We start from the raw sequence: 72,089 nt of genomic DNA on the forward strand, positions 1-72,089 counted from the left end.
AACCACCCAAAAAGCCATAACATTTGACGATTCAAAACCTCGTGGTGAGGCACAGTAGTTGGTTTAACAAAACTAGGTTCAAATCAACACTGCTAAGTCCGATTTGGTGCTTGATCACCTACATACATATACATAAACAATGAGCTAAAGCCCAATGAATAATCTCAATGTAAAGAGGTTAAGTGAATGAGTTTCATAACTTTAGCAAAATATATAACGTTCTCAATATAGTTATAATAGCAAATATAGATCATCAACCTTTCATGGCTTAACACATTTTGTAGTACTCAATAGGCTTATCAAACTTGATGGATTACCGTACAAAACGTTCACAGTGGAACGAAGCATTCAGAATGCCCTTATTGGACGGCTTCATACAAAACATTCTTATTGGACGACTATGCAAAATGTCCACTTGGGACAACTTGGTACAAAACGTCCACTTTGGACGAGCTCATGCAAAATGCCTACTTTGAGCAATTTCATTTGAAACATCTATAACAGATAGATATCATACAAAACGATTACAATCTAAATCATGCAGAACAATCGTTAAAGATCGACATCATTTAAGCGAAAATGTTAAGAGAAGTTAGGTTTTAAAGAGAGGCTCTAGGTCTAGAGTTTTGAGAGAAAAAGATATGAAAAAGTGATGTAAAAAGGTACTGCTGCAAACTGATATACACACAGTCCGGTCGAGCGCAAGAAGTAACGCTTGAGTGTCAGACACAATAAGTTTGTTCCGCTTGAGTGCAAAAAGTGCTGCTCGAGTGCAAAATGCACACTTTCAGTAGTTTTACAAACGACAGGCAGACGCTCGAGTGCAAGAAAGGCCGCTCGAGCCTAGAAAGAACCGCTCGAGCGTAGAATATAACCAAAATTAAGGATGTACAAGGGAAGCAAGACACAAATAACAATACGAAACCATGAAACTCGAGTTTGGAATAAAAAATGGGTCGGATTTTAAACCAAAATCGTTATAGGAGGTTTAGTGTTTAAATTCAAATTTAACTTTTGGATAGAGATCAGGAGTTAAAGATATCATAGAAAATTTAAATTCAAAATTTTAACATCACATTTTTTTTTTATAAATACAAATCAAATTATTTTTTTTTTTTTAAAAGCAAACATTTAAATAAATGTTAACACTTATCTAGTTGTTTATTTATTACTTTTTACCTTTTTCATCTTTTGTGTGTGTGTGTGTGTGTGTAAAATGAAATATGATCCAATAGAAATTGAGTATGGCATTTCCTAATTTTTTTTTTCAAATGTAAAAATTCAAAAATTTTGGATTGAGATTTTAGATAGACACCCACAATTTTCATGAAAGATATTATTTGATTTTTTTTATTTTTATTTTTATTTATTTTTTTTATATAATAGTTATGAATAAGAGTAGTGGAATATATGGTTTGTTTGTTTTTTTTTTTTTTAAATTTAAATTTATGTGATTCAATGATAGACATGTGAATTTCTACATACATATCTATACCTAAAACTTTCACGAAAGCTATTATCTGATTTTTTTATTATATTTTATATAAGGAGTGAAAAGACCTGAATAGTAAGAAGAGAGAGGTGCCACATGTTTATTTATTTATTCTAAAATTATAAAAATTTAAGAATAAGCATTCAGAGATTTTTGATATAATAATTACATTTGCTTATATATATAGTATAGATTTGAGATGATGAGTTTTAGTCTAATCTTGCCCACCAATTTATAAATATCCATTTTAATTTTATATGATTTGGTTACATAATCAATTTAAAAAATCAAAAGATAAAAAATATACATATATATATATGTGTGTGCTTTTTTTAGAACTTAAATTTAAACATTTTTTTGAATTGCGGAAAAATTACAATTGAATTTTGTTCATGGCCCAAATAGAAATAATTATTAAGAAAACTAAATTCATAGTTCTCTAAGACAAAAGAAAAAAAAAATGATAGGCCATATATATCAATTTAAGGAGGTGAACTTTAGACATATGTCCTTAATAATTATTTAAGATCAAATTTGTGATAACATATATATTCATAATCCACTCGGTTGTCCATCCCTGCTAATAATTAGTAATTGGTTAGAATAAAGCTTCCGACCCCCAGTGGGGGTGCGGGGGGTCGTGCATGTCGAGCCGGGATTGGCAAAAAAAAAACTATTTTTTTTTTCTTTTGTTTTCAGCGAATGGCGTGCTGCCACGTCACTGAGGGTCGGACCCCCACTAGGGGTCTGAAGCAAGGTTCAATTGGTTAACATGCAACTCTAAATTTCACGGGTGTAATTATTTTATTTTATTTTATTTTTGGGGGGAAACCAAATACTTTGAAATGTCTTATTTTTGTACGATTCAATTAAATTTCCAATGAAAAACCAATAATTTACCATACCTAATTTCTTCGTACTATTTTTAGTAGGAAGCCCTACCTTTTTTTTGTTGAACGAGTAGGAAACCCTACCTTGTTTGTGTTGATTGTGGTCTGACTGAAGCCATATGTTGACAAACTTCTACGACTCTACATATTTGGACTCCCACTCTGTCCAATTTAATGTGTTGATAATGTTTTCTAAGTATGTTGGGTCAAATTTGTACACCTCTCCATATTTGGACTCCCACGCTCTATCCAAAATGTTTGGGTATTCAATTCTTTTCGAAATTTTCTCAACTTATTAGCTAGAAGGGCCACATGTTCTTGGGCCAATTTTTCAGCCATGATGTCGGCCCAGGGTTGAGTGTATGAACAAACTTTCCCAACCATGATGTAGGCCCACACACACAACTTATTATTATTTTTTCCTTTTTCTTTTCAATATAAGTATATTTGGCTCACACTTTTGGGGTGTTTGTTTGGGTTTTTTGAGCCAATTTATAAGTTTTTAGCTTTAGAAAAGTTATTTTGGACTGTTTGGTTAAACTTATTTCAAACAGTTTTTGATTTTAACAACTTATTTTAACTCAAAAAAGTTGATTCTGAGAAACTGCTTACCCATTACTTCTGATTATCAGCTTCTGCTGTGGACATGTTAATTTACGGTTATACTCATAGATTTTTTATTTTTTATTTTTTAAAAATAGAAAAAGACCAAAATGGACTATAGATTATTATTATTATTATCTTTTGTGAGAAATGTAGACAAGTAGTAAATAACAAAAAATAAAAGTTAATTGAAAAAATTATTTTATAACTTATTTAACAAACACTACTCAGCAATATAAATCTATAATTCAACAGTTACATCAAACAGATTAACAACTTTTTATTAAAGTTATAATTTATAATCTGTTAAATTATAATCTATAATATGTTTTAACAGTTACACCAAACGGGACCTTTATTTAAATGAATGCAGTTTTGCCATATGCATAATATTAATACCTTTTCATGATTTTTTTTCTTCACAATTTATAAACTTACAATTCTTACAAATTTATTTTACTAAATGACGTGACACATATCATGTAATTGAAGTGGATCTATTTCACATTCCAAAATTTCATTATTTCATGTCACTAAGGAGTCGAATTTTGTTTAGATAGTTTGGAATTGTGTGAATAAAACCTAAATTTATATTGGTCTAAAACAAATTTTTTTTTTTTTTGCTAGTGGATTGGTCTAAAACATTTGGACCCACAAATTTAGGTGAACTCAATACACTTTGCAGATATGGAAGTTGTTGTTTCAAACTAATCATAATTTATGTTTTGTTCATACACTTGAAAGTATAGAACAAATTCATTTTGGTCACTAAGAAAAGTTTATAAAATTTGTTAATATATATATATGTGTGTGTGTATTTTTTTCGTATTTAAAATTAAATAAAAATAAACTTATTGGTGAAAATATCAGAAAAATTATATTTTATTAATAAAAAAAAATGCAAAGAAAATGAGATACAAATAGATTAGGCTGAGACACAGATATCTTGTTTTCTTTAAGGAGATCAAGCCTACTGCGGTAGGAAGAACCCAAATACCGATACAGTAGTCACAAAATTATGACTCATCCCTTCCAAGATACAACAGTCCGACCACTTGTCGTATGGTTCAGTCCAACTCTACAAAAGATGGTGAACCCAAAGCTCCACCAAGAAAAACATTCTTCTTAGTAATCTCTCAAGTATAAACAATAATTGGTGTAGAAAAGAGTAGATGAAAGGAACTATTTATAGGCCACTAGGACCTTACAATTTACACCAAAAATAATAATGACCATTAAACTAGAAAAAATGAAGAGTCTCCAAATATTAACTCACTACCAAGTTCATGAACTCTCATTAATCTCCATTCATGAACAATACAAAATGTCACCAAAATAATGAATCTCTATTCATGAACAAGATGAGATTCATGAACAAGACAAAAGAAGATTTATGAACAAAATATATAAATAAATAAATAAAAGATATTAAAATGGCCCAACAATCCCCCACTCATTTTAATATCAACAAAGACAAGAGAGATTACCAAACAAAGATAGACTAGTATGCTTCATGAAAGTGTGCCCCACATTGAACCTTCATTAGTGAAACAACAACCTCTACTCCAGAGTCAATAGTGGTCTCAGACTTGAACTATGATTACTTAGGGGAAATAAAGTATTACTGCTCACACATAATAATTCAGATGTTGACATTTTTTAATAACAAGCACATTACGGCATTGTGCTAATCCCAGTTTTCTTGAACATATTTGAGAATAAATCTTATTCTTAAAGAAAGCGACCCCACTTTCATGCTCACATAGGTGAAATCTGTCAAGAATGTTTCTGTAATTTACACCCCACTCAACAAGAGCTACAGAATTTCATTAAGAGTATAAAAATTCAACCCTCCAACATTACAAGACAAATGCACTTACATTATAGGGATTGATAACAATATATTAAAGAGTGCATTTTTTTTACAATCTCCATATGATTTGTTCTTCTTATTAAGGCCAAGTTTGGGGACTTTAAAAAAAGTCAAAAAGTCAAAAAGTTACTCAAAAAGTTAAAAAGTTAACACTATTCACCAAAAGTCAACAATTACGGCTGCACAACTCCCAATTCAAATTTTTCCCTACAAATCAATTTTTACAATTTTTTATTACACATTTTTCAATAAAAAGTCAAAAAGTTAACCCAAACATCCATATTTTCAACCTCAATTTTTTAGTCCAAAAAGACAAAAAGTGTACTTTTTTAGTCTTCCCAAACTTGGTCTAAACCTAGTTACAAGATCTCTGGTCCCTAGGTTGGGTATCCTTATACATGGTTTATGATTTTATAGGCTTCAAACCCATTTCCCTCGATGTATTTCAGACCTTATCTTTCGCCAATGCCTTGGTCAACGGATTCACAAGATTATCACAAGATTTTACATAATTCACAGTTATGATGCCATTACTCAAATAGGATCTCACATTACTGTATTTCCTTCGAATAGGTCTTGATTTACCATTATAAAAATGATTGTTCACTCTACCAATAATAACAGTGCTATCACAACGAATTAACATAAGAGGAATTAGTTTTTTCCAAAAAGGGATTTCATGTAACAAATTTCTCAACCAATTCGTTTCCTCACATGCTGAAGCTAATGCTATAAGCTCAACTTCCATAGTAGAATTAGCAATTATAGTCTGTTTTTTAAACTTCTAACATATAGCACCACCACCCAAGGTAAAAATAAAACCCGAGGTAGAGAGAGAATTAAATGACAAAGTGTTTCAACCGGCATCACTATATCCCTTAAGTACCGCAGAATACTTGGTATAAAACAAACCATAATTTTTGGTACTAGATAAATATCTCATAATTCTTCCCATGGCTTGCCAATGATCTCGACTTGGCTTGCTAGTAAATCTGCTAAGTACTCCAACAACATATGCAATGTTGGGTCTAGTACAGTCAGTAGCATGTCTCAAACTACTAATCATGCTAGTATATTCCTTTTGATTAATCACTTCTTTTTTATTTGTTACAACAGATAAATGTATGCTTGCATCAAAAGGAGTAGCAGCATGTTTACAATCTAGAAATTTATATTTCTTTAAAATTTTCTCAATATAATGCGACTGATCAAGAAAAATGCCATCCTTAGTCTTAGTAATTTTATTTCCCAAAATAAAATTGGCTTCATCAAGATCTTTCATAACAAAGTGACTATTAAGCATATTTTTAGTCTCATTTATAATATGTAAATTAGAGTCAAAGATAAGTAGATCATCCACATATAAACTAATAATCACATGTGCATTCTCACAAGTTTTATAATATATGCACTTATCATATTTATTAGTCTTATAGCCATTTTCAAGCATGCATGAATCAAATTTCCCATGCCACTGTTTAGGAGCTTGTTTTAAACCATAAAGGGATTTAGTTTGTTTACACACCTTGCTTTCTTGACCAGGTTTCCACAAAGCCTTAGGGTTGGTCCATGTAAATCTCCTCATCTAAATTTCCATTTAAAAATACTATTTTCATATCCATTTGATGAATTTTTAAATCATGAATTGCAGCCACTGCTATCAACAGTCTAATGGATGCAAATCTAGTAACCGGAGAAAAAGTATCAATGAAATCTAGATAAACTTGTTGCTTAAAAGCTTTTGCGACAAACCTCATTTTATATTTATCTATAGTTCTATCCGGTTTAAGTTTTTTACGAAGGACCCATTTACACTCAATAGTTTTACAACCTGGAGGTAAATCCACTAGCTTCCATATTTTATTTGAAAGTAGTGAATCTATCTCATCATTTACAGTCCCTCTCAAAAAAATAGTATCAGGTGATGATAAAGCTTCTTGCCCCGTAAGAGGAATTTCTTCCACATTGTAAAGATAATAGTCAGGGCCAAAATCTTTTTCAACTCTAGCTCGTTTACTCTTCCTTGGTTGGATTTGAGAATTTTCTTGTTCTTGAAAAACTTGAGATAGAGTATAAGAGCTAGGCACAGATAAAATATTTTCAGAAATTATTTGACTCCCACTATTTTTAGATTTGAAAAGAAATTTATTTTCATGAAAAATAGCATCACCTGATTCAAAAATAATATTATTTTTCATATCAAAAAATCTATAAGCCGTACTAAGCAATGCATACCCAAGAAAAGCATAAGTGGTAGCTCATTCAACCAATTTAGGTTGTTTAAGATTTGCAAGCCTCATAAAAGCTAAACAACCTCAAACCCTCAAATAACTTAGATTGGTTTATGCCCTCGCCACAACTCATAAGGTACAATTTTAGTCTTTTTGTGTGACACTCTATTTATCACATGGCAAGTTGTCAAAATAGCTTTGCCCCAAAGATTTGAGGGAGCATCTGAATTAATAAGTATAGCATTCGTTAAATCAATTAACATTCTATTTCTTTCAGCTACATTATTAGATGATGGTGAACATGGTGGAGTAGTCTCATGAATAATTCCCAATGACTGAATAAAAGAGTTGAATCTAAGAGATTCATACTTCTGGCCTCTATCACTTCAAATTCTCTTAATCTTTTTACCGAATTGATTTTCCACTTCAAGAAAAAATTCTTTAAATTTCTCAAAAGCATCACTTTTATTTTTTTTTAATAAATATACGTTTGTATATTTTGAAAAATCATCAATAAGAGTGACAAAATATCGGTTACCACCCCGAGTTAAAATTACTTCAAACTCACACAATCAATATGAAATAATTTTAGCAATTTGGTATTTTTTTCAACACTTTTATGAGGCCTCTTGGTAATATTTGCTTTACTGCAAACTTCACATTTCTCAAAATCTTATCACTTTAGGAATTAATCCTAAACTACTCATGATTCCCACATATTTACTGTTAATATGACACAAGCGAGCATGCTATAAATTAATAGAAGACAAAGTGTAAGTGGTGTTATAGTAATAATCATAAAATTAATCAGCAAGGAAATTTAAGAGATAAAAACGACATTTATACTCATCTGTATTGTAGGAAGCCACTTTTGTTTCATGTGTCTCGTAGTCTTCATCATTCATCTCCTCGGTTGAGATTTTGTTTGAGTTCTTCTCAGTAAGAACTTATGCAACTTTCAAAAAGCTGAGGTAAAAAAAAACTTTTCTTTTCCACCTCTTAAAATGAACTTCCTTGAACTTGAAAGGCTTGTTGAGATCTCCAATTTTATCATTGGTTTTTTCTAGTACTTGTTCCATGGTTGATCTCCTTAAAATTGTTGGTGAAAATACCAGAAAAATTATATTTTATTGATAAAAAAAAATGTAAAGAAAATGAGGTATAAATACATCAGGCTGAGGTATGGATATCTCATTTTCTTTAAGGAGATCAAGCCCACTGTGGTAGAAAGAACCCAAATACCGATGCAGTAGTCACAAAACTATGACTTGTCCCCTTCAGGATACAACAGCCTGACCACTTGTCGTATGGTTCATGTCAACTCTGCACAAGATAGTGAACCCAAAGCTCCACTTAGAAAAGCACCATTCTTTGCTAGTAATCTCTCAAGTATAAACAATAGTTGGTATAGAAAAGAATAGATGAAAGGAATTATTTATAGGTCACTAGGACTTTACAATTTACGCCAAAAATAATAATGACCATTAAACTAGAAAAAATTGAGAGTCTCCAAATATTAATTCACCACCAAATTCATGAACTCCAATTAATCTTCATTCATAAATAAGACAAAAGAAGATTTATGAACAAAATATATAAATAAATAAATAAAAGATATTAAAATGGTCCAACAAAACTTAGTCTAAAATAGGTAAAATTAAAATTTAAAATTTTCGTCACTCCTATTTCAATAAACTTAGTCTAGCTACATGGGTAAAATTAAAATTTTAAAAATTTATATAGTCTAAAATAAAATATATGATATAAGTTCAATTTTAATGAGTTGTTTGTATGTTGCCCTTTTTTATTTTTGTAATAATTTTTTTTATATGCACAATATTTCTTAAATCATGAAAATTGTAAAAAATGTAAAACTCATTGAGATTCACTAAAATTATTCTTATTGTTTGATATCGACATTATTTTCATTAAAGTTATTTCATTAAAATTAGGCCATGAACAAAATCAAATCAAATTAAATTAAATTAAATCAAATCTTAAGTCTCATCAAATGAAATCGACTAAAGTTAAGCCATGGTATTGGAAAAATTATTACTTTGTCCACAAGCACAGCTTTTCAATCAATCACTAATTGTTATGTCTTTATTATTTTTTACCAGTAATAGAAATTAGTAGGTTTCACTCCCTATCAATTATATTTAATTTCAGACACCACATGGCCCTATTATTGGAGTACAAAATAACTTCTCATATATAATTTTTTAATATTTTTAAAAAAAAACTCATTTCAATAAAATTGAAAAAAAGAAAAAAAAAAAAAAAAAAAGGAAATGAAAGTAGGTTGCCATATATACAGGGAAGGATACAAACGCTTATTTGGGGAAGTGGATTAAAAGTTGATTTTTTTGACTTTTTTAGAATTTTTTTTTAAAAAACATACAAAAAAAAAAAAAAAAAAAAAAAACTGACTTTTATGGTTTAGCCGAGTTCTTGCTTAAATAATTAGGAACAAGTCAAGAACAATAGCAGTAGATAGAAGTATATATATTAGTAGTAGGCACTACTACTACTTACAAGTTACAAGAGACAGAGAGTAGAGAAATGGAGTTTGAGAAAGAAGAAGCATTATCATCACCATCATCAATGCCAGTGAGTCCTTGTGCTCAATACTTCAACAGCTTTGCATTGTCAGTATCCATTCTTTGCGTTCTTGAATTTGAAGTCCCTATTAGTATTGATGACTCCCAAACCTTTTCTTTGCTTAAGGATGTCTTCTTACCCATCAACCCTCGCTTTTCCTCTATCATGGTACTCTCTCTTTCTCTCTATATATTTTAATAACTGGGTGTTTGGATTAATTGTGCATACCTTGATTAATTTTGAAATTATAAAATTAACAATCGAGCAAAGGAGTGACTCGAATTCAAAAACTTAAATTTTATTATTCAATTTTTACTATGACTAATCCTTAAATTATATATATTTTATTATATAAAACAAATGTTTTTTTTTTATTACATAATTTTAATTCCTAAAGAATCTATTTATCCCGCACACACATAATTTTATTTCCTAAAAATTAACAATCGAGCAAAGGTGTATATCTAAAAATTTTCTGCACACACTTTATTTATTTAGATTATTGGATTTTTTATAAGGAGATTAGACTCTATTTATCCGGCTTATTTATTTATAAATTCTACTTGTTTTTATCATCCTAAAAGGTACCGGTACAAAATAAGTATTTTAGGATTTATTGGTGTATTAAAAAGGAGAAGGATTCCCTCCTTTGGAATGGAGGGCGATGTTTGGGCCCATGGGATCCACCATGGGTCCATTTTGATGATTCAAACCGTTCATTTTATCGGACACTTCATATATTTCATCCACACACAAAATTAGGTCTATTCGATAACTGCAACTTGTTCAATTTATTATTTTTTTCATAAAAAAATATATGGTTCATTTTTTAAAAACACAATTGTCATCCATTTTTGTAGTGAAAAACATAGTAAATTGAACAAGTTACAGTTATCGGATTGACCTCATTTTTTTTGTAAATGAAATACACAAAGTGTCCAATAGAATGAATGGTTCGAATTATTGAAACGAGGCCCGTGATGGGTGCCACGGTCCACACAGTCCTAACCAGTCCAAATTTTGGACGACTCCTATTAAAAAAGCATACATGACTAATAAATAATTAAATTCATCACATAGGACTAGCCGGTTATTTTACCCTTGTTTGTGTATGAAATTTTTAAATTTTTACACTAACCTCGTTGATGTTCGAAAAAATATGTCAAACTTCATAGATTTGACATATATTGGATTACCATAAGATTTTAATTAAGAAAACACTTAATTCCCTTTTAATTAGTATTTTATTAGTAATATGAACGAAGAGAAAATTATGTTCTCATATTTGTTTTACATTAAAATGTATATTTACATTGATTTTGGTCTCTACAACCTTACTAAAAGAGACATCAGTGCAATTTACACCCTTCTTTTTTTAGTTGGATCACTTTATTAAAATTGAGGCACTAATTATGTGAAGAACAGGTAGAAGACAAGAAAGGAGCAAGAAAATGGAAGAGGGTTGAAGTGAACCTTAAAGACCATGTCAAAGTCCCAGTGTTCCCTATAGGACTCTCACCTGCCCTATACCAAGACCACTTCAATGACTATTTTTCCAAGATAGCCATGGACCAACTTCCTCAAAACAGACCCTTATGGGAAATTCACATGATCAAGTACCCTACAACAACTGCATCTGGCCACATCATTTTTAAGCTTCACCATGCACTTGGTGATGGCTATTCTCTAATGGGTGCTCTTCTTTCTTCCACACAAAGAGCTGACAATCCTTCTTTTCCCTTAACTTTTCCTTCTCGCCAATCACAGTCCCACCAGAAGAAAAATGGTGAAAAAGTTGGCAATATTTTCCGGTATGTGGGGAGGATTTTCTCTGGAGTTTTTGACACTTTGCTGGATTTTGGAGAGAGCATTGTGAAGAGCGGTTTGGATGATGATAGGACGCCGATCCATTCGGGGACTGAGGGTTTGGAGTTTCAACCAAAGGTCACAACTAAGATGACATTTTCTCTTGATCAACTCAAACAAATTAAGGACAATCTTAATGTGGTAAGTAGTAAGTGGTGTAGTTTTGTCAAGATCTAAAATTTTAATTTCATTTTAGTTGTGCATATTTTGTGCTGTTAATAATAATGGAGAGAGATGAAAAAAATGAATGAGAGGTATTTGATGGACTAGAAAAAATATCATACAAATTAATAAAATTTACAAATTTCTTTTACTCACAAATATATATATATATATATATATTTGCATTAAGATTTTACTCACAAATGTGACCTGTAGTAATATGGAACTTTGAGATTTGAAAAGATATTTACTTGAATTATATGATAAATACAACTGATATGAATAAGAAAATTTTAAAAAAGTTATTAATTTGTATAGTATTTTTCCTTAATTTTTCCATAAGCTAATTATGAGGCACAATTAGTCATGTTTGTATGCATGATTTTAAGAGTAGTTATAATCCACTTGTAGTCTACCTTGCCCCTTATCCTCTAATTGACTTGGCATATTTTGGTTGGGTTGATGCATTTTCCTCAAGTCTACTACTTACATAATGGAGTCCCAACATGATAAATAACACGTAGCTATTTTGTCTCATTGTCTCAAGTTCACGAGTAGAGAGTGTTGTTGGAATAGACATTAGAGAAAATAATTAGAAAAAATACAAAATGTACAAAAAAAATTATTTTGTTAAGCAAAATGCCTTTTAGTGTTAGATTAAAACTCAAAATGCCTTTTAATTAGCTCCATCAACATATTTCTTTTTGTTTGAATATTTTCAATTCCAAGATCAATTTTAATGAAAATTTATACCTTCTACTACAATTGCAGTCTAAAACCTTCTAAATTCATATTGAAAATCTTTTTTGTTTTGTTTTTTGGAAATCTTTCGATTGTAACAGACGATAAATGATGTAATTGTGGGTATTATTTACTTGGGAACTCGGATGTACATGAAAGCAGCTACAGAAAACAATAATGATGTGTTGGAGAATTATAATACAAAGACTACTGGATTGGTGCTACTCAACACCAGAGGTATAGGCAGTTACAAGTCAGTGAGTGAAATGCTCAAAAAAAATGCTGAGATGCCATGGGGTAATCGTTTCGCATTCTTACATGTCCCAGTGCCACAATTAACAGATGATGAATCCTCAAACCCGCTCGACTTTGTTCTCAAAACACATAAGATGATCAAGAGAAAACGAAACTCATCTGCTGTTTATTTCACTGGTTTGCTGTTAGACACTATGAGAAAATTCAGAGGCTCCGAGGTACATTACAACATCAATCTATAATTGTTATGTCATTTTGATTTTAATTCTCATTGTTTTTATACTTAGAATAAAAAAAGATATGTTGACATGAATCTTTCACAACTGTTAATGATGTAGAGCATCCAATCCAAATAGTAGCAACTTACTCATTGGATTCATTTGAAATCTACCATTGACTAATTTGCTATCATATTAGTTAAATTTTGCACAAATATAAAATATTCCTCTTCAATCCAGTCGCTTTGTCTGTTCGTTTCTCTGCTTATTTAAAGTGAATTAAGGGAGTGTAGCCTTGCAGGCAATGATGGATCTAGGGGGCCAGAGGGGGGCGATCACACCCCCAAAATTTTGAAATATATATATTATATTAGAAAATTTAAAATAATTTAAAATTATAAGAGTTTGCACCTCCAAACATCTTTCGCACTCCATAGTGATAATCATGTATCCATCCCTACTTGCAGGCAACATCTAGGTACATCAAAGGCACATTGGAGAAGTCGAGCATCCCGATCACAAATATGATTGGACCCATTGAAAAAATTTCTATGGCTAATCATCCTGTCAGCGACTTCTACTATATAATCAGTGGCTGTCCACAGGTACTTTTAATTCTACTTTCTTTTTTCATTTAGTATTTTTTGGAACAATATTGTGAGATTTTGCATCTGAATGGAATTGCAGAGTCTAGTGGTGACAATGGTGAGCTACATGGGAAAGCTGAATGTTGTCTTTGCAACAGAGAAAGGCCTCATAGATACAGAAAAGTACAAGTCATGCATTGAAAGTGCCTTCCAGATGACACTGAAAGCCACTGGCCACTCTGTTTCATAGGCACATTCTTAGGACCAATTCTCTGAAAAAAGACCATATAAATTTGTCTCATTTGCACTTTTGTTCTTGATTATAGTATGATTCAACAACATATATATGTTAAACTATATGTGTGTATGTAATCTCTGTTAATTTATTTTTGAACAGTGAGATATATCTATGAATATGTGTAGACAGAATATTAATATGATGAAAATAATGGATGGTGATGTGATGATCATTTTCATATCATCAATATTTACTCTCGCTACAGTCTTTCAAATCCTCTCCCTCCCACTCTTGCTGTATACATATATGTATATTTATGTTTTTTTTTTTTTTTTTGTTTACAAAGTTTCTACTCTTTTTTTTTTTGTAATAAATTTTTTATTTTGTTTTCATTACATTAATCTTTATGAGGAAAATTAGAAAGGGAAAATTAGTAATACCTTCATAAAAGACGTTCATATTAGATATAATCCATGTAAAAGAGTTTTTAAAATTGAAGTCGTCAATTTTTAAATTTTTCTGAGTGAGGTGCATGTTCTAGCATTTTATAATTTTTTTTATTTTTTTCTTTTCTTCTTCTCTAACTCCATGTTCTATCATTTTATAATTTTTTTTCTTTTTTCTTTTCTTCTTCTCTAACTCCTCCATCCTAGCTCTTTCTCATCCCACCCAGCAACCTAATTGATGCAAACTCTAGCCATTGGTGTAACACCCTGAAAATTTAAATTGTCCCTTAAATTTTATACTAATATTATGGTTGTATGTAATGATATACTATTAAATAAATAATAATAAATACAGAATCTAATTTGGTATTGGATTATCAAATATGAGATTAATTAGGGATTATTATTTGGGGCCAAATTAACAGAAATATGAAATTATAATACTAGTTGGGCCAAATTAAAGTTAAAGATAGTAAATAAATAATATAAAAATAAAAGTAAATAAATAATAATAATAATAATAATAATAATAATAATAATAATAATAATGGGTGTGGTAGTAAAATAAATAATTAATTTCCTGTTGGTATACGATAGAGTATAATTTAATTAAAGATTAATTTATTTATATAGTTATATTAGAAAATTAGGCCAAAGTGTAATTATCTTAAATATTTATTAAGGATAAGTATGAATCAATGTAATTTATCATCAAATCTGGAGAGGGATACGCGGGCCACGTTCTTAAAGAAAAAAAAGAGAGAAATGAAGGAAAAGAGGATAGGAAGAAAGGGAAAAGGAAGGAGAGCGAAGGAACATCCGTGAGAAGGTAGTCAATTACGTGGATTAATTTCTGAACTCTCTTTGTTTAAAATGAAACACATGGATATGTTTGTTTAACTTTTAATGATTATTTGACTACGACCGTATAACTAATTATGTTTTGTAGGTACCACCATGGGAGTCCCACGCCTTGGGGAACTTAAATAACCATTGGCCCTATGTTGTCATGGATATATTGACATTTGTTCTGTGCGAAGATAAGTGCTACACTATTGTGGGAGCCACCTCTGTAATCTGTACAAGCCACCTCTTGAATCCGTACCTCTGTTCTGACTGTCACTCGTGTGACCTCTGTTCTATTTTGTTCGGTGCCGTGGTTGTAGTTATTTATTTACATAATCTCAGTTTTGCTACTTAAATGATTATTTGTTCAAACTAAGTTATTTTAATTATTTTAGTTACATAACTATTCATGATTATTTTGTGTCCCTTATACTATTGGCATAATATTTCTCACTCTGCTATGTGCTTATAGCTGTTTACTAATTTTCAAGAAACAGTGCAATTCAGAAATAGTTTTTGGAAAGTCTTGGACGTGGGGTTGCGGAATAGGCACACACAACACTTTATGATATTTTTATATGTAAATATCGACCTTTTTGGTCAATAAATTCTTTAATAAAAATAGAAGTTCCGATAATTATTTTGGTACCCTCACTTAAATATTATTTCCGCTCGCATTTATTTATTTATTTAAGAATTGGTCGGAGGTAACTTCAGTTACTAGCCATCAGAATACTTAACTCTTGGATACGGGAAGTGGGTCATGACAATTGGAACCACCCAAAACCTTCCAACCCCTGCTCGTAGAGATCCCACACCACCTTTTTCGCTATTGAAAATTTTTGTTAGGTGCAAGGATTACTTGTGTTAGACGGAAGTATAATATTGACATAGTTGTACAAGAATTACAGGAACCAAAAAAAGAAGAAGATGAGGTTATTTTTGTAAATTAAAAGGTAGTTTCGACCTTTTTGTAAATATTATTTTCGGTGTAATTCCCAAAAAAAAAAAAAACTTGTAATTTGTAAATATGAGCCCCAAATACCAATGTTACGTTATTTTCTTACAAAATAAAAAATGGAAAAATTACTCATAAATCCCATATTGGGAAATGTTGCTCTATCTAGTCCTAAGTGTTTTTTTGTAAACCATTTAGTTCTTTTTATATTTAGTCCTGAGTGTTTTATAATGTTGGTGATGTTGATGATGTAGTTGATGTTTGATGTTTGATGATGTTGATGATGTTTTATGATGTTGGTGATGATATTTGATGATGTACGATGATGTTTGATGATGTAGTTGATGATGTATGATGATGTTTGATGATGTAATTGAAGTTTGATGTTGTTGATGATGTTTTATGATGTTGGTGATGTTGATGTTGTTTGATGACGTAGTTGATGTTTGATGTTTGATGATGTTGATGATGTTTTATGATGTTGGTGATGCTTTATGATGTAGTTGATGTTTGATAATGTTGTTGGTGTAGTTAATGTTGTTGATGTTCGGAAATGAGGGAATCTAAAAAAGGCCTATAGTGAGCTTTTAACATTTTTTTTTTCTTTCTCAATGGACGAGTTTGGCGTTTTGGTTGAAAGTATTGGGTTCAAGTCTCAAGTCAAATCAACCCCATTAGCCGATTTGAAGAGCAAAAACAACAAAATCAACAATGGGTTCCCTCGAAATCTCGGAATCCATTCTGGGTTCGACTCCAAATCCTCCCTTGTATATAATTCAAATTCCATTAATGGGTCCTTCAATCTTGACGTCGATGGAATTTTCTGATCCACTCGTACTCAAAAAGATCAGAATTTTGGTAACTTTGATGGTTTTGACGATGTATTTGGTGGACCTATTAACACTTCCAAGCCATCTGCTGGTGGTGATGGTTTTGATTTGGATTCCATTTTTAAGGGTTCTAATAATTTTGGTTTCAAGCCAACTGTATATAATTATGATGATGATGATATCTTTGGAGGTATTGCAAGGTCCAAGAGCTTGGGTTCGGGTAACAATGATGATGTGTTTGGGTCTATTGCTTCGCCATCGAAGCAGAGTGCTCAAGTTGATGATTTGTTAGGAGATTTTTGTGGAATGGGGTTGAGATCAAATGGATCGGGGAAGAAATCGGTAAAAGTGGAGAAGAATGCCCGAGAATTCGATGATTTGATATCGGGTTTTGAGGGAAGCAGCCATTCGAGGAATGGGTATGTGTTAATTTCCATATTGATTATTGACTTGTTTTGTTTTGTCAAGCGAATGCCAATGTTTTAGTTGAGAAGTTCTATTTATTTGCATGTAAATCAATGATGAAGTTTGAATTCTTTAAGAATTTTAGGAAGTTATTGAAAATAGGACTTTGGTGATGTTTGATGATGTAGTTGATGATGTTTGATGATGTAGTTGAAGTTTGATGTTGTTGATGATGTTTTATGATGTTGGTGATGTTTGATGATATAGTTGATGTTTGATGATGTTTTATGATGTTGGTGATGTTTTATGATGTTTGATGATGTTGATAATGTTGTTGGTGTAGTTAATGTTGTTGATGTTCGGAAAGGAGGGAAATCTAAAAAAGGTCTATAGCGAGCTTTTAACATTCAAATAGGACTTATTAGTCTACAAAATAAAAGGCAGGACCAAATGGTTTAACAAATTAAAATTTGGGATTTATTGGTGTTTTGCCCATAAAAAATTTATGATAAATTACAATGGTAATCCTGGTGTATAACAATAAAATCATACCGCCATCCTTCTTACTTTCTAAAATAACACTGACATCCCAGGACATCCAAGACTATTTTAGTTTAAAAGTAAAAAATTACTATAAAAAAATTGTTTTTATTTCTGAATTAAGATTTTTTCATGTTCAAATCTCAATATAAAAGAATTTGAGAGAGTTGTGAAGTCCACCACAGGTTTTGTTTCGATGACCCGAATTGTTCACTTTTTAGGACTTGTTATGTAGAACATTCATGTAAAAAATTAAGATGATCGGATATCGATAGCTATATATATTGAATCATATTTGTTTCGTTTTTTTAAAACAAATATAATTCAAAATATAGTTACTGATATCTAATCATCTTGATTTTTTACATAAATATTCTATTCAATGGGCCAAAAAAGTGAATGATTCGGATCACCGAAATCGATTTCAAAATAAACTTACCATGCCCAAATGCTCTCTCAAGTTGAGCAACTTGAGAGATGCCAAACCCTTCATTTTATACACATCTTTTTATAAAAATTTAAAAAGTTACTAAAAAATTCAATTTCCAAAACAATCCTTACATTGTGTTTGTTTTAAGGATTTGAAAAGGGATTTGGAAAGGAAAAGGAAAAGGAAAAAAATAGATGAAATTTACCTATTTTCACTAAGGGTGGGCGTGGGTTGGTTGCGGCCATGGAACCTCCAATCCCTCATCTGTCTCTCAGATTGGAGGATTAGAGAAAATCAATCTGTATTCGTCCACCAATCCGGCGAATGTGGACTGTGCAGATTGGAGGATGGACGCGAATCAGTTTGGTGTTTTAAAATTTTATAAATTTTCAACATAATTCAATTTGTGTACTTCCTAAAAAAAAAAAAAAATATTATAGTCAATGACCTAAAAAAGTATTACAATCACTGCATGCATCATTCACATATTACAATCATAGCATGCCTTATCCATATAAAGTATTACAATATGTAGTTCTTAAAATATAAAAATAATTCAAACCACCAAAACCATGAACAGAGCAGTAGTAGAGATTGTATGTCTCTGTATTGTTATATCTATATCTGTTTGTGAAAACAAAAACCAACTAGCATATATCATCTTTTTTACTTATTATTTTTAGATTAGATTTAAAAATAAAAAATATAGATAAATAATAAATTTATTTTTTTCAATTCAAAAAATATATTCAAGTTGAAAACTTTTTTTCAACAGAATATTTAAACTATTTCTCAATTGAAAATACAAATAGAATATCTAAACAAATTGAAAACACAAAGTTTTACAAATTATTAGGAGTGCTCGCAGTTTGGCGGTTCGATTCCGGTTAAAGAAATCTCAAATCCGCCATCCATCCAAAATTAGGAGGATTGAAAAAAATTAATCTGTAACCGTCCGTTCATCATCACGCATCCATCCAAAATGCAGTGGATCGGTTCGGTTCAGTTTAATCGGTTTGGACGGATTGATATATCCGCTACTCACTCTTAATTTTTACACACTTTTTTTTTTTTTTTTTTCAAATCTCCATATAAATTTATGAATCAAATATAACTTAATGTCATGATAAAATACTTATGATACCCTTACTTGATATACCCAATTTCACTGCCAAAATAGCTTGTCATTCGTCGATCCGGATGACAATTTGGTATCCTACCACTAGAGACTCAATTTAAATTTTGGGTGAATTACACTAATAATCCTTATAGTTTGAGGGTTGTGTCACTTTGGTCCTTGACTATTTAATTGTGACACATTTGATCATGAATTTTGAATCTTGTTCAAAATAAGAACAATTGAAAATCTCATTAGATTTTTCAATGGTAAAATCGTCAATTTGATAAAATATAAATTAATTAGACAAAAATAAATGTCAAACAAATATTTTTAAATTTTTAAAAATTATTTCTACCTATTAAAAATAAAATTATGTAAAATTGATACTTTTTTAAACATTTATTTATTTTTTTACCAAATTAATTTTTATTATGTGTTTGAATAAGGATCATGTAAAATTAATTTTTAAAAATTAATCATGTAATTTTTATTAATTTTATATAATTTTATCCTTGGTGGATAAAAATAATTTTTAAAAAATTAAAAATATTTTTTTGACATTTATTTTTGTCAAATTAGTTTATATTTTATTAAATTGACGATTTTGCTATTTTAATTACATAATGATATATTAAATTATCTTTATTTAGAACAAGATTTAAAATTTATGATTAAATAAATCTACATTAAAAAATTAAAGACCAAAATGACACGAGTTCCAAATTATAGGCTCGTAGCGTAATTTACTCTTAAATATATGATTTTTCTCTTTTTTTTAACCTAGAGAATTAATTAGTTTGTGTTTTTCAACTGGGGTTCTCTTCTCATTGCCACAGTGAGCCTAAGCCTATTTCATTCCAGCATCTTTGATCTTCTTACTCCAGCATCGGCGATTTGCGAAGTCAACGATTTGGTGGCGGCGATCTCCGTCGGCGCTTACCAATGGCAGCGATCTAGCTCTCTTGTTGGTGTGGTGTCGTGTTTGTCTCACCCATGGCGTTCTCTGTGACTGCGACCTTGCGTTGCCCATCTCTCTGTGCTAGGGTCTGTTGAAGAATTCAAGGTCTCTTCCTCACGCTCCAATTTCGATTTCTTTCCGATCTTCTTCTGCATATCTCAGCCGCACAAAGTCCTCTGTCAATTCGATCTGCTTCAATCGAAGGTAATACATCTCTCTCTCTCTCTCTCTCTCTCTCTCTCTCTCTCTCTCTCTCTATATATATATATGTATTACAAACTCGATTTTAATAAATATGAAATCTTTCTGCTAATTGAATGAATCAAAACATCGATTCATATATTGAATTTGTATTTGTCTTTGTATTTGGGCTACGGAAAATTGTATATTCTTAGTTGAATTTGTATTTGTATTTGTATTGGATTAAGGAAAGTGATTGTGATTTCTCTCATTTTTGTTTGGTTAAATTTTTGGTTAGATTTTATAAGAGAAAAAAAAAACAAATTTATATTATTAAAATAATCTTTTAATATTTTGTCAATTATTTTATTTTGTTTTTTTATTTTTATAGGGACAAAATTAATATTGTGAAAATATAAGAATCTGATTTCTTTTCTCTCCCAATCTCTCCACTTTTGGAAAGATTGAAAATGAGAGTTATAATAGAAATGTGTTTCTCTTGGTTTCCCTCCATTTTTCTCCACTTACGTTATTCAAAGTTATCAAAACAAGTAAGAGGAATACATATCTTTCCATTTCTTTTATTTTCTCTCCAAATCACTCAATTCAAACATAGTGTAAGGAAAAATGTATTCTGCTAATTGAAAAGTGTAATTTATTATTATTGTTTTTTTAACCTTCCACGTTCTTTCATATTTTTTTTTTCAATTAATGAAAACTTATTTGATTGTCTCAAAATTATATATTTAATTATTTTAAAACAAACTTTTTAATTAATTAATTAATGTGTATTGATTTTGTTGTCAAGCCAGATAAAATAAAATAAAGTTAAATGTATATTTTAAAATAAAGTCAAGTTGGGTTGGGTTGGAGAAAATCCAAACCCATTAGGGGATGGGGAGGATAGTACTCATGGGGAATGGAGAATGGGGAAAAATTATTAGAAGGGCATGAAGATGGAGAATTAATATCCGCTCCATTGCCCTCCATTGCCATCTCTAGTCCGGATTAGGTTTGGATTGAACCGACGTTACATAATAGAGAATTTTATATTTGTCTAAGTTTGACCTAGTCGTTACATCGGGGCTCTATTTATATCTAAGTTCGGCCTAAAAAATAATTACAAATCCCAAGCCTACCCATTGAGTTATATGTTAAAAAAAAAATTAAAATATTTCATAATTAAATTTAATTACATTATATTTCTTAAATAAATATGTTGATATCATTTTAAATTAAAAGATATTTTTGTATAAATTAAAAAATTTCTTAAATAAATTCAATAAAATATTACTACAAATGTGAGTTTCAATAAAATTAATAAAGATAAAGTATAGAATTCAACAAAAAATATAACAGGTTTGGCTGGACTAGATTGACAGTATACCCATTAGTATATCAAGTTGAAAATATTGATCTAACTTGACCCTATAAATTAAAATAATTTTTTCATATTCTAAAATCATAAGGCTGGGTTGTGCACACTACATTGGATGAGCCAACGGGCGATGGCCCACACTACTTTCCACCCACAGCCTCTACAAACAGCCAAGGCCAACGCGTTAGAGTAGGGGTGGGTGCGGATCGGTTGCAATCACGGAATCTCCAATCCGTTATCCGTCTGTCAGATTGGCAGATTGGAGAAAATCAATTTGCATTTGTCTGCCAATTTGGCGGATGTGAATTTAGCGAATTGGCGGATGGATACGAATCGGTTTGACGGTTTAAAATTATACAAATTTTCAACATAATTCAATTGTGTACTTCCTCAAAAAACAACCTGGGCATAATTCAATTGTGCACTGTCAAATATATTACAACAAACATTGTACATTCAAAATAGGTCATCCTATATAGTCACAGAACACAGGTTAAGATTACCCAGACCACAGTCACATAATACAGTCATAGAACATAGGTTGAGAAGCCCTAATTACTGAAAAAACAAAACATCCCATTTACGCAAATGACCGATATATTGTTGGCTTCAAAAGCCAATAAAATTTTCAATGGTTCAAACTCAAAATCACGACAGATATATGACACATTTCATTGCATTTTGATAAAACAAAATCAAAACGATAAATTAAAAAAACAGAAGAAAAAAACGGAAGTTCATTCATTGATTCATTGATGCGAATCAATTCATTACAGAACCAGAAAAGTTCATTATATCTGTGATGTTTAGTCCCCTGTTTCAAACTCCATTACAGAAAACTAAATCAAAACTATTTAGTCCCCTGTTTTCAACTCCATTACAGAACCAAAAAAGTTCTAACCAACACCTCAAACATAATTCTTATTCCCAGTTAAACTGTATATAAAATATAGAAACCAACCATACCCCAAAAATCAAAAACCTGTAAATCTAATTAAATAACAAGTGTATATAAAATTTACCTCAGACCCACATCCTGTAATCACCTCTCCTCAAGAAAGCCCCCATGGATTCAATAATTCAGTTGCACGTCCTATGCCCAATAACTATGAAGCACGGATACTTCAAATAGGGAGACATATCCGTATTGTATCCGTATTGGATACCGATACTCTTTAGATACTCGCGGATACGTATCGGGTACTTATTAAAAGTATCGGATGCTTCTTAATTATTTTTTCATTAATTTGGAGTATTGGATACTTAATTTTGAAGTATCGGATACTCCAAGTCATGTTTACTTGTTTTATGAAATTAGAATTGTAACATTTCTTGCATAGTAATATAATATAATATAATTGCAAGTATAAATATAAGAATATTTTTCTAATACTTTGATAAGTTCTTCGATAAGGAGAGCATAGTGAGTTAATTTATCAAATTGATGTATCCTAATTATTTCATACATGTCCCCTTATAACTACATAGAAAGTAAGAATTAACAAGAGAATATAACAATGCTAAAATTAAATATCAATAAATAAATAAGCAAGTAAACTTGAATACAATATTTTTTTACTAGTGTCAAAGGAAAAAAAAAACGGGACAAGTTGTGAATTGTTCTATTATTGTAGTATAAATATATTAAACTTGATATTGAAATGAAATATTTGCAAGACCTATAAAAAATTTTAAAAGTAAACAAGCTACTAGCTTAAATTAATACAAATTCTTAAAGGTTAGTATTTTGCATTATAAAATTACATTTTGGTTTCTCAACGTTCTTTAGCTTATGTGCAACTCACTATTTATAATTTAAAAAAATATATTTTTCACAAACGTATCCTAGCCGTACCGGTATCCTATTTTTTTAGGTTTTGTCGTATCGCCGTATCCGTATCGTGTCGTATCCGTATCTCGTATCCGTATCTATGCTTCCTAGCCCAATAATAACTAAAGAATCATGGAAATTCAGAGTTAGAGACTGGCACTACCAAAGATGACGATGACGACGACGACAACAACAACAACAACCAAAAAAAAAAAAAAAAAAAAAAAAAAGAGCAAGAAATACAAAGAAACACAAAGTGGGTGTTTTGGTAACACCATTTCAAGAAGCTTAGATCGTCAACAACTAGAAGAAAAAAAAGATGTAGATTTTGAAGAAGAGGTTTTTAGAGAGAGAAAATAAATTTTTTTTTTTTAAGAGAGAGAAAGAGAGATCCTAGATAAGAAACCTTAACACCACACCCAAAAAAAAAAAAAAAACGAGAACCTGAAGTTGATATAAACCTACTTGGATGTTTGATAAGAAAATAATAATAATCCTATGTAGTTCTAGAAATCAAATGCAACTGTTTGATGAGAAAATAATAATAATCCTACGTAGTTCTAGAAATCAAATGCAACCCAGAAAAAACGAGTACCTGAAGTTGATATAAACCTATTTGGATGTTTGATGAAAAAATAATAATAATCCTATGTAGTTTCAGAAATCAAATACAACCCAGAAACAAGAAGAGAGGAGGAAAAGAGAAGAAGAGAAGAGAAGAGAAGAATACCTTCGAATCGAGGCTTCAATCGTTGCTCAATGACATTGTTGCCGATCGCCGATCGTTGCTCACTGCCGTTCAAGAGAGAGAGAGAGAGAGCTGTTGAAGGAAGAACTAGGGCCACAAAAACATGAAATGAAAAAATAAGGGCGAGACAAAGGGAAAAAGGGGGGGAAAATAAGGTGGCGCGGGCGGGCGGGCCGGGCACGCGGATGGAAATGGTGGTTTACAAGCGACCCGACTCTGTTATGTGAAATCAAATTATCTGGGCCCATATTTGCCCGCCACGTGTCACTCATCCACCCAAAATAGCATGAGTCGGGTCAATTGGATTGGAGCATCCGCTGCACAGCCCTACTTTAGAGTGTTTCCCTCAAGTGAACTGGTGGAGTGGTTTTACTGCGGTGCGACACCTGTCCCAATTGAGTAACCTAAGGTGGAGATCAATTCCTCATTAAAACGACGTCGTTTTTGTGGGGTATCAAGGAAAAAAAACTGTTTTGAGAGAGAGAGAGAGAGAGAGAGAGAGAGAAGGAGGAACCCTCGCTGAGGAGTCCTTGCTCCGCCGCCACCGACGAGGAGCGGTTGCATTGGGATTCAAGAAGCTGTTATTCAAAAGATTCAACAAGTTCATCCTCCAAACTTTTATCAATTTCAGTAGCTCCTAAAATTACAGAGATTTCAAACTTGTATTCGACCATCTCTCTCAATTTCAGAGATTTGGGATGGGTTACTCTAAAATTAATTGCGTTTTGTTTTCTGTTCTGTTTTGGTCTGAAATCAAACCAAAACAAATTGGGTCATCAATTTGCTATTGCTCGAAATCTTTTGAATTTAGCGGTGTTTTTCATTTTGATGTGAGTGTGGTGGCATGAGATTAGTTTAATTTTTTTATTTATTTATGTGGAATTACAAGGACTGAATGAGAATTGTTTGCTGCCCAACTTGCTGGCCACGAACACTGTTTTAACTCTTTCTCTTTCAGTCCATCTCTCTGCCTCACAACACACCCTGGAGTTCAAATCACCATATCTCTACACAGCCCAATGACCAAAACACCAAACCCCTTTAACAAATCTAAATTTCAATACATGTATGTATATGTTTTTTATATCGTTATTCAATAGGTTTCCAACAAACCCCCCCCCCCCCCCCCCCCTTCTAATTTTGGGGTTTCTTTGATATTACAGTGAATGCTTATGGGTTATGGTGGGTTAAGGTTTTGGAATTATGGAGGCATATTTGAGGTTGCTGGTGATTGTCCATCCAGTTAGCTTGTTCAGAGCATTTTAAAGGTCCATTTTTTTTCTTTTTTTTTTCGTTGGTCTTGTAATTTTTCTTTGTTGTATCTTAATGACTTACATTACATTTGATATGTGTGAGTTGTATTGTTTATATTCCTGGGAGCTCAACCTAGGCTCGTTTATACAATCGAATTGAGACAAGCAAAGCTCGAGTTGCCCAACTGCTAGTGGTATTTTTACTATAGAAAGAATATATGCTAGACATAGAGATTGAGAAAGAAACACTAAACACATTTGAAAAATAGCAACTATCCCATGAGAAATAACAATCAGTCTTCCCTAATCCAACTATCCTAGATTTTTTGACACCACTTGACCTCCCTACATAATTTTAAACAGCATACCATTACTTTGTATACATCAAAGACCACTAACTTTGGACTCACAAAAGATAAATATAGGCATGTTTGAATTCGATTCCCAACACTGCTAACTAAGCCGAGCTTAGCTACAATTCTCTGTTGAGCTTGAGCACAACTAATTTTCATTGTGCACGACTACTCAACTTGGCTTGACTCAATGACTGCCCAACCACGTGATCCTACATGATGCATAAGATCACGCCACTTGAGCCTAGAACCCCCAATATAGCAAAAAGGCATAACATTAACAGTTAGGGTCCATTACATTAGTAGGGTTGGCTAGCCTAACATGTACTTGTGAACTCGCCAAAATCCAAATTGCACCCACTTTGAACCCACCCAAAGAATATTTGTCTTTGAATATTTGAGAAAATTCCAATTCATTCTCTTATTGAAACTATTTATGTGATTTTGTTTCATGCAACTGACATGAGATTGGGCCAATTATATTTGCCAACCCTTTGAATTATAGTTTATAGGTAGGAACAAGTAATGTTTGGTATTTGTAAGACACCCAAAATGGGATTATTTTTGAAATATATGATTTGGGCACTTGATTTTTCTGATCATATGTTTATTTACTTTCAACAGAGAAGACAATCATATTCAGCAAAAGCCTTAGATTGTCGTGCGACATAGAGAATGATAAAGACTTTGGCATTGCCTTACAAAGTATGTACTTCTCTTTTAGTTAACCACAACTTTAATGCAAAATTGGTGATTTGTTTGTTTGTTTGTTTGTTTGTTTTTTTTTTTTTGCGTGTGTGTGTGTGTACATTTAAAAACTACTCAGCAAATTTGAAAGCAGAATCTGGGTGGTTATTTCATCTATTCTCCAATGCAAAACAGAGAGCTCTTGCTGCATATGCATAGTATGTAATATGTATAAACTATGATAGACGGTAATATTACAGTAGCATATTGATGTAAGAAACGTGGACGCTTCTAAGAATGTGTCATGTCGTGTTGTGCTATGCCTTGTCGAATACATACATGACACAATACTCGTCGGATACTTCTTGACACTTGGTGCACACACTACCAAACATGATCAACTATTGTTTAAAATTTTCTAGAACACTTGGGGAACATATGTGTATCGTTTAGATATAAATGAAACACATTAGAAGTTTGATTACAACAATTTGCGATTCAATGATAAAGAAAAACAAAGCAGATGTATACCTATTCTCGTCTTTTAGACTTCATAAATTAGTCTTACATTGCATTTTGTTATTATTTTTGAATTAAATATTCATATACATGATATATAATAATTTCTTCTCCTTATGGATGACATATAATATATATATAAAAGAATATATTTTGCGCGTGTCCCATTCGTTGTGTCCCTACATTTTTTGAAATTTTTTGTGTTGGTGTGTCCTTGCCCATGCTTCTTATATATTGACTTCCATGAAGGACCACCTATGATTAATTAGTCCCATTACAATTAACTTTGTCGTGAATTTTGCATGAAGAATATGTTGAAGAATTTGATTTTGCTGCTTGGTTACATTAATGGACTGTTAATCTGATAAAAAACCCTGTACTAGGAGCCTGCTCATATATCAAAAGCTTTTGTATCAAATATTAGTGGCATGTTTTCCCAACAATAATTTAATGTCCTCAGCGATTGTGTAAACTCAGTATGCCTGTGAAAAGAATAGTAACAAATTCTTTCATCATATTCCCTAGTTTTTGGAATTGTTTGTCATTGGTAACTGTCCAACAATTATGGGACCTGATCATGGACAAGGTTGTTCTTGTTTCTCCATAAAATAGCGAAATGACACATAATAAAGATGCTGATTGGTTCTGGACTTTCTTGTGTTGAAGTAGGATAAATTTTAGTTGAGTTATGTGTCTGCTTGCATCTTCCATGTCAAAATATGAAATGAAAGTGAAGCATACAAAGTGGTTGTCTTACAATTGTTGTGTTAGAATCACAACGTACATAACTTTACAAATCGTATTCTAGTGTTAAAAATCAACAATTGACACTACATTTTTTGATATTAAACAAGAGTGTACATATGATATTCAAGATGAGGACAGGGATTGTTATGGTCTTCATTTTGTTGCACTTTCCTTCAACATTAGTCTTCTAAAAAATTCTAACCGATTTTGACATTCATTATGTTGTAGGCATCAACTTTACCTTTTGCAAATGTTAGGGTGTTTAATCAGTTAAAAGCCAAAGGAGCCAAGATGGAGCTTTCTATAACGCAACCAGATGATTGGCATCTTCACCTCCGTGATGGTGACCTTCTTGAAGCTGTTATCTCTCACAGGTAATTTTGTGGGAGAAAAATTGTAATATTTGTTTTGCATACTTTCATTTAGTTAGGGGAATTTTTGTTATTCTGATACTGATTCAAAGTATCGTTAGTTTATTTTTCTTTATGAAGTTAGTTTAGTTGTGAAGGGTTATAATTTGTATTTTATCTGCTATTCATTATGCCTACAGTGCATTTCATTTTGGAAGGGCAATAGTTATGCCAAATTTAAAACCTCCCATCAAGACAACAGCTGCAGCGGTGGCTTACCGAGAATCCATCTTGAAAGCATTGCCTGCCAATAGTGACTTCATACCTCTTATAACACTTTACTTGACAGATACCACAACTCCTAAGGAGATCAAACTTGCTAGTGAGTATTACTAACAACTTGCATTCTGATAGTCTTTTAGGTTCTTAACATTCTGAAGATTGTTAGATTTTACTTGAGTCACATATTTAATTCAATATGCACTTATTGAAGCTTAACGGAAGCTATCAATTGCACTTCTCTGTAACTCATTTTTTCCTTGTTGCTTCAGTGTTTTTGTTCAGAACACAGTTTTTAGTCAGGAACTTTGTTCTATGCTTCCTAGTAAACTGTTATGTTTCTTTTGCTATTTGGGATTGACTTTCTCTTCCTCTAGGGAAATCAATTGTGGCTACAAGTGGCAGACAATGTTATGTATTATCAGCATAGCTACCATTGATTTGCATAATTAACTTAATAAATTTGATAATTAACTTAATAGATTTAAAGGAAATTTTCAACATTTAAGAGTTCAGGCTAGTGAGATGTTTTGATTAATATTGAAAGGCATGTTCAATATGTGGATTAATTTTTTTTTTTTTTTTTTTGAATTTTTCAGTTGGATCTTTTGATTTCCAATGTTGCCAAATTGTATAATGGTGGGGATCTTCTGATTTTTTTTTTTTTTTTTAAATTATTAATTGATGTTAGCTGTAGATTGGTATCTTGGCAAATAACTTGTGCTTGGAAATTTGGATCTTCATTGAACAAAATTTCTGCTACAGGTTAACTTCATGGCTTCAAAATAACCAAGCAATATCTCACTTTTGGAAGTATCTGAAGTTTAATATGTTCATTTAGTTTGTGACATGTAGGTTGGCTAGTCCTTGTCATTCTTGAAAACTACTTAGTCAATTTATGAAGTAAGATAAAATTTGGTTTTTTCTTTTATCACTTATTTCTTTATGCGTGGTTGAAATGAACACGGTGATTGCTGTAACAGGAGAAAGTGGGGTTGTATACGCTGTAAAGCTGTATCCTGCTGGTGCTACAACAAATTCTCAAGATGGTGTAACAGATTTATTTGGGAAATGTCTACCTGTTCTTGAGGAAATGGTTAAGCATAATATGCCTCTTCTGGTAATTTCACTAATTTTAATCAGCTAGTAAACATCTACTTGTTCGATTAGAGTTATGAAAAACTATTACGCTTTGTGTGTGTGTGTGTGTTTTTTGTTGGGGGGGGGGGGGGGGGGGGGGCATTTCTCCACTAATCATGTTTGCAATATCGTTTGGAGGTTATTATTAAGAACAGAAATTTGAACATAAAGACAGTTTAAATTAATTTCTTAGGATCAATTGCATTGTTCAACGGTGAACGTTAGGCTTATCCATCAAGAAAATAACATTGCTTCATGTGGTGTTGATATTTTGAAACACCATTTAGGCATTTCTATCTTAAAGCAGGTTACTCCAATGCATATTGTGTTTTTAACAAGGCTCCTGTCAGGACATCCTTAGACAACATCAAAAGAACTCTAAACAAAATATATATACATATATATATATATATATATTGGTAAGACAAATGGAAACAAAGGAAGAATCAAAACCACCTACTTTGTAGGTTATTATGCGACCCACAAATACCATGAGTGGACTGCCATGGCGGATTCACAGAGGTTTTCCTAGTTTGCTTTCGGCTTCAAGAGTGATATTGTCACTCTATAGGGACATATCCACTCTCATATTCTCCTGTTGGGTTCCAGCGCCTTAAAAACAAATCTCAAAACTACAAAGACTCATATGATTGTTGCAAAAGTACTTGATGCAATCATCGATTGATATCCTTGGGTCCAATCCACTTTCGTTTGTGTTTTTATTCTTAGCTTTTATAAGAACGTAAGATGAATAATATGCGTGATGCTTGTCCATCAAACATTGGAATGGAAGTGTCAGGCAAACCTATGATTTTGGGCAAAACTGACCTTGTATTATTTCCAAACCCTGGTTGAGTCTTAACAAGTTTATCAAAAAAAGAAATGAGTTCCTTCTGGTCATCAATAGGCGTATGATATCTGCTTCTACAGCATAATTGCAGAAGGCCAAATGACACTTCATTAGAGAAACTTTACAGGCTGTAAGATATAAGCGGCTTCATAAGTGGATATCTTGTTTATTTTTCAAAGACACAGCCTCAACTCAACTCAACTCAACAATCCTTAATCCAAACTATTTGGGCTGGCTAAACACAACCTAGCATGACTACATGACTGTCATAGTATATCTGTTTTGTTTGTCCAATACAAGAAAATACCATTTTTTATTGGAGTTCTTTTGTTTTTAATCTACAGGTCCATGGGGAGGTTACAGATCCTGAGGTTGACATTTTTGATCGTGAAAGGGTATTCATTGACACTGTTCTAAGACCCTTAATTCAAAAGTTTCCACAGCTGAAGGTTGTGATGGAGCATGTTACTACTGCGGATGCTGTTAGGTTTGTTGAGTCTTGCAATGAAGGTACATTTTGTGGTATTTTCTGCATTAACATTTGTTTATTTACTTAGACCCTTTTTCTTGGTGAACAGAAAATGATATATTTCTTCCCTTATTAGGATTTGTTGCAGCAACCGTCACGCCACAACATCTTGTTTTTAATAGGAATTCCCTTTTTCAAGGAGGATTGCAGCCACACAATTACTGCCTTCCAGTACTAAAAAGAGAGACCCACAGTATGTTCCATACACTCTTTTTCACTAACCAGTAATGGAAACTTACCTCTCTCATGTTGGCAAACCTGATATTGTTATGATTTATTCATTCGATCATTTATTTCTTTCATGTTGATCCGTGCTGTGGGTAACTTTTGTATCATAAATGGTGTGATGATGAATCAGATGTTTGTGGTGGTTGGGACGGTTACAGATTCGTGTCACTTGATGTCCCTTGTTTTCTTTGTCGCTGTTTGTGTTTTAGTACCTTCCCTCTATGCACCGTATGAGAAATGAATTCAACAAGAAAAATCTCTTTTGCAGATAAGATGACCTTGCAAACCTACACATGGTTGTCCCTTTTGCCAGACATGTGACCCTGATAAATGATCTGTGCATAAACTTTGGTTATACCTTTCAACGACAGTACTAGAAAAGAATTCATGGAATTACTGTTTGTAGTGAAATTAAATACTTCTGAAATGCATAGTAATAATGTCAATTTTGTTGTTGGTCATACAGTGAATGACATTGGAGAATTCAAAGAGTATATAATTGTGCTGCAAAAAGGCACTTGTCCTAGCTAGTTAGTGTATGTTGACTTGTAATAGTTTTGAATGAAAGTTTTGAAGCATTTCTTAAGGTAAGCTTTACTTGCATTTACTCCAGTATAATGTTTGTAATAAAATTCAGAAACGCTTTAAGAAATTAGATAGTTGTTTCCTATGCAATATTGCTTTCTTATGCTCTGCATGATTAAATTATTTGTCCATCTTTTTGTGGCCCTGGTCTAAGCCCATGCATTGTTTTTTCCCCTAGGACAAGCTATTGTGTCAGCTGTGACAAGTGGTAGTAAAAGATTTTTCCTTGGAACCGATAGTGCTCCTCATGAGAGACGAAAAAAAGAATGTTCTTGCGGATGTGCTGGTATATACAATGCCCTTGTCGCCTTATCACTCTATGCCAAGGTTTTTGAAGAGGTCATATCTCCTAGTACACCTCTGATCATGTTTGTTCCAGTGGTTTCATAATTTCATGTTTTTACCTTCTTTTGTTGCATTAAAAAATAAACTATTGTGTAACCCCACCACATAATCTTATTCTTATGGTAATATGTTTGACTTAATTTTTTTCATAATTCAATGATGAGGTGCATTAATAAAATCTATTTTACATTGTCCAACATTTGTTTATTTTATTTTTTTCCTTCTCAATGTTTAGGCTGGTGCACTTGACAAGCTAGAAGCCTTTACAAGCTTTAACGGACCCGACTTCTATGGGCTCCCAAGAAACACATCAAAAATCAAATTGATCAAGAGTCGATGGAAGGTGCCAGAATCATTATCCTATGCATCTGGTGAGATTATTCCGATGTTTGCTGGTGAAACACTCGAGTGGCTGCCTTCCTCTGTTTAATCAAAGTACGTTTCCTTGCTTTTTGTCATTGGGAATAAATGCATATGTTGTTCCATCTTGCGATAATACTAATTGACTCTTCTGAGCATGGATTGGTGGTAAACATTAGATAGTTATTTTTTGTTTAGGCAATACAATCCGGCCACATCTGTTGAGTCTTTTGAAGGGAAAAACAAGAACTCCATTGATGAAAGAATGAGAGCAAACCATTACAGGAGAATAAGTGGCTCGAGCCTGACCAGTCAGTCTGAGGTTGTGGTTAATCTTGTCGAAGGGACCATATGCCTTGTCATCATCCAGAGCAAGGGCCTACCTTTGCTTGTACGAGTCAAAACAAAGCCAAGTGCATAAAAAATGGCCACATATTACAAATTACTTCAAATTTCACTCATTTGATTTTTCCACTGTTGAAGAGTCCACTTTGATTTGTGATGCTTTTGTCCTGACTGTTTTTGAACCATAAATTTGGATAGTAATTTAAAAAAGAAAAAGAAAATGGAAAAAAATTAATTTATATTTCATTCATGTCTCCATTGCCTTTTTCTCTCTCCCCATGTAAATTTTTATTCAAATTCATGATTTAAACACAACTTTCACATGTCTAAACCCAAAAATGATTTCTCATAAGCTTGTAACCGTAAAAAACAATCACAATATGAGGACTCTAATGCAATGTTTTGGATTTTGGATGTTGTAGATCTTTGAATGTCTTGTGAGAGAGAAGTGAAGTTATTTATATATAATTTTTTTATTTTTTATTTCTTATCAAATTTATTGCCTCATACCTATCAAACGTGTGTTATTTGTACCTCAACTTTCCTAAGCTATTAATATCAATTTACTTTACTCCCAAATTGTTAAGAAGGTTAATATTTTTTACGGAATACTATACCTGGCACACATGCTATTAATTGATGGTATTGATTAAGGAGACAAATATTCAAATATAATTTATATAAAGAAAAAAAATACAGCCATTTGTTTTGGATTTTTTTTTTGGTTATTTAAAACACAACATACGATTAATTTTAGCAAAATACTATATTGGGATATAATTAAATTAGAGACAAAATAGATCTTGAGTTTTTAATTTTATCAATTTGAATTTCAATATTTTGATTTGCTTTCAATTTAAATCATTTGTCTATTTTTGTTAAGTAAAATCAACAGAAAAAGAGTATTTTAGTTATTATATTCAATGTAGGTATAAATTTTCTAAAATATCATTTTTTATTCAATTTAACGATTAAAATATATATTTTTTTTGTTGTTGATTTTACTTAATGAAAATAGACAAATAGTTTAAATTGAAAATAAATAAAAATTTTAGGGTTCAAAATGACAAAATTAAAAATTCAAATTTTTTTCTTTGGTTGTAATTTTTTCATTAAATTAAGTAAATCATAAGGACAAATAATTTGTGTGAAGGCACGTGTGATACTCTGTAAAAAGATTAAATTTGTTGACAGTTTGAAATGAAGTGAATTAATGTCAATCATCTAAGAAGGTAATTATTGAAATTAATACTTTATGGGTAAGAAAAAAGTGAATTTTTTCTTTTCTTTTCTTATATTTTATTTTATTGTCAACAAATTGCAGATCTAAACAAAAACCTATGGGAACATCCCAATCTGTGCAGGTAATTTTCCAAACATTCATGCATCTATCTATTCTTCTTTATAGATTTAAAAAAAGAAAAAAACAATATCAGAATCTCCCTATGCAGCCTAAAAATACTTCAAATCCACGCCGAATTAATGCAAAAGGTGATTGAGGGAGGAAAAGTAATATTTTCACTATGTTGAATTTATTAAAAAACAATAATAATTAATTCCCCCCCAAAAAAAAACAAGTTTGTGTTCTGTTTTTCTCCAAAATAGACAAGTCCATAAAGTTTACAACAATTGAATTTGTCGAGGATGAAAAATCAATAAACTATATACAAATCTTCTACAGCATATTCTCTTTTGTCTTGTCATGCAGCTAGACACAATCAACATTGTGAGAAGATTTTTCTGCTTTTCAAATAACAGAAACATCTTCTCGCAAGCCAAAGTTGAAACAAGTTTAAAAAAAAAAAAAATTATATTACTTTTCTTCGGGGACACTGTTCCAACTCTTTTTTAAGACCACATGATCGTATTACTCTTGAGTGTTTGAAATCGAACTTTTTAGTGTGAGGACTGTGGCTTGTTTTGGTCTATCCTCACCAAGCCCACTAAAGATTACTTGGTGAAGGGCACATAATTTTTATGCTTGTGTTCTTTTAATACATCAAGCACATCCAATTCTTTGGTGCCTCTGTGCAAAAATGAGTCTCATATGCAAAATTCAATGGCTCTTTCTTTGTGTTGTGCCCTTCTTCATTCTATCTTTCAATACCCATTACTCAAAAGGTTCAGATGGTACCAATACCATCCATGCTGGACAGCCTCTCTCTGGTAACCAAACAATAACCTCCCAAGGTGGATCTTTTGAGCTTGGCTTCTTCACTCCAGGTAACTCTCAAAACTACTACATAGGCATATGGTACAAAAAACCACCAATCAAAACAGTAGTTTGGGTGGCAAATAGAATCCAACCCATTTCAAATCCATCTTCTTCACAATTGAAACTCTTGAAAGATGGAAATTTAGTCCTACTAGACCAGTCAAAGACTCAAATTTGGTCGACAAATTTGATTTCAAAATCGGCTAACTCAACCATAGCCATGCTCCTTGACAATGGAAATTTTGTCATCAGAGATACATTGGATTCCTCTAATGTCATATGGCAGAGTTTCGACTACCCAACTGACACACATCTTCCCGGTGGGAAAATTGGATACAATAAACTCAAAAATGAAAAACATGCTCTAACTTCTTGGAAAAATTCAGAAAATCCATCACCAAGTCTGTTCTCTTTGGAGGTGGAGCCAAATTCAAGTCATATATTGCTTTGGAATGTGTCTAAGCCGTATTGGAGTAGTGGGGTATGGAATGGGAAAGTTTTTAGCTTTGTTCCTGAGATGCAATTGGACCATTACGTAAAAAATATCACATATGTTAACAATACAAATGAGAGCTATTTTACATACGATGCCGGTGACCCTACTGCTCTCATTAGATTTGTGCTGGATGTGAATGGACAACTCAAACAATTTGTTTGGAGAAAGAACAATGTGCAGTGGATTCCGAAATGGATTGTACCACAACAATGTGCAGTCTATGCTTTTTGTGGTGCATTTAGTAGTTGTAACCAAAATATACCTATTTGCACTTGCATTGAAGGATTTGAATCAAGGATTAAAGCAGATTGGGAATTGGGGGATCACTCGGGTGGGTGTGTGAGGAGAATTCCTCTACAGTGCAAAAACAGAGAAAATGACAAATTTTCTGTGGTGCCAAACACCAATTTTCCTGAGAATTCAGAGTCGACAACAGTTGGGAATATTGATGAATGTGAATTGGCTTGCTTGAGAAATTGTTCATGCAGTGCTTATTCTTATGATAATAGGTGTTTGATTTGGAGAGGTGGTTTGTTCAACCTACGACAACTCTCATCAGATGATAAAAGTGGAAGAGATCTTCATGTTAGAGTAGCAGCATCCCAGCTGGTTGGAACCGAAGCTAAAGCTAAGGCGAAGAGAAACACTTATTTGATCGTTTTTGGGGCGGTTTGTGTTTTCTTTTGTTTCTTTGGCAGTGTCTTGGTATTCCTCTGGAGGAAGAGACAGAGAGACACAGCTGGTACTTTGGAGAAAGTTGATGATTCTTTGGCGGTGTTCAAGTATCGTGACATACGAATTGCGACGAAAAACTTCTCAGAAAATCTTGGAGAAGGTGGTTTTGGTACAGTTTTCAAAGGAACACTGCCCAATTCAATCGCAGTAGCAGTAAAAAAGCTAAAAAATTTGAAGCAAGGAGAGAAGCAGTTTCGCGCAGAAGTGAGCACAATTGGGATGATCCAACACATCAACCTTGTTCGCCTTCGGGGTTTTTGCATACAAGGTACAAAAAGATTTCTAGTTTATGATTACATGTCAAATGGTTCTCTAGAGTCTCACTTGTTTAAAAAAGACAACATTAATGTCTTAGACTGGAAAACAAGGTACAACATCTCAGTTGGGACTGCTAGAGGATTGACTTACCTCCATGAGAAATGCCGAGATTGCATCATACATTGTGATATTAAGCCCGAAAACATTTTACTGGATGCTGAATACAACTCAAAAGTGGCTGATTTCGGGCTTGCTAAGCTTGTTGGGAGAGAGATTAGTCGGGTTTTGACAACAATGAGAGGAACACGAGGCTATCTTGCACCAGAATGGATATCAGGTGAAGCAATCACTCCAAAAGCCGATGTTTTTAGCTATGGAATGCTGTTATTTGAGATTATATCAGGAAGGAGAAACAGTGACATAGTAGATTATGAAATGGATCAGTACTTTCCATTTTTAGTGGCAATGAAAATGAAGGAAAGTGAGGAATTAGTCATGAGCTTGTTGGATTACAGGTTGGAAGGCTGTGATGTTGAAGAGGTGATTAGAGCTTGCAAAGTTGCTGCTTGGTGCATTCAAGATGATGAGAAGGATAGACCAAGTATGGGACAGGTAGTCCAAATTCTAGAAGGAATTTTAGAGGTGGGCATGCCTCCGATTCCACGGTTTCTCCAAGGATTGGCAGATGATCCATTGGAACCACGCTGTTTCTTTAAGGACGGTTCAACCCTGCTTTCTTGAGTTTATAATAGGATGCTAAGTATGAATGTTTTTGGGTAGTGAAGAATGGCAAACCCTTTTTTTGTGTTCCTTGTCTGTATTGAATTTCAATAAACTAGTGTTTTCTGAAAGATGAACGGAAAACTGAAAATAAAAACACAACCAAACAACAGACTGGAGTGTTTTATTGTTGATAAATGTTGTTTCTAAAACCTTATTTAATTAAGTTTACATAAACAAAAGTGCTGAAATTTTGTTAATCTAAGTTAAAAGGCATTGGCACCAAGAAACATATATAACATTGAATTAGTATAATGGAATATATTCACACACTTATTAGTTGCAGAACACAAAAAATACAATACAGCCACCGACTCAAAAAGAAAGATACCAAACTACGTACCGACACGGACTGCATTTTTTTGCCTCTATTAGCGAATGAATAACGAATAACACTGTGAATGTGATTGAAGATTGGGAGTGATATGTCTACGTAAACAAGGCCCATAAAAGAACACGAGTAGTCCACATAGCCCCCAACAATGGTTTCACAAATGCATTCTCGAGTATATATGCTTGGTAACATGCCGTGATACAGAAGCCCGTTGCATAGAACAATGATGTGCTAGCTGTAAGATACTTCAATGGTAATGAAATGAGAAATTCGCTGTTACCAAATCATAACAATTGAATCGAAAGTTTTCCCAACGCCAGTAAAGAACGTGTAGGCTTCCTCCTACATACAACAGGAACAAGCGTAGATCACTCTCTCCGGAACTTGCTTGTGTTAAAAAAAAAGGCAGGCCATTAGTTTGGTCGAAACCAACGGGAATAGTCAAAAGTGCTGCGTAGTTGAAAGTGCCAATGAGAGTGGTAATAAGCATTGAGCCATCATGTCTTTGGCTTGTTTCTCTCGGTTTCTTTTCTCACCTCGCCGTGGTCTTCCTCGAATACTTCTATTGTTGTCTTCCCGTTGTTGTTTCGATGATATAAAAGATGGGGATGAGAGTTATCCTCTATATGCTATGGAGAAATTTAAAAGAGAGTTAAAAGTAAATAAAAACTACTACTATTGTTATTACAGTTCATCTGGGGTTTATGTCCAGTTCTTTAATTGTTGTTGATGCATTTAAAATTTTTCGAATTATTCAATGCATGTCAACGACTATAAGTATTGCAGGTTAATAGGTTTGTTTGTGTTTGTGCACTTTATTATAAGTTTTTTAACCATTTTGTGGACTTCTAATCCATAAGGTGCTAAATGTTTTTTTGGTGACTAAGTGGTCCCTTAAATTATTTGTTGACTAGTTTGCCATTGTTAGTAAAGTTGGAGAACAGGTGGTGTGGTTATGTATGGGGAAGGTGGTAGGGTGTTTGTGTGTCACGTTGTTCGAAAACGCACTAATAGTTTTTTAAAGTTTGGTTGTTTTTAACACACGCAATGTGGGACATAAATTCTTTACTGATTGTCTTTTGGCATGCGACGTGAAGACATACAGTAATTTAATCAAATTGGGTCCGTTACATTAGAGTGTCACATGTCACATTTAAATAATTTTAATTCCATATTTACCATTTATGTTATGTTTGGAAAAATCTTACCATAAGCCTTTTTTAGTTCACCACTATTATTTGGGTGACCTATGGATTCAAATCCAAACGTGTCCACCCCTAACATTGAATGAATGTAACTCACATCTGGATCCAAAAAATTAATATACCTTTCACTAAATTAAACAAGGTGAACCACGTTTCAGTTCCGCCCCAAACGTAACGACCATAAAATTGAGGAAGTCGACCAACATTCTTGATCTTTTATTCAACGTTTCATTGGTGAATCAACATTTCATCATTCCCATTTGTGTATTCCACACTCTTTCGGACCACCGATTCACGTTCATCCCAAAAGTGGCAACCACATCTTCATTCTGCACCCTTGTCCGTGAATGCGTGTGATGCTGTGGTGTGAAGGACTGCAACATCGGAAGCGATAGTGACATGCGTAGCAACGTTTCATCATTCCCATTTGGAAATTCTACACCCGTTCGTACCACCAATTCACGTTCAAATCGTTATCCCAAAAGTGGCAACAATATCTTCATTCTACACCCATGTCCATAAGTACGTGTGATGCTGTGGTGTGACGGACTACACTGCCGGAAGTGATGGTGGCATGTGTAGCAACGTTTCATCATTACTATTTGGGTATTTCGCACCGTTTGGACCACCGATTCACCTTCGAATCTTCATCCCAAAAAGTGGCAACCACATCCTCATTCTGCACTTGTGTCCATAAGTGCGTGTGATGCTATGGTGTGAAGGATCGCACCGTCGGAAGAGATAGTGGCATGAGATAGTGGTCTGGGTCTCTGTTCCGTAGGCCACCATGATGTGAATGTACGATGTGGCATCCAAATGTGTCGACTGCACCGCCGGAAGTGATAGTAACGTAGCATCGTTCGAAAACGAATCACACGAACAAACAATTGAAAATGGTGATGGACATCAATTGGACTATCATTTTCTTAAAATCAGATGCAAACATATGACATACCAGATCACTGTGGGCTGTTGTGACGTCTGTGACAACCCTTGGTGCCGTCCAACAATAGCCAAAACCTAGCCTCATATTCCAGAACACCCACTGATTTCCCACTCCCTGTAATTACGGGATTCGAACTACCAAACGTGGCATCCACATATCCCCCAATATCTGTTACTCCTACAATGTCCTCAATTGATTAACAAAAAGGACAAATTCGTCCACCAAACAATCCAAAAAATTCAAAAAGGGACTTGGTTGATTGAAAGAACACAGCAATAGGACTTGCCAATCTAATAGAAAAAACGTGGGATCATATGGTGCAACAGTTTGTGAAATGGGACTTTCTAATAATATTTCCTTTTTTAAATATAAAAAAATAAAAATGAAAAACACCTATTTTGTATTTTATTTTTTTTCTTTCTCGATGTTAGGTTGGTACTCTTCACAAGCTAGGCTTTAACGGTCCAGACTTGTAGGGCTGGCCCTGAGCATGGCCCACTAAGTTATGGCTTAAGGCCCTTTAAAATATATTTAAAAAAGGGTCTCTTCTTATTATAGTTTAGTGTAATATATTAGGTATATTTTAAGTCTAAAAAAAAATTAAAGAAGGTCTAAATTAACTTAAAATAAATTGACCTATTGAAAAATTAAAAGGCCCATTCAAAATTAAAAGGGCCCACTCTCTCTCCCTAACTAATTCCTAACCCTAACTCTTTAGATACAAATCTTTTGTCCTTTACCTTCTGTAGACGCGCCCGTGGGCCTCATGCTACAGTTCGGACTCGATTTGTGTCACGGTTCTTAATCTGAACCAAAGAGTCCAAATCTGGCAAATCGTTTTGAGAAACAGATTTTTGAAAAAGTAGTGCCAAACATGGACTGCTTTGCCAGATACAGAGTCGCCACTTAAATATTTTTTATGGGAGAATTTAGGAAACCCTGACTCGGTGCCGAAGGCCACATGTCCGTCATCACCGGAGTTGTCTCGGCTCGGGAGCTTGGGTACGATCGGGGAAGGTCAGCTATGAGCACCCCCTTTCGCCCGGTCCGAAGGCCGGCCTCTACTAACCGTGATATCCGTTTTTGAAAACTTTATGTGTTCTTAAACCAATTGTTAGCCTAGAATTACTATGTTATGTGCGCAGCAAACAAGTATAGACCAAATCGCCCAAATTGGAACAAAACATTTCATGTTTGTTTTGAAAATGGTTTGCTACTCGCAAGTAGGCTAAAATGCAGATTTTGCCACCCTCAAGTGGGCTTTTAGAGAAGATGATTTTGCCACCCTCAAGTGGGCTTTTAGAGAAGATGATTTTGCCACTATCTAGTGGGCTTAAAACTCACAGTTTTAATGCATTATTCCAATTTAGGTAATTCAACCTCCATCCACAGGCATTCAAGCAGTTATATCACATAAGCAGCTAGCTTCATGGTAATCATACTGTCATGGCAACACTCACACGCATGCGATATGCGAAAGCATAAAAGCTTACCTAGTACTCCGAGCCAAAACAAAAACTAGTCAGTAATCATATGCATGATCCTAGTTCATGTTAAAAATGGCTAATGCAACACATGCAAAGATGCAATCTAAACAGGCTCGGCTAACCCTAAAATGGCATATGAAATGCTACAAGTAACATGTATTCAATTTGGAATTGAAACGTACAATGTAGTTTGTATGATGTACCGAGCCCGGTGCATGTCAACAAATGCATGAATGCACGCATGCATAGCATAAGGTATGCTAAAATAAATGTGCCCTAATCTACCATCATAAGCAGGTAAATAAAAGGGAAGAAAGAAGTGGAGGTTGGAAGACATACACACCACGCACACACACTTATTACAGACACGCCCTCACTCGGAGGGACCAAAAAAAATAATACATTCCGAATGATAAATCGACTATCCTAGCTAATTAATTATTACAAATCCTTAATTAATTAACAAAATAAATGCAGCAAGAAGGTGGCCGCAGCCCTGCCTTGGGATGCGTGAGTGATGCATGCTCGGATCCGTCTCGCCCGGAAGGCCCGTACCATAACACTGCCACCTCTGTTTATATTGCCCTGTCTCTCTGAAAATTGCCAAAACTCCAGGACAGGTTCCTTGCATGCTGCAGAGCACCACCGGCTAGGGGAAATTCCCACCGGCAGTTCACAACTTCCATCGGCTGTTTATTGGGTCATCGGCATTTCAAAAAGTGCCGGTCGGCACTAAATTCTGCCGGTCGGCAGAAGCTCCCTGCAGAAGACAGTTTTGACAGCAACAGAGAATAGACAGCATATGGCATAGGATTTCAGGCACATGTATGCATGGACACACTCCCTATCATGTAATGGACTCAAGGGAACATGGCCCTCGACCCTCGGGCCACCAATCACGCATTTCGATGCATGATGACCAAAGAGTCAAGTATGCATTTCAATGTCAAATGCAATGCACACAAAACATACAAGGGACCCAACCTCAATCATGGTTGGTCAAGAGGCGAGGCAATGCACAACAATGCACATGCGACCTAAGCATGCAAGCAAACATACAAACATGCAATATAACTACATGGCACACACAATGCTAACAACATAACATGCACAACGTATTGAAACATGGCATACACAATGCAAGATGGACTTACACCAATGTGAGTGGACCTCAGCCGCACCCACACTAGTGGCCATAAGATGAAAATGAAGTGCCTCGAAATGCGTGCACGCGGGCACGCAAACCGAGGCAATGGCATATGCAATGCAATGGCTAAAATGGCATATAGAATGCAACATGGACTTATACTAACATGAGAGAGCCTCAGCTACACTCACATGAGAGGCCGATGGATGAAAATGAAGTGCCTCGAAATGCGTGCACACGGGCACGCAAACCGAGGCAATGACATATGCAATGCAATGGCATGGAAAATGATATGCAAACATGCCAATGGGATTTCAGCACTGAAATGTGGGGGAAAACAGCCCCGAAATGAGGCGAAAACACACCCGATGCATGGAATAGTCCCGAAACATGGACTTTTGGCACCCGAAATGGCCTATAGCTATACCAAATATGCGCAATATGGACATGCAATGAATAGACAGTAGCAAGGCAGTCCCAAAATCAGCATTTTTCCAGTATAAATCATGGCCAAACAGCAAGCAAAGATAGGGCAAAAATGGCATGCAAAAATGGCCCTAAACATGAGATTATGAAGCAACTCACAGCTGCTAACTCCAAATAGGTTAGGGCCCTTCAACAACATTGAAGAGGGGCCACAAATAAGCCACTTTACAGAACTGTAAAAACCCTAAAAACAAACATAGATATGGCTAAGCTCTTATGCAAGAAAAAGGGCCAAAAGGTGGCCAAAGAGGCAAGTGGTATATGCACAGCCCAAACTAAAAAATAACCTTCTACAACATTGAAGAGGGACCAAAAATAAGCATATTTACAGAACTGTAAAAACTCCAAAACAGTATACAAACATGCTAGAAATGCAATGCAAAATGAGGCTCAAAAGAGGCTATAACACGAGGTATACAAAATATTCATCAAACAGCCAAAGACCCTTGATGAAACATGTTAAGAAGGTCAAAATAAGACTATTTCTAGGCCTGTAAAAAGACCAAAAACAGAAGCATGATAGGCTGCCAAAGCATGCAAGAAAATGGCATTCAAGGAGGATATTGAAGCAAGTGCAACATGGAGGGCTCAAACCGGGTTGAGCCCTTAATGAAACAAGAAAATGAGCTCAAAAAAATGACCTTTTCAGTTTTGGTCGGAGCTCAAATCAAAAAGCATGTATGGCTTATAAATGGTGCAAGAAATGAACCAAAAAGGGGGAAATGCTACTCACCCTTGAAGACCAATGCTTTTGTTGCTTCTTGGACCAACTTTGATGATTCTAAGTTGCTGGAATTCCTCCCCTTGCTGCTGGAAATGGAAGTGGTGGAGTGATGCTATAGGGTGTAGTGCAAATAGGCCAAGAACAAGGCCCTTTTGGACCCTCAAAACCAACACAAATGTAGAGAGAGAGGGAGATATATAGAGAGAGTGATATATATCTCTTCTATCTCAGATTTTTCCAACCCCCTAAAGGGGAGGAGAGGCTCTCTTTATATAGAGAAACCAAAGGGGCAAAGCTTCTCTTAGAAGCTTTGACCAAAAAGGCCAAGCTTCTCTTAGAAGCTTGGAGCAAAAGGGCCAAGCTTCTTGGAGAAGCTAGGCAAAGGGGTCAAGAAGTTCAAGCTTCTTGGAGAAGCTAGAAAAGGTCAAAAGGTTCAAGCTTCTTGGAGAAGCTAAAAAAAGGTCAAGCTTCTTGGAGAAGCTAAAAGGGGTCAAGCTTCTTGGAGAAGCTAAAAAAGGTTCAAGAGGGTCAAGCTCCCTCAAGAAAAGGTCTCGGCCCGGACAAGTGGCCGACTGATCTAAAACAGTGGCCGGCCGGCCAAACACAATGCCGACCGGCAACAAAAGGTACCGACCGGCAGAAAAGATTGCCGATAGCAGTAAAAACCAACCGGTGGCCTCTAGCCACTGCCGGTGGTGGGTGGGGATGGTCTACAAGCCCTACCCTGCCTCTCAAAGGCAAGATGCAAGTGTTTGGTGCAAAACCAGACACTAAACGGTCGAGTTCGGAGATCCTGAGGCAAGGCACGTAGCCGAGGCCTCCGGGAACTCCAAACGAACACAAACATGGATGATCACCGAGTGTTCCAAGCGGTGACGTCCAAGTCTTGAGGACGGTCAAAAATGGGGTGTCTACACCTTCAAAATTTTTTTGATTGAATAAAAAAATAATGTGAAGGCCCCCCAAATGATTTAGTAATATTTATTAGTTCATTATTGACTTTGGGTCTCGAAAATCTTAGAACGGGGCCTGCAGACTTGTATGGGCTTCCAAGAAACACATGGAAAATGAAATTGATCAAGAGTCCATGGAAGGTGCCAGAATCATTCTCCTATGCATCTGGTGAGATTATTCCAATGTATGCTGGTGAAATATTCAAGTGGCTTAGCGATAAAGATTTGAGAATAAAATTGAAAATTTGAGTCACCCTAAGGTGCCATAATCATTCTCCTATACATCTAATGAGATTATTCTAATATGTGCTGGTGATTTAAGTGCTTGAGAGACAAAGATTTAAGAATAAAAGTTAAGGTTCGAATCACCCTAAGAGAGTACTAGAGGTTTGTTCGATTATTAACTTTAGATCATGTGATTAGTTAAGTCAAGGTGCGCACAAGTTAATGCGAATACCTAATTATCTTGGTGATATATTAGATAGTTAAAATTACTTAAAATTCTAATAATTAGATCTCATAAGTCAAATTCATCTTAATTACATTATTGACTTTACAAATAAGATATTTGCTTTTGTCTTGATGAGGTTAGTTGACTACAAAAGTCCTAAGTGGAATGCAGACCACTCATTGATTTTCCATTGGTCCCCTGCAATTATAATTCGTTAGAAGAACATTTCTTGCTTTCACTACAGGAATTATTTGTTTTGAAGGCGTATTTTTAACGGCGTTTTCTAAAACGACACTATTCTTAATATTTAACGGCGTTTCATAAACGTCGCATTTTTTTAATTAAAACGGCGCCGTTTCATGAATAGAAGACGCTTATAAAAAGGGGCTATGCCCCATGCGCTCTCCTTCTTTTTCACCTTTATTTTGAATCTGATAAGCAGGTATAAGCGAAAACGAAAATCTCGAGCGCTCTCTCTCTCTCTGCGCTGTCGAAGATCTTTTAAAATCGAAGTCAGAGCCATTTCAAAGATCTCACATTGGTGATTCATTAGAGCCATTTCGAAGTTCTCTCTCAAAATTGATTCAGATCAGTGAGCTCCACTGCTGTCTAAACCCTAATTATCTCAGAGATTCAGCTCGGTAATTCAGAGATTCAGCTCGGTCTCAGCGAAACAGATTGGTGATTCATCAGAGCCATTTCAAAGTTCTCTCTCGAAATCAAAATTGAAGTTTATCTTAGCGATTTAGATAGGTGAGCTCCACTGTCTCTGTCTCTCTCTCAAGCCGAACTGATGGTGCAATGTCAATTTGGTTGTTGAAATCAATCTTGTGAAATTCTGTGAATGGTTTTGATATTTGAATGTTGATGTCCTGTTGTTTCTTCTCACTGAACGTATTGATTGTTTGTTGGTTCATATTTTGTTTTTGAAAATATTTCATTTTATGCTGCTTTTGAATGGTTTTGATATCCTTCATGCTTGTTCAACATGGCTATTATTCTCTAGTTGGGGCCGAATTTTTTTTTAATTTTGAGATATGCAGTGGAATTAGTGTTTTTATATATATTCATATGAAATATTAGCAATTGAGATCAAAATTTCTCAAATTATCCATTGATTAAATATTTTCATGATCCAACCACCCAGCAAATCACTCTACTTCCTGAAATAAACTCTGCCAAAAAAAAAAAAAAAAAAAAGGGGCAACTAAGACTAGATGGGATGGAATTTTATAGGATATCTTCAGGGAATAAAGCTTGACTGGAAAAGCCTTTCATTGAAGAGGAAGTTGTGGGTACTTTTAATTGCTTAAATGTTGGGATGTGGTGAGGGAGGAGGTGATGGGGATGATAGGGAAGAGGTGATGGGGATGACACATCATTTCTTTGAGTATGGAGAGTTTGAGAGGAGCTTGAGTGCTTCTTTTATAACTTGCTGGCTAAAGTCTTGGCCATTAGTTGAAGGGGGCTTTATTAATCGAATTTCATGTTTATTTTGATAGAGGTTCTATTTTGTCTGACTCTTAATTTTTATTTTATGTCATTAACTTCTATAGATACGAATAAAATGATGTAATAAAAGAAAAAGAAATGCTATGCACTCATGTCTTATGGATTCCTTATCACTTTCTTTTGTCTTGGACCCATTTCTAGTATCTAATGACACTAACAGTTTCATCGCTCATGTTATATTAAGCTTCATTTCTAAACATGTTTCTATCATGCACTGAACTAAATAATAGTTGTTATTGTGATCAATGCCATGGCCTAGTCCTTAACAATTGAAAGGTCAACTGCATTAATCTGTTTAACCAACTGGTTCTCAATATTCAGGATGAAAATTCATGCCATCTTCTAATTATACTACCCTTTGGTTCAGGTCTTGGACATAATGCAGCCAAGAGCTAAACATTGCTTGAATGATTAAATATTGTTTCTGTTTACAAATTTCTCACATTTGCACGTTCCTAATTTTTTTAACCAGTTTATCTTGCTATTATTTGCCTACAAAATAAATTTTTATGCTAATAAATTCTCTATCTGATATTAATTTTTTTTTTTACTTTTCTGTGTGTCGGCATGGAGTTCAACTTATTGTCTTCAATTGGATTTGGTATTTAATTTTAAGCATGGAGGAGACAATTTTTTTTTTTTTTTGGCATTTGTTTGCTTTATAATTCACCTCTGTTTGGTGCTATTTACTATGACCCCTCTCTTTTCTTTTTTATTTTATTTTATTTTATTTTTTAAATTTGACTTTCTTTGTGCTTGCTTTCATTTGAAGACATAATGGTTTGGTCTTTATTAATTGATTTAAGAGAGCAATGTATTTCTTAAATCTATCACAATCTATCAAGAGTATTGTAGAAACTTTTGGTTTCTTCATTAATATGTTTCATACTAGATATGCCTCTAGGATGTTTGATAGTACCGATTTAGATTGCACCATTGGGATGCCATCATTAATGGTGCATGCATGCATAAAAAGCCTTAGACCTGTCCAAGAATCTTCATTAGAGATACCTAGTCATCTTTGATGAAACTCTTCTTGGATTGTCCAGTTTGGACAGTTCAGGAGTACAAGTCTAAATTTTAATTAGTAATTCTACCGCTTATAGTTCATCTCGTATTGAAAATGTACGTTGTCTGATGAGATTAAAATTTTGGCTTTGAGACCCAGTCAAAAGGCCACCAGATTTAGTGGGTATATAATTAATGGTACTAGGTATCATACGAAGAGTCGTGAGTTGAGAAGAAAAACTCAGAATAGCGGGAAGACAAAGACTTCTAGCTATGCAAGTGCCAAAGCCATGAATCCAATGAAAGGTGATGTAGCGTACTATGGATATGTGACAGATATTATTGAATTGCATTACTCACACGACCATAGATACATGTTATTCATGTGCAACTGGATTGATAACAATAAAGGACTCAAGCGGGATGATTTTGGTTTTACACTTGTTAATTTCAATCACTTGTTATATGCAAAGAAACATGACAGTGATGAGCCATTCATCCTAGCATCTCAGGCACAACAAGTCTTTTGTGTTAATGATTCTGTTAAAGAAGATTGGAATGTTGTACTTACGAAGAAACCTAGAGACTTGTATGAGGTGTGTGAAGATCAACCAACTATTGATGAAGGACTACATCACAAGGAAGTGGAAGGATTTGGTGATCAAGAGTTAGATGCAGCTTCTTTCACTTGTGAGGAGGACATGAATTGGGTTAGGCAAGGTATTGATGGAACAACTGTTGATGAAACTATTGGACCTCTTGAAGCATCGGCAGAGGCACGATTTGAAGATGACGAATAAATGATATGATATTGCAATTGATCGCATATTCACTTTTACATTTGTGTTTTTGTACGAATATTCATGTTAATAAAATCTTTGCTTTGTAATTTTTTCTTTAAGTGACCATTATTAGACTATGTACTTTGATTATGTTTTGAATTGTCATTTTATATTTTGCATTATATTTAAATGTATAGATTTATCATCTTGCATTGAATGGATTGTAGTCATTTAAGAAGGTAAACTCTATTCATAGTCCTCATTCTTATGTTTGTAGTTTCTTTATAGATTATCTATGAGTTCTTCTAGTGAGAGTGAGCAATCAAGCTCTAGTAGTTCTAGTTTAGATGAGACTTAGGCCACAGTCAAGATGAGAGTCATACCCAATCCACCGGTATCATGGCATCTACTAGGCAATCTTCCTACCACATCATGTAGCGGTAGTACATCACATGGCTCTGTTTCAGCTGGTATGCATAAACTTTAGGGTTGCTTGATATTTTCTTATGGTGTTTTTGGGTTAGATCTGTAGTCCTATCTATCATAATACATGGTTATTTCTTAAAAAATTGAGTTTGGATAATTAAAAGCATAATGTGTGGTTATAGCAAAGGATAGCAGAATTTTAAGATTCTCATATATATTCACTTTGTTTCCTTATGTTGAAGTGTCAAGAGTAATTAAATCCAAAATTAGGCTAGTAATGTACATGGTAACAAATTATGATGTTTTATAGTTGATAACTGTATTCAAATTGTCATGACCCACCCCCAGGATTTAGGGCTGGAATAGCAACTTACTAAATAATTCTAATCGCAACAAATTAAGTGGCGTAAGCAGAGGCAAAATGGAAGTAAAAAATTAATTAAACAGAAAATTAACTTTATTCGACTATTTTGATAAAAGAAAGTACATCTATAGGGCTTTTATTTATTTTTTATTCAGTGACTAGACCTTAATAAAAAACAAAAGGAAGGAAAGGAAAAAAAACAAAAAAACGGATCAGCCTCAATTCTTGTACGGGTTCCACTATATGAGGTTATGGGTCTTTCTTACATCTCGTCACCTGAAAGGGTAATAGTTATAAGCACACAGCAGAGTGAGAAATATTATGCCAAGAGTATAGGGAACAAAAAATAACCATGGATAGTTAGTTAGGCTAAAATATTTACATAACTTAATTTGAATAAACAAATTATTTAAGTGGCAGAAACTGAAATACAAAAATTATGTAAATAAATAACCATAACCACGGTACAAAACAAAATAGAACAGAGGTCAATGGATCTATGACAAACAGAGGACCACAAAGTAGCCAAACAGAGGCCAATGGTTATTTAAGTCCCCCAAAGCATGAGACTCCCGTGGTGGTACTTACAAAACATAATTGGTTATAAAATTATTGTCAAATAATTTCTAAAAGTTAAACAAACATATCCATAGGTCTCAATTTAAGCAAATAGAGTTTAGAAAATAATTAACGTAATCAAAATATTAATATAATTTATAAAACATAGATTACGTAAAATAAATTATGGTAACCCAAAACATACGTAAAATATATTATGGTGATTCAAGGTATAATATAACTCACTTTAATATTGAGTCTTACTACCTTCCTATTTCCATTGGTTTTCGACCCTTCCCTTGCACTCTATTTTTGATGATTCTCTCTCTCTTTTTTTTTTGTTTTTGTTTTTCGTTAGCACTACTTCACAGTACCTCCCCCCTTTTATACATTTAACTAGGTGATGACTCATCCTCCCTAATGGCCCTAAGGTGATGAATCACCTCCCCCCCTAATCCTAGGTGGTACAGATGGCTTCTATTCATTCTTCTCAGCATATTTGCAAATCTTTGTAATTAATTATTACTTAATTTGTTTAACTAAATCTATATATGCCATTCTTTTCACATTAATTAGTGATTAACTTAGTCTCCAAATAATTCTCTTTATCATATATTTGATAACCACAATGGCAAATTAATTTACATAGCACGTATAGCTTAGTTATTTTATTATTTCCATTATTGTTGTTGTTGTTGTTGTTGTTGTTCTTATTATTATTTTGCCTTCATCTTACATTGACCCTAGTTAATTGTATAATAAACTAAATTATACTTTATCGCATACCATCATAGAATTAATTATTTTATTTTACTATTACAAATTGTTATTATTATTCTTATTAATAATCGTGGTGGGTTGTGGTATTATTTAAATATTTGGGGTGTCACATTTTCTTTCCTCCTAAATAGAAGTTTGTCCCCAAACTTGACGTACCTTGGTTGTCGAAGAGGTGTGGATATTTGATTCACATTTAACTTTTTGTTTCCTACGTAGCTTCTTTGACACGATGATTCCACCATAAGACTTTTACCAAAGGTATGGTCTTGTTTCGGAGAACTTGATTATGGCGATCGAGAATCTACACCGGTTGCTCTTCATAAGAGATCTTCCCGAACTTCCAGATCCTCATAATCGATAATGTGTTTTGGATCTCGAAGGTACTGCCGAAGCATCGAAATGTGAAACACATTGTGGACGTTGGACAATTCAGGTGATAGTGCAAGGCGATATGCCACAGGACTAACCCTTTTTAGTATCTCGAATGACCCGATGTAACGTGGGTTTAACTTTCCTCGTTTTCCAAATCGGATAACCTCTCCTGTTGGTGAGATCTTTAGGAAAACATGATCTCCTACTTGGAATTCCAATTCTCGTCTTCGTGTATTTGCATAGCTTTTCTGGCAACTCTGAGCAGTGCAAATTCACTATCAAATGAGTTAGATTTTATCACTTGTGATTTGCACGATCTCGGGGCCTAACAGTTTCCTGTCCTCGACTTCCGTCCCACACAGAGGTGATCGATATCTCCTTCCATACAGAGTTTTGTATAGTGCCATTCTAATGCTTGCTTGGTAGCTGTTGTTATAGGCAAATTCCACTTAAGGTAGGTGCTCATCCTAGTTACCTTTGAGGTCCAACACGTATATACGTAACATGTCTTCCAACGTTTGGATTGTTCTTTCAGATTGCCTATCAGTTTGTTGGTGATAAGCCGTGCTAAACTTTAGTGTGGTTCCCAAAGCTACTTGCAATTTGTTCCAGAAGTGAGACATGAAGCGGGGGTCTCAGTCAGACACGATTGAAACTGGGGCACCATGCAATCGAATGACTTTCTTGATGTACAAAGTGGCAAACTTATTAGGGAGTACATGATTTTGATTGGCAAAAAATGCGCCGACTTCGTCAATCGGTCTACTATAACCCATATTGCATCATTCTTCGAAAATATCTATGGTAGCCCGACCACAAAGTCCATAGTAATGTGCTCCTATTTCCATTCAGGAATAGGGAGTGGTTGCAACATTCCTACAGGTCTTTGATGTTTTGCTTTAACATGTTGACAATGCAAACATTTGGAGACATGGCTTGCTACGTCTCTTTTCATTCCTGTCCACCAGTGGTGTTCGTTTAGATCATGATACATTTTCATATTGCCAGGGTGGACCGCAAACCTCGAGCTCTGAGCTTTTACCAATATCTTCTTTTTGAGTTCCAGAATGTTGGGTACACAAATTCGATTTCGAAATTTCGGTATCCTATTGCTTATAGTGAAATCAGGATCAGGCGTACTCCTTTGCTCCTCGCACTTTTTCTTCAAAAGTTTATCTTCACATTGGAGTGCTCTAATTTCTTCAATTAAGGTAGGTTCCACGGTTATGTTGGCGAGCAGTCCATTGATCTTGTAGGAAACGAGAGTACATGCCAAACTTCTGGTTGTCTTTCAGCTCAGTGCGTCTGCCACCATGTTAGCTTTGCCTAGATGGTGATGGATTTCTACATCATAGTCTTTCATAAATTCTAGCCACTGTCATTGCCTCATGTTCAGTTCCTTCTGTGTGAACAGATATTTAAGACTCTTGTAATCAGTGTAAATTTTGCAAGTTGCACCATAGAGATAATGACGCCAGATCTTGAGGGTGAAGATCACCGCAGCTAATTCTAGATCATAAGTTGGGTAGTTCTTCTCATGAGTCTTTAGTTGTCGTGAGGCATAAACAATGACTTTTTTGTTTTGCATAAGAACGCAACGCAAACCATTGTATGAGGCATCACTATAAATTATGAACCCATCTGCCCTTGTAGGGATTGCTAGTATAGGAACTGACACAAGTCGACTTTTTAATTCTTGAAAGCAACACTCCTGTTTGCCAGTCCATTCAAAGGGTGTGTTCTTCTGAGTTAGCTGGGTCAAAAGTGATCCTATTTTTGAGAAATCTTGCACGAAATGTCGGTAATAGCCAGCTAGACCCAAGAAATTTTGAATTTCTGACACATTAGTAGGTCATGGCTAGTCCACGATTGCTATAACTTTCTGGGGGTCAACCGAGATGCCATATTTGTTAATGACGTGACCGAGGAAGTGTACACTAGTGATCCATAATTCACATTTCTTCAACTGGGCATAAAGTTTGTGATCACGTAGTGTTTGTAGAACTGTTTGCATTGTCAATGAAGACGATGACGAACTCATCAAGATAGGGTCTGAACACTTGGTTCATGAGGTCCATGAAGGCTGCTGGAGCATTTGTGACACCAAATGGCATGACAAGAAACTTGTAGTGCCCGTAACGGGTTCTGAAGGCAGTCTTTTCGATGCTTTCCGTATTGACTTTTAGTTGGTGATAGCTAGAACGCAAGTCGATTTTTGAGAATACTCGGGCGCCTTGAAGTTGATCAAACAAGTCATCGATTTGTGATAGAGGGTACCGATTCTTAATGGTGACCTTGTTCAGCTCTCGATAATCGATGCATAACCTCATTGTGTCATCTTTTTTCTTTATGAATAGTACTGGAGCTTCCCAGGGTAAAGTACTAGGTCGAATGAAACCTTTGTCCAGGAGTTCTTGGAGTTGAGTCTTCAGTTTTTCAATTCCGTCATTGACATGCGGTAAGGGGCTTTTGATACTGGTTAGGTACTAGGTTGAGTTTCAATGGTGAATTCGATTTCCCGGTCAACTAGGGTACCAGGTAGATCTTCAGGGAAGACATCCAAAAATTCTCGAACCATGGGGATTGCATCAATGGTGGGGACCTTTTTTTGTGTATTGATCACATAACAAATATAACTATAACAATCCTTTCTTAAAAGTCGTTGAGTTGTCATGGAGGATATAATATAGGGAGGGTTAGAAACTCCAATCCCATCAAAGACAAGGTCGGGTTGGTTTGGTAACCTGCGAGAGACTTTTTTAGCTTTACAATCAGTAGAGGCGTGGTTGGCAGCCAACCAGCCAATCCATTCCTAAGATCACATCAAAGTTCCCAATGTAGAGAGGAATCAAGTCTACGTATAAGGTTTTGCCTTTTAAGGATATAGTACATGATCTATACACATCAGTACTCCAGACAAAATTACCAGAAGGAAAAGACACAGACAATATATATCCTAATGGTTCAGGTATTGATGCCAACTTAGCAGCAAAGTGTGGTGCAACAAAAGAATGAGTTGACCCAGAGTCAATGAGGACGTGAGCTAAATGACCATAGACAGAAAGTATACCTGACACAATGTTTTTGATAACTTCTGGTTTTCCAGGTTCCAAGGCGAAAGCCCTTCCTTGGCATTTTTGGTCCTTCCTCTCTCCTCCAAGTCCTGCAAGTTTTCTGACTAGGCCAGAGGGGCTAGCTGTAGGATTGGTCAGCTTTGGACAATCCCTCAGCAAGTGGCCAACTTGACCGCATTTAAAGCATGCTCCCGTGTCTCGATGCCACCTCTGGGGTTAGTAGAACCTTGATTGCTTGAGCTGGTTGTGCCCGTATTCACCCTCTTGGGAGGTGCAACATCGGATCTTCTGTTGTTTCTTTTCCAAAATCACTTTTTTTGGCTTGGTTTCTCGGAATGCGAGGCTTTAATCTCTTTTTTGCAATGTACTCTCGATCCATCATTTCTACATAGGTTGGTAGTTTCAAAACCTCAAGCCTATCTTTGATTTCAGCATCCAATCCTGCTTTGAATTTTCTTGCTTTTCGAGCTTCGGTGGGGATGACATATGTCGCAAACTGAGGTAGTTGTGTGAACTTGCTCTTGTATTCGGCCATCGTCATGGTTCCCTGCTTTAGATGTATAAAGTCTGACGTTTTTTGTTCCCGTAGTGAATTTGAAAAGTATTTTGCATAAAATACTTCCAAGAATCTTGCCCAAGTCACAATTTCTTCTTTCTCTAAGGTGAGAAGCCATCATTCCTGCGCATTATCTTTGAAAATGAAAGTGGCGAAAGTTACCTTCTGTCATTCAGTGCAGGGTAAAGCGCGAAAAATCTTTTCTATGTGTAGACACCCTATTTTTGACCGTCCTCAAGACTTGGACGTCATCACTTGTGCATTTGATGATTATGGTTGTATGTGTTCGTTTTGAGTGCCCGAAGTCCTCGGTGGAACGCCTTGTCTTTGAGTCTTTAGACCTTGTCCTTTCTGTGCCTTATTTGGGATCAAAACTTGGTGCCTGGAACTTGTGGTGACCTGTCAGCCACCACTATAGGCTGTTGGCCATGGCTTGTGCTTGTCGGCTATTGGTGTGGCCGATCGGCCACCAGTGGTGGCCGGTCAGCCACCAGTAGTGGACGACGGCCACCAATCTCTTTTTCCAGATATTTGTTGATATTTGTTGACAACTGCGTGCTAGCTATTAGCACAATTAGCTGCATCTCCCAACACGTGTATAGTAGGATGTTTCTAAACTCTAGACTTGTTTTTCTATATATAGGGGGGTTCCTCCCCCATTTTTGAAGGTTAGAAAATTTAGAACAAAAATCTCTCTCTCTAGATTTCTCTCTCTCTCTCTCTCTCTCTCTTACAATTTTGTGCCTAATTGTTTGTTCTCTTTACACTTTTGCATACACATCCTAAATCAAATCCTCTTACCTCTGAGCTGAGGTTACTTGGGGTCTTCTTGGAGCTCTTGAAGGTGGCTTTAGCTTGGTTTTGTGCCTAGAATTGCCTTTTGCTTCAAGAGGTAGTTTACTTGCCTTGTTTACTTTGTTTTGCAAGCTTGTTTTACCATCTTTTCTTACTGTTTTGGGGCTGGTTTTGAATTGAGAAAAACTTTATTTTTGTGGCCTAAAAGTGCTGGTTTGAAACCTTTTTTTTAGTTAGGGAGTGGTTCACCCTTCTTGCTTATTAGTTTGTAAAGCTTTTGTGCCTTTATTCATCCCTTTCAAATCAATTTTTTTGGGCCTTTTAACCATTGAATTTCAGAGGTTTTTTTAGGGACAAAAAACTTATTTTGAGGTCCAAATTTGGAGGGGTTAGCCTCCTCTCCTTGTGTCATGCCTAGTTAGCTTCACATGTTAGCATGTTTTTCAAGCTTAACTTAGCTCAAGTCCAACATGTTTTGGCCTCTGAAATAACCTGTTTTAGCTATGTTTTGGGCTGGTTAGTTCATTTAAGGCTTTGTCGAGTGCCTAGTGCTCCTATTTTGTGTCTTGATGCTGTGGTTGTCCCTGTTTCCCGATAGGTGCAAGGGAAGGTCACTGTTGAGTTCAAATTCTCTCAGCGGAAGCTTGAGATTATGTTTTCGGTGATCGTTGTTCATCACTTGTTGAACGAGGTGTATCCTTTTTGGATGTCATAACTCTTCCGAGAGGTGAATCGGAAAGTTGCTCTTGAACTTGTTTCGTTAGAATACACTTTCATTCTTACGTAGACTATGCATTCCCTCGTTACGTATGTAGAACATGCATTTTACATATGCTGTTGCATAGAATACGTATTCTAATCGTGCATAGAACATGCATTTTGTTATTTAGCATGAAACATGCTGTTAATCGTGCGTGGAGCATGCATCTCATACTTAGCATAGAACATGTACTCAATAATTTGCATAGAACATGCCTTACCATTATTGTAATTGTGCATAGAACATGCATCCTTAATATGTCGTACTTGTTGAGTTTTTCTTACGCAGACATGATATTGTATGTACGGTTTGTTCAGCAGAGCCAACGCAGTCAAATGATGTTGTATATACGGTTCGTTCAGAGGGGTTCCAGGTGAAGTCATTCGTGTCCTTCGAATCACTTCCTTTTACTCCTTCTCCTCGTGCATGAGACGTGTTAGGATCACTCCTTTTGGTTAAAAGCATTCAGGTGCATCCAAATGTTTACACCCCTTTTGGTTAAAAACATTCGGGTGCGTCTCGGTGTTTACACAACTCCTTTTGGTTAAACGCATTCGGGTGCATCCCGGCGTTTATACACTCCTTTTGGTTAGAAGCATTCAGGGGCGTCTCGGTGTTTACACCACTCCTTTTGGTTAGAAACATTCGAGTGTGTCCCGGTGTTTACACCACTCATTTTGGTTAAAAGCATTCGGGTGCGTCCCGGTGTTTACGCCACTCCCTTTGGTTAAATGCATTCAGGTGCGTCCTAGTGTTTACACTATTCCTTATATATTTGGGTACGTCCCGGTGTTCGCACCACTCTTTTCCTTCTGTGTGTAACACATTAGGATCTCGGTTGAGACCTCGGGTGCGCCCGACGGTCGCTTTTCGCCTTTTTTACGCGTGGCGTAGTTAAGTTTGCATAATTTTCTTACATCCTTTCTTCATGAAATGTGGTTCGGTTCATAATTCCCATGTGTGGTGTGTTTACTTACGTTTGTGTTTGAGGTTGCTATACCTTGTTTCGGTTTGTTTGAATGTGGCCTTTTCATTGCATAGCATTTGCATTTAAATGTTTCATTACAGCCTCATTGCATGATCATAAGTTATGTTCTTGCATCGTGCATATCATTTGCATCTTGCCCCAGAACTATGCTAGTTTGATTCCTTGCAAAGGGATACGTAGGTAGCCTGTGGACGCAACCATTTGTTTTGTCTTGCTCATTTGTTTATCCAAGTTTTCGGCCTTGTCAAAATGGGTCGTCTCTGTGCTTTGACATTCACTCCCATCACTTTATGACTTCCGAGTTTTGTCAAAGAGGGGCAACTGTAGAGACCCCATTTTTGACCGTCCTCAAGACTTGGACGTCATCACTTGTGCATTTGATGATTATGGTTGCATGTGTTCGTTTTGAGTGCCCAAAGTCCTCAGTGGAACGACCTGTCTTTGAGCCTTTAGACCTTGTCCTTTCTATGCCTTGTTTTGGATCAAAACTTGGTGCCTGGAACTTGTGGTGACCTGTTGGCCACCACCATAGGCTGTCGGCCATGGCTTGTGCTTGTCGGCTATTGGTGTGGCCGGTCGGCCACTAGTGGTGGCCGATCGGCTACCAGGCTCTTTTACCAAATATTTGTTGATATTTGTTGACAGCTGTGCCAACTGTTAGCACAATTAACTACATCTCCCTACACGTGTATGGTAGGATGTTTCTAAGCTCTAGACTTGTTTTTCTATATATAGGGGGGTTCCTCCCCCATTTTTGACGGTTAGAAAATTTAGAGCAAAAATCTCTCTCTCTCTAGATTTCTCTCTCTCTCGTGCAATTTTGTGCCTAATTGTTTGTTTTCTCTACACTTTTGCATACACATCCTAAATCAAATCCTCTTACCTCTGAGCTGAGATTACTTGGGGTTTTCTTGGAGCTCTTGAAGGTGGCTTTAGCTTGGTTTTGTGCCTAGAATTGCCCTTTGTTTTAAGAGGTAGTTTACTTGCCTTGTTTACTTTGTTTTGCAAGCTTGTTTTACCATCTTTTCTTATTGTTTTGGGGCTAGTTTAGAATTGAGAAAAACTCTGTTTTGGGGCCTAAAAGTGTTGGTTTGAGCCTTTTTTTAGTTAGGGAGTGGTTCACCCTTCTTGTTTATTAGTTTGTAAAGCTTTTGTGCCTTTATTCATCACTTTCAAATCAACTTTTTTGGGCCTTTTAACCACTGAATTTCAGAGGTTTTTTAGTGGCAAAAAACTTATTTTGAGGTCCAAATTTGGAGGGGTTAGCCTCCTCTCCTTGTGTCATGCCTAGTTAGCTTCACATGTTAGCATGTTTTTCAAGCTTAACTTAGCTCAAGTCCAACATGTTTTGGCCTCTGAAATAACCTATTTTAGCTCTGTTTTGGGCTGGTTAGTTCGTTTGAGTCTTGTTTTGCATAGTTGTAGTGTAACCCCTTTCACTGGCTTAGTGTCTTAAGGCTTTAACCATCATTGGTGTAAGTTGATTGCATGTTTTGGTGCTTTTTCTACTTCATTTCAGCACTCATAATCTTTGCAATCTCCCTCATTTCTTTACTTTTTGGTTTTGCTTTGAAAGTGATTTCAAACCACTTGTTTGCCTAAGTGTGAAATTGAGGTGCTACACCTAATGGTTTAATCCCTTAGGGGGTTCATTACCAATAGTGTAATGCCTCTTTCATGCCCAAAGCAACTTGTGGTTTAAGTCCTCCTTCCATTAGAAGACACTCACCAATGGACTTAATGGATTAAAGGATGATTTGGTAATTAAAATGAGTAAACAAAATTTGGCAAGTAAAAGAGGCAAGATAAGCATCTCTTTGTGTTGCATTGCATGTGTTCAAATCGAACGCTAATTTGAACATAAGGAAAATAGGACATTTCGTACTCAATAGTGATGAAATGTGCCACTTTCCTTGGTCTCCATTGCCCTTGATCATGCATGATAGGATGATGGTCTGTTTGGTCTCAGTTTGCATTCATTAAACTTTCACAATTGGTTTCACAAGCCATCATGCAATGAATTTGCTTGATTGATGGTTTGTGAACCAAAGATTGTCCCTCCTTTGATTTCCCCATGAAAAGGAGAGGCAAAGTGTGCAAACAACCCTTGAGAAATACACTGTTTTGCTCTTTGTTGCAGCAAGGAAGTTTAAACCTGCAGTGGTCAACAGCCACCACTAGTGGCCGACCGGCCACCAATGGTAGGCAACCGGCCCCCTGTCAGCCACCAATGAAATTTCCACAGTGTATTGGTAAGGTGGAGCAGAGGTGATCTGGAAGTGGGCAACATTGTCAGTGCTCAAGTGTGCAAACAGAGGCATTCAGCAGCAAGGCAGTGGCTTTTCAGGTGGAAACCGAGCATGCATAGGCCTCCCTCGCTTCTCGGGATTAGCTAATTAGTTTAATCAACAATAGATCAAATATATGTTGTAATTAATTAGTTGTAGCTAATTAAGAGTTGTAAATAATTAGTTAGTTTAACTAGTTATTTGATTTTGGTTTGTAATAATTAGTTAACTAGAATAGTTAATTAGTTTCAAGTTTTGTATTAGTTAGCGCAATTAGCTTAGCATAGCTAGTTAGTTAGCTTATTCATTCGAATCCTCTTTTACGAGGGCGTAATATGGTAATAAGTGTGCGTGCGTGTGTGTGTCTTCCAACCCCACGTCTTTCTCCATTTTATTTAATCGCTTTTGATGGTTAGATTAGGGACATGTTTTAATTGGCATACCTTATGCTTGCATCCATTCATTCATATTGCATGCACCGAGGCTTGGCGCATCATTCAAACTACATTGCAATTTCAATACTTATTTGAATACGTGTTTAATCACATGTTGTTCAAATCGCTTCATATGTCATATTAGTAGCCGAGCCTATTAACTGCATATTGCATGTGTTGCATTAGGCATCTTGTATAGTTAGGAATCATGCATTATTTTCTAACTCATGTTTTCTTAGCTTGGAGCACTAGGTGAGTTTTTATGCTTTAGCATACTTGCATAAGTGTGAATGTTGCCATGATTAGCATGCTTGCCATGAGGCTATGTGCTTAAATGTTAAACTGCTTTAATGCTTGTGAATGAAGGCTTGTTGTTTGAATTGGAACAATTCAACAAATGTGCGTTTTAAGCCCACTTTGTTGAGTGACAAATTATGTTTTAAGCCCACTTTGTTTGGTGGCAAACCCGCAATCTTTAAGCCCACTTGAGGTTGCAAATTCAAATCATTTTCGCAAACAAACATGAGTTAAATTGTTCCAAATTAAGCAAACTAGTCTATACTTGCTTGTGCGCATCACATAGTAATGCTAGTTTAATAACCGGAACAAGAGCACATAATGTTTATAAAAATCATATCATGATTAGTAGAGGCCAATCTTTGATCGGGCGAGCGAGGGTGCTCAATTCATGACCTTCCCCTCTCGTACCTAAGTTCCCGAGCCGAGGCAACTTTGGTGATGACGGACACGTGTCCTTTGGCACGAGTTAGGGTTTCCTAAATTTTTCCAAAATAAAAATATTTAGGTGGCGACTCTGTATTTGGCAAAGCAGTCCAATTTTGGCATTATTTGATTTAAAATCAATTTTTCAAAAAGATTTATCGGATTTAGACTTTTTGGTGTTTATCAGTTTCATATTGCACTTGTAAGATTAGATTCAGAATCGTAGGAGTCTGAACTGTGAGGCCTTTCTTTCAAACCTTCTGAAAGGGGGCACGAAAAAGCCGAGCCACACCATGTCTTTAACCCAAGCGTCTGCTATGATTGGGTCTGGACCGCCGACAAATGTTCAGATATTGGAACTGTTTTATGGTAACTGGCTCTTCTCACCGTTCTGGCATCCCATTGTTGATGTTGGTCTACAAGGCTTGCAAAAAGTTAGTAATCACTCTTTCCATGATTCTTTTCATTGATTTAGTGCCACTAACTGATGATTCGCTTCCGTTACCATTATTGGTCATTCTACAAAGTAATAAATGAGACATTGTATCCATAACGCAGCATAGATATGTAAGCATATATAGCGCAATATATATATAAAGTACCCACTTTACTATTTTTACAATTAATATTACATCCTTGTCCAAAAGTCAAAATATGATAGTGTCTCATCCTTGTGGTATAACAAAAAACAAAAACAAAAAAAAAGGGGATCAAAACGCATTATGGTTAGCGTACAAAGGAATTTTCGTCTCCAAAATCTAGAGTGGTGGGTCAAATGGGTCAAACAACCACGGAAAGTAGTATTTCATAAAAAGCTCAAATTCCCATCCCAACTGTACCACACCAAAACAAACCCATGCAGCCTGAACGGTGTAAATGGGGAAGGACTGTATGTAGCCCCAAAATGCTTGATTGACGATCCATCCCGGTTGCTCAATGTATGATAGGTCATTACTAAAATTAACATGTTGAATATTAATGATTTCCCATGGGTTAGGAACAGTGGTAAAAATGTAGTCCTCAAGGTACACATTTCTTCTTCTTGCCACAAAATTTGGGGGCAAAAGGCCAACGATGTAATGCGGGCGATCATATCCTGGGGCAAGGCTGAGAACATGGGTGGGTCCAAGAAAGCGTCTGCGCGTGAAGGCACGACTCTGCCTCCACAATAAGTATGGTACGTCAATAGGATCGGTTTGTACATATATCGGTTGACCCATTAATTGGGCACGACCAAGATGCAGTCTCCTAATTATATCCTCCGAGTCTCTCCATCCTTTAGGTGAGGCGAGGGCGGGGTGCTCTACTAAAATGTCCTTTAAATGAATGGCTCCGAGCTCCTCCCAAAATGCCTCATCAAGGTTAATCTTGGACATTCCTACATCACTAGAACAAATGTGAGATTTGTAGAAAAGGACTAACGTCGAAGGTGAAACGCCCTCAAAATAATAACATTAAACCCATAAGATAAGACAAGCATTTACATATAAACTAACCACATTCCTTTATTTCATTGTGTTTCATTACATAAGTATTACATGTTAACATCAAAACAAAATGCCCTACGGGCTTACAGCTTTCCAAGTTAACACTTGGTTTCAACAAAAGAGTACTAACTCGTTTACACATTAAGCCCTTGGCTTGAAGTTACATGTAATACATCAAAAGTAAAACAACTACACTATGTCCGCCTCTAGCCTTCCAAGCTATGTCCTTGGAGGTGGCATGCTTTCCGTACCTGAAAATGATATTCCCATATAGGGTGAGCCACAGCCCAGTAGAAATACACTAAACCAACCATGGACAATGACTAAAACATTAGCAATTGATAGTTGGTCAACACTGATACAATCACATAAATTACATATTTATGTCAACGACTTACAAGTCCCAATTACTTTTCATTTTCCCTTTTTCAACAGATAAGCATGCTAGCTCTATCATCATTTCCACAGATATGTATAAAAACTATATCTCACATTCAGATAAGCATAAAAGCTATATCCACATTCTCGACAGATATGTATATCAACAATATCCACAGATAAGCATACAAGCTGTATCCACACTCTACAACAGATATGTATATCAACAATATCCACAGATAAGCATACAAGCTGTATCCACACTTCACAAAGATAAGCATATGAGCTCTATCTTCACTTCTCTAGACAAGCATATGAGCTCTGTCTACGGAGTTCATCCCCTATCTCCTCCCAATACCTATCCGGTTTAGAGGTACATCCCCTATCTTCCCCTAAACCGCGGAGTACATCCCCTATCTCCTTCTCTACACATAACGTATATAAACACATTGGTTCTATATACAATCACACAATACACACAATTAATGTATTCTATCAACCGTCAAGTTCCATGACACATTCCATTGATTAGTTTCCGTTTACCTAATCATCATGCATTGTCTACAACAATCTCGACTATCCTCCACCGATAGCCCAAAGCAGTTATTTCTAAAACAGAAAATAAATGCACAAATGGATATTCAATCAACATTTCATTTCCTCATTTCTCACCAATTAATTATCCCAATTAATTAAACAATGTAATTAGGCCATTTTCCATAATTACCATTTCAACCCTTAGGTTCCATTTTCATCAATGATTCAACAATCATTCCATTTTTCTATGCCAAACATGCATCTAGGTTTATTATGAATAAAACCCCAACTTTTGTAAAAATTACACAAAAGCCCCAAACTTTCACAAAATTACCAAACCAAGCCCAACATCTCAAAATACCAAAATTTAAAGACAAAACCCATAGAGAGGAGTAGGTTATCCCTACCTCAAATTCGGAGTCCCAAAGGAGAAGACGACAAAACCCAACGTGCTCCAAAACCCGAGATTTTCAGATTAAAATGAAGCCCTCGACGATCAACAACTTTTTTGTAAAGGCCAAAGGTGAGTAAATCACTCCTACTAGATCAAAACCTAGAGAGAAGGTAGAGTCTAGAGTGAGAGGCTCAACAATGGTGATTTTGGAAAAGTAAGAGAGAGAAGAGAAAGTGAAAAAGTGATTTAAAGAGTCACAAATTCGGGACTTTAACCCAGGTCTCCGCTCGAGCGTAAAACACCCCGCTCGAGCGGCCACTCACAGACTTCCGCTCGAGCGGCCAACCTCCCGCTCGAGCGCAGAATGCACTCGCCCAGCACTTTTGCAGAACCAGGCCTCCGCTCGAGCTTCCAACCTTACGCTCGAGCGGCATTCAGACAACCCCGCTCGAGCGGCCAATACCACGCTCGAGCGTACAACGCTGCACAGGAAAATACTGAATGGGTGTAATCTACGCTCGAGCGCCAACACCTCCGCTCGAGCGTACAGGCCAAAAATCTGGGCAACTAGTTTTGGTTTCTAAACTCAACCAACCTGTAACAAACCCGCTCAACACATCCTATAACTCAAATACAAAGTAAGAAAGGATGCAAACAAGATAATAAACAACTACCAACATCCACGGACACATGTCCGGATCACTATACAACAAGGGTAAACCCGGGATCGCTATAGAAGGTAAATATTTATTTCTTAGTTTATTTTATTTAATATGTCTAACCGTTGCTCTGATACCACCTTTGTCACGACCCAACCCCAGGGCTTAGGGCTGGAATCGCAACTTATTAAATAATTCTAATCGTAACAAATTAAGTGGCGCAGGTGGAGGCAAAATGGAAATAAGAAAATAATTAAACAGAAAATTAACTTCATTCGACTATTTTGATAAAAGAAAGTACATCTATAGGGCTTTTATTTATTTTTTATTCAGTGACCGACCCTTAGTAAAAAACAAAAAGAAGAAAAGGAAAAAAAAAAACAAAATAATGGATTAGCCTCAATTCTTGTATGGGTTCCACTATATGAGGTTACGGGTCTTCTTTACATCTCGTCACCTGAAAGGGTAACAGCTATAAGCACACAGCAGAGTAAGAAATATTATGCCAAGAGTATAGGGAACAAAAAATAACCATGGATAGCTAGTTAGGCTAAAATATTTACATAACTTAATTTGAATAAACAAATTATTTAAGTGGCAGAAACTGAAATACATAAATTATGTAAATAAATAATCATAACCACGGTACAAAACAAAATGGAACAGAGGTCACTGGAGTGACAGTCAGAACAAAGGTCAATGGATCCATGACAAACAGAGGACCACAAAGTGGCCAAACAAAGGCCAATGGTTATTTAAGTCCCCCAAGGCATGGGACTGCCGTGGTGGTACTTACAAAACATAATTGGTTATAAAATTATTGTCAAATAATTTCTAAAAGTTAAACAAACATATCCATGGGTCTCAATTTAAGCAAATAGAGTTTAGAAAATAATTAATGTAATCAAAATATTAATATAATTTATAAAACATAGATTACATAAAATAAATTATGGAAACCCAAAACATACGTAAAATATATTATGGTGACGCAATGTATAATATAACTCACTTTAATATTGAGTCTTACTACTTCCTTCATATTTCCGTTGGTTTTCGGTCCTTTCCTTGCTCTCTATTTTTGCTATTTTTTTTTTTTTTCGTTAGCACTACTTCACAGCACCTCCTCCCTTTTTATACATATAACTAGGTGATGACTCATCCTACCTAATGGCCCTAAGGTGATGAATCACCTCTCCCTAATCCTAGGTGGTACATATGGCTCCTATTCATTCTTCTCAACATATTTGCAAATCTTCGTAATTAATTATTACTTAATTTGTTTAACTAAATCTGTACATGCCAATCTTCTCACATTAATTAGTGATTAACTTGGCCTCCAAATAATTCTCTTCATCATATTTGATAACCACCACGGCAAATTAATTTACATAGCACGTATAACTTAGTTATTTTATTATTTCCATTATTATTGTTCTTCTTCTTCTTCTTTTTCTTCTTCTTCTTCTTCTTCTTATTGTTATTATTATTATTATTATTATTATTATTATTATTATTATTATTATTATTATTATTATTATTATTATTATTATTATTATTATTATTATTTTGCCTTCATCTTACATTGACTCTAGTTAATTGTATAATAAATTAAATTATACTTTATCGCATACCATTATAAAATTAATTATTTTGTTTTACTATTACAGATTATTATTATTATTCTTATTAATAATCGTGGTGGTTTGTGGTATTACTTAAATATTTAGGGTGTCACAAAAATAGTATAAAACAAATTAGATTTTAATGTACATAGGAAGTAGGGAACTACAATAGACAGATGTAACACATTGAAAGCAACACATTAATTGTATATTTTCATACAAATGTTGGCTAATTGACACATGTAGTCTCCATATCTGGAAGCAAACTTAAGGTTGTGCTTATATGTTAAACTTGCTTGCATTTGTTTTACTTCAATACATATCATATTACCCTCTCTCCATTTTCAAGGAATATGCAGATGAATCCATGAAGAGAACAATAATGGCTTCATTTAGGAAGAAATGGAGAGATTGGAAAAGATGAGTGAAAAATGGGATACAAACCCTTCAAGAATGATGCAGAAAGGTTGGCTTATCGACTAGATAGAGTACATGAGGATTAGTGGTGGGCCTTGGTCTACTATTGGGGCACTCAGAGTGCATCGGTACAATTTTATTTATGTGAAAAAATGTTTATTTATGATAATTTTTTTTATAATATCTTAAATAAATTTCATATTTGACAGAAGTCAAGCAAGAAAATAGAAAAATCCGGAAGAAGAAGACATTACATCAAAGAACAGGCCAAAATCCTTTTTTACTCGTTCGAGTGGAGGTATAATTATTCTCTCACATCATAGATATGTATGTGTGTGGGTGTATGTAATTCTGGTTTATGTTATGTAAGTGTGTGCTTATAAATGCAAGTTGTTGTATTTAGCACCAGACACAAATCTGGTTTTTGTGTCCAATGGTAAGAAAGTCAGGTCCGAAATCAGTTTGTGTATAGTATTACTCGTTACTAAATTATTAGATGATGAAAAAGGGGGAAAGCTAGAAATTGGAGTTAGTTTGATTCCATGATATCAATTGTTTTTGTTATGAAAATTGAAGTATGAGAGAGAGTTTGAAGATGTGTGTTTGGTTAGACTCTTCAAGGTTATATAGGGCTTGGACTTTAAAAGGTGTATTTGTCAGCACCCGAACCCGTCCCTATGGATTAGAGTCATAATCGGCTAGTAATCATGAGATTACCTACGGCCTCAGTCAGCAATCAAATCATATTTAATAATAGGGGGCCAAAATGCGAAAGAAAAATTTGCAAAGACTGTCCAACGAGTTGTGCATACATGGCTTAACCAAAAACTTTTCTCATATATGTAATAACTCACACTATACAAACATCCATAGCATGTATATATAAGTCTAGGATCATTCAAAAGTCAGTGTTAACAAAAACCAAGGTTATACACAAATTGGTCACATATGACCACAAAGAACAAAATGGAAAAGCAAAACAAAAGTGAGGCCTCTTGAGTGAGGCGACCTTGGTTGACTCCTCAAAACTCAGTTTCTCATAGCTCACTGGGGCTAGACATCCCGCTGCTCACCTATATACAGATAAATAAGGAGTGAGCTAATGCCCAGTGAATAATATCAAAATAAAGGAGTTCATGAATGAGATTCATTTAATCAAAATTCATGACTAAACTTGTTGCTCAATATCAACACAAAATGACCTCAGGTCCAATATATCATATATCGTATCCATATACAAAACGACCTCAGGTCCAATTCATATTTACAAAACGACCTTTGGTCGACTATATGCAAAACAACCTCAGGTCCATTTCTTAGACAAAACAACCTTAGGTCCATTGTATGCAAAACGACCTCAGGTCCAATCAATTCATATTCACATTTGTGCGCACTTTTAGATCCATGATCATGTTCACATTCGCCGTCGTATTCAAAACGACCTTAGGTCCAATTAATTTCTTATTCAAAACGGCTTTTGGCCCATTTAACAGTTATACAAAATGGCCTTAGGCCTAATTTATATCATCTTCAAATAAACCGAACGGCCTCGGGCCCATTTCACATTTGTACATTAATCACTTCACATTTTTCATTACGAATCAAGCGGATAGAATACCCATTCATAGCATCAATTCAGAAACTTAGAAACTTACCACATAGGTAACATTTAGAAAATAATGCACACACAAAAATATCTTTACTAAGATATTACTCACAGTGTTCTAGTGCTTGATTCGTCCTTGCACTTGACTCTACATAATTCATAACACATTGGGTCATAATACAATTCAATCCGTTCTATAGTTTACTTAATGTTCTTAAGCTTATTTTGTGTTCTTTCATTCATTTAGGATGCTCAATGTCTGCCTAAGAATACTCAGAAATGAAAGAGAACGAAAATTGGAACATAAAACATCTTTTCAAAAATTTCTAAAATAGGGCACTCCGCTCGAGCGGTCTGTAAAACTCTGTAAAGTACTGATTGCATGAATTTTACGCTCGAGCAAGATTTCCTTCGCTCAAGTGATGAGTCTTGTAAAACAGGGTTCGCTTGAGCACAAGGTTTACTGCTCGAGCGACTGTGCAGTTCTTTGTAAAGCTTCTGGGAGCTTGATTTTTATGCTCGAGTGACACTTTCCTCATTCGAGCGGACAAGTCGAATTCTGGAATTTTCCAGGTTTTGTTTGAGCTTCAAAACATGATTCCAACTTGTTTTTCTTGCATTTTAAGTCCTATATCTTGGCCAAATAACTTCTAACATGAAGATAAAAGTGAATTTTACAAGAATTGAAGTTCAATTCTCCATGAATTCTTCATACAAGCTCAAATCATTTCAATTTCATGTTCATAACTTTAAGACTCTTGCATTCAAGTTCTATATCTACATGGATTGAGTGTGCATGTGGGATATAGCTTCTTTCCTAACCTCAAATGATACTAACAATGCTCAAACTTATGAGATTTCTCAAAATTATGCATTTGGTACCATATTCTTCATGAATTTGTCAAAATTATGTTCAAAACTCTCATGAATGTATGATCTTACATGAATTCTTGTTCTATCCTCTTCAAAACATGTAATTAAGCCTCATAATCTCATTATTCATGGATACATGTCTCAAATGACTACCAATTCAACTTGTTTAACATGCTTTATATTCAAATATGAAGATTCATAGCAATTTGTTACATGCATGTACATATTGATCTCATTTTCATCATTTTGAACTCAAATCTTGTTCTTAACTTCATATCATCTTTGAATTCACTTAGTCATGAATTTAAACCCATGAATTTGAGTTCAATTACTCACCTAGAAGCTTCAATCTTCCAAATTCTAGCTAGTTCTTGAGTTAATTCTCCCAATTATTGAATTCTCTTGCAAAATCTTCACGGATGCTCTCTTCCTCTCCCTAGAATCGGCTCACTCTCTCTCTCTAGAGTGTATAATTTAAGATTTTTGAGTTCATGAAATGAGCTTAAGCACATTTAGCTTCTATTTATATGCTTCCCTAATCAAACTTAATTAGAACTAATTAATTATGCTTAATTTAATCAATTTAATCTAATTAATTTGATCCGAATCAATTTTTAATTAAATTTCACCGTAGGCTCTAAAAATTATGCTAATCGCAATGGTACAGTCAACTTCGCCTTTCGTCGCCTCTACGACCTTCAATTTTAATTTTCTAACAGAAAATCAAACAGATTTTCCCTACGGTAAACAAATAGAAATTTAAAAACACATATAATCATATAATTAGCACTCAAAATCATATCAAGCACATAATTATAAGCATAATTAAGATTAATTAGTGTAACACAGAATAGGGTTGTTACAGTATTGAGCTCTCAACTGCTCTACCAAGCAAGTAGTAATGAGCATAGAGCCAACTACTCTTTTTTATTTTGCTTTTAAAAAAATTGTTGCTTGGCAATCCAAGATGGATTTGCATTTGGAAATTTTGATAGAAAAATTACATCTTCAAAGTTGGAGTGAATTACAATGTGGATTTGAAGTGAAAAATAGTCTTAATTGCTCTATCCAAAATTTCTTCATGCTTGAGCCAGCAAGAATTTGCAACATTGATCGTTAGTAATTGATTTGTGGACTGAATTAAAGATTAGCTCTTGTTATTTGGAGTGCTGTTAATTAATTAATTATTTAATTTTCATAATGTGATAATTTGTTTGATTTCACTCTAATGTTTTGTTTTATCTGTCTTTTATTTGCAGGAGACAGAAAAGAACAATGGGGTTCATGCTAGTCGGCCACAGGTGTGGATGGCCACATACATGAAAGATGGGATACCAAATAGTGATTTAGTTAATGAGGTTATGGTATGTGATACTACTTTATTTCTAGACTTTTAATATGATTCATATTAGAGGCTAATTATTGAATTTAAAACTGCAGACTCAAATGAATGAGTTAACGGAGCACATTGAGGGATCTTTTACTAAACCAGTAGCATTACATGAGCAGATCTTCACATAAGTTATGGGCCCAGAGCGATCTGGTCGTGTTCGTACGTTTGGATTGGGACCGTCCCCCACTGATGTGTTTAAAGGTGGATATGGACGCCTCATGTTGAACACTCGATAATGATAATGTTACGCTGTACAATCATTCAATTTCTTCAGCAAAAGGCTTTGGTTTTGTGTTTTACAACCTAAAACCTTGCACGTTCTTTGGACAAAAACCTAAATCTAGCTTGACCACTCAGAGGCTTGCTGGCCAAAAAGTGGCCAGCAGGCCAATTTTTATTAGCCAGTCATCCTTCTCCATGGCCGACCGGCCATGTCTAGCGGCTAGCAGATATTTTCTTGCTAGCTACCCCCTCATGTGCATGCCTTGCACCAGCTGGCTCAATACACATATTTTTGACAGGGGAACCTGTTTTTTTATAAATACTTCACCATCCCTTATGGTTTTAGGTTAGAAAATTTTGCCAAGAGCCTAAAGCTTGCCAAACACTCTTCCTTTCTCTCTCTCTTGCATTATACATACACTATCCATGCACTTCCTAAACCAAAAACTTGAGGCCTTTTGTTGGGATTCTTGACCCTAAATTTCAGTTCTTGAGAGTGATCACTTTGTGGTTTGTAAACTAAAGAGCATCATCTCTTCAAGAGGTATAGTCTTGGCCATCTCTTTTCTTGTTTACACTACTATTTTTCTCTCATTTTCTTGTTGTTTATACTCTGTTTTGGATTGAATTTAAGTGTTGAAACTTGTGGTTTAAAAGCTACCAAAGGTAGATGAGTTAATCACCCTTCCTTGAACTACAGCGATCCCGGTTTCCCTTCCTTTGATTGTTGTATTCCGGACTTAGGTTCCGTGGAGTTGGTGGTTGTATATCTTGTTGTTATCCTTTAATTTCGTGTGTTTGAGTTTTAGGATGTATTGGGCATGTTTCGAACAGGTTGGTTGAGCTTTTGTCCCATTCCTTGTTGCCCAGAATTTTGGTGGTACGCTTGAGCGGGTCCCTTTGCGCTCGAGCGGAGTTTAATTTTTTTGGTTGTCCGCTCGAGTGGGTCTTCTTGCGCTCGAGCAGGGTTTACACACTCTTAGCATTTCGTGCCTCTGCAAAACTTCTGTAGGTGTGTTTTTCACGCTCGAGCAGATTTTCTTACGCTCGAACGGGTCGCGCTCGAGTGGGTATCTTGGTGCTCGAGCAGGTAGTTCATTGTCTGTAAAAGTACTGGAAGGGGAAAATCTACACTCGAGCGGCTTTCCCTTTGCGCTCGAGCGGGTGTGTTTTACAGTTGTGTCTTGGCGCTCGAGCTGGTACGCTGGTCCAGTTTTTGTGCTTGACGCTCGAGCGCCTTATTCTCCGCTCGAGCGGGTCATACGTATATCAGATATCAGCTGGATCTTTTTAGATCACTTTTTCACTTTCACACTCTCTCTCTTACTTTCTAAAAACCTCTTTTGAGAGCTCCTTTCTCTAGAATCTACCTTCTCTCTAAGGTTTGATCTAGTTAGAGTGATCGACCTTTTTAGTGTCTTTGTAAAAAGTGTAGAGCTTGTTGAGAACTACCTATCCATCCAAAAATTTATTGGTTTGGAGCATTTCGAGATTTCTCCATCATCCCCATTGGTTTCATCTCTTGAGGTAGGGATTCCTACTCATCTTTATGATCTTTATGATCTTTAACCTAAATGTAGGGCTTTTTGTATAAATGGTTTGGTTTGGGAAGTTAGGGTTTGTAATGTGTTATATTGAAAAAGAGGGGTTTCGTCTTTTTGACTTATATATATATATATATATATATATATTTGGGGTCTTAAAAAGAGATTATTGATGTTGTTGATGATATTTGAACCTTTGGGTCAATATTGGGAAAAAGGGAGAAAATGCCATGTTTGGGCATATTTGGGTCATTAATGTAATTAATGACATTTATCATGGAGTCATGAAATTGAGTTGGAAATAATGAATTTGGTATGAT

At 35.0% G+C, this 72,089-nt stretch overlaps 2 protein-coding genes and 1 long non-coding RNA gene across 11 annotated transcripts in view; all 3 read left to right on the plus strand.

Annotated features, from left to right (window-relative positions):
* Positions 1–9,651: 9,651 nt before the first annotated feature.
* Positions 9,652–16,564, plus strand: LOC145798159 (wax ester synthase/diacylglycerol acyltransferase 7-like). The gene is made up of 6 exons (XM_082885648.1): positions 9,652–9,858; positions 11,116–11,697; positions 12,561–12,932; positions 13,400–13,537; positions 13,620–13,760; positions 16,511–16,564. The coding sequence occupies exons 1-6, from the start codon at positions 9,652–9,654 to the stop codon at positions 16,562–16,564; spliced, it is 1,494 nt and encodes a 497-aa protein (XP_082741774.1).
* A 3,501-nt stretch (positions 16,565–20,065) lies between these two features.
* LOC145788911 (dihydroorotase, mitochondrial-like) lies at positions 20,066–46,201 on the plus strand. 8 transcript variants are annotated; one of them, XM_082883708.1, is made up of 12 exons: positions 20,110–20,494; positions 25,591–25,695; positions 26,658–26,738; positions 28,215–28,360; positions 28,537–28,718; positions 29,599–29,735; positions 30,950–31,115; positions 31,211–31,327; positions 32,126–32,286; positions 32,528–32,727; positions 34,322–34,361; positions 45,657–46,201. In XM_082883708.1, the coding sequence occupies exons 3-10, from the start codon at positions 26,709–26,711 to the stop codon at positions 32,720–32,722; spliced, it is 1,134 nt and encodes a 377-aa protein (XP_082739834.1). In that variant the 5' UTR covers positions 20,110–20,494; positions 25,591–25,695; positions 26,658–26,708; the 3' UTR covers positions 32,723–32,727; positions 34,322–34,361; positions 45,657–46,201. The 8 variants fall into 8 exon arrangements, with proteins under 8 accessions (XP_082739831.1, XP_082739834.1, XP_082739833.1 ...); XM_082883705.1 differs by lacking the exons at positions 34,322–34,361; positions 45,657–46,201 and adding an exon at positions 32,851–33,243 and having other exon boundaries at positions 20,066–20,494; XM_082883707.1 differs by lacking the exon at positions 45,657–46,201 and having other exon boundaries at positions 34,322–37,619.
* An 18,982-nt stretch (positions 46,202–65,183) lies between these two features.
* LOC145797182 (uncharacterized) overlaps positions 65,184–72,089 on the plus strand; it is a 7,937-nt gene continuing 1,031 nt past the window's right edge. Inside the window, exons 1-4 of one of the 2 annotated variants that reach the window (XR_014338388.1) lie at positions 66,064–66,259; positions 66,341–66,429; positions 69,870–69,974; positions 70,051–70,098. This is a non-coding gene — a long non-coding RNA (uncharacterized LOC145797182). Of the gene's footprint in view, positions 66,260–66,340; positions 66,430–69,869; positions 69,975–70,050; positions 70,099–72,089 lie in introns of those variants that run through there. The other variant, XR_014338387.1, reaches the window with a different exon arrangement.

This window comes from Camellia sinensis, chromosome 8 (assembly GCF_055761805.1).
Source record: "Camellia sinensis isolate YWXY chromosome 8, ASM5576180v1, whole genome shotgun sequence".
Taxonomy (NCBI): Eukaryota; Viridiplantae; Streptophyta; class Magnoliopsida; order Ericales; family Theaceae; genus Camellia; species Camellia sinensis.

What these genes read in the sequence shown, in the direction of transcription:
- LOC145788911 (XM_082883704.1), top strand. Translation starts at nt 35,034, where the DNA reads ATGAGTCTCATATGCAAAATTCAATGGCTCTTTCTTTGTGTTGTGCCC.
- LOC145798159 (XM_082885648.1), top strand. Translation starts at nt 9,652, where the DNA reads ATGGAGTTTGAGAAAGAAGAAGCATTATCATCACCATCATCAATGCCA. An exon ending in CTCGCTTTTCCTCTATCATG is followed by an intron (nt 9,859 to 11,115) that starts GTACTCTCTCTT and finishes TGTGAAGAACAG; the next exon opens with GTAGAAGACAAGAAAGGAGC. An exon ending in TAATCAGTGGCTGTCCACAG is followed by an intron (nt 13,538 to 13,619) that starts GTACTTTTAATT and finishes ATGGAATTGCAG; the next exon opens with AGTCTAGTGGTGACAATGGT.